Genomic DNA, 72,089 nt, shown 5'->3' with positions numbered 1-72,089 from the left:
AGATGGGGGAGGAAGAAGTTCAAGTAACCCACAGGAAGGAAGAGAGAGAGAGATAGGAGAAAGACAACCAAAGGAAACAATAAAAAATTTGAAAATGGGTAGACTTAAGCACTAGCATATTAATAATAATTACCTTAAATGCAAATGGTCTAAATGTACTAATCAAAAGACAGAGATTGGGAAAGTGGATAAACCCACCTGAGTTCTAACTTAACCTTGACAAAGTTTAGGATTCAACCTTTTGTGGAAATCTGCTACTTCAATCTTTAGATATTTCAATCTTCCTTCTAGAGGAAGATAACTGTCTCTTTACATGGTACCAAAGAAGTCTCCTGGTTTTCACACTTCACCCTCAGATGGCAATTAATCACTTTCAGGTTTTCTTTGCCAGTCTTTGATGCATTAATTCTACCCAGCTAACTTTCACTATATTTTGAATTACTACTTTAATTTTGCCCTTATAAAGCCCATTATTGCATTCTTTGCAGTGGAATCCTTTCAGTCTACTATTGTTAAATTTTTTTGAAAATACCTTGTTACAGTATGCCAGAAGTTTTTAGGGCTTCACCTTTCACTCATAATGTGCTCCTCATTATTATCCAGCCAATAAGTGATCTAACTCCCAAATTCCATTTTAGAGTTGGCTTCCCTAAACCATGTCTGACCCTACTTGTTGTAGATCTCAGTGGCCTGGTAGGAAAAGAGGTAAACTGGGGAGTGCCTCAGGGTTCAAGACTTGTGAGGAAGTGAAGGAAGAAATCATTGTAGGGCAAAGGTAGGCACTGAACTCTGGATGCAGTTTTATAAAGATCTCACCTGATCCTGTTCATAATCTGCCTTTGAGGTAAGGTGTTTATCACATTATGGCTACTCATTTGATATAGACTGCTCTGGGAGGGGTGCGGGGGTGTCCTTGGAGAGGAGACTTCCACATGGAAAGTTTCAAAATAATTAGAAGCAACATTTGTAACATATTGGCATTTCAATACTGAAGAGGAAATTCTAGCGATGCACTGCATCCCCCATTATATGCCATTTGAGCCTTTGTGTGTGTGTGTGTGTGTGTGTGTGTGTGTGTAAGGGTGAGGAAATTGTGCAAAAGTAAACAGTAAAAGATGGATAGGAAAACTATAAATCTCCAGAGGGAAATTATCATTATCTCTGAGCAGAAATAGGAACATTGTAGAAATAATAGTATCATTTTTGTCTGATCCATTCTATAGGTAGCTGGCAGGACCTGTACATGGTAGTGTCCTTTAAGCAGTAATGATGAATTAGGATCTGTAAAAACTACTCATATTTAGCACAACCAACTAAGAGGGCTAGGCTTTCCATATTGCACACCCTTTAGAGACAAAATTTCTGATCTCAATCTATGTCTGAAAAATTGTGGAAGACATTGACTTTCTGTAGTGCAAGATCACTGTGGGAGGTCAAGAGAAATAAGAGTATCATATTTCCATTATTATGCATTCTTGTTGTATTGTGAATTATTACTCAATACTAAGTAGTTCTCTTCTAAAATTAAGAAAGTCCCCATTATGGTCTTGTTGTTGTTATTTTTGTTTTGGGTTTTTTGTTTGTTTGTTTTATAATAATGACAGGATCTGGGAAAGTGGAATGAGTCTTTGTAGAGCCTTTCTCTTAAGATACCATGAGGCAATACCTTTTCCTTTCTTTGATATTTTAAGATTTCATTTATTTATCTTAAGATAAATTATATCTTATAATGTTATAAATCTTAGAGAGAGAGAGAAAGAGAGAGAGGGAGAATGTGAGCAAGGGGTAGGTGGAGAGGGAGAGAGAGAAGCAGACTCTCAGCAAGCCCTGCATGGTGGTGGTGGTGGGGAGGTGTTGGAGGGAGGCCTCCATCCCAGAACCCTGGAATCATGACCTGAGCCCAAGGCAGATGCTTAACCGACTGAGCCACCCAGGTGATCTCATGAGGCAATATCAAGATACTGAAATTTGATATTACATTTGTTTCTTTTCTACTTAGATCATTCAAATTATTTCACAGAGTTCACAATTTTAAATTTTCAGTTTGAAAAAGTGTTCTCAAATAGCGTATACTTATTTGGAATTCTGTATCCAGGAGTAAAATGGATGAGTATTTTATTACAATATTATTAATACAATTCAATTTAATTGAAAGTCTAAAATGGTACATATTTATATTTAAGTGTTTATTAAATTCTTTATTCAGTCTTGTGAAATTACAAAAACACTGTTAGTAACAGAAAATGTTCTGTTGCATTAGAGAAGTTGTGCATAGCTTTTCATTAACTTTCAATTGTTTTATTACCTTACCATCACTTTTATCACTGAATGGAATAACATATTGAAAGCTCTTCTTGGAGAAAGGAAGCAAAACTACTCAAATTGGATTCTAAAATAAGATAGTTTCAATTTACTCCAGATTTCTATTGGAAAGTGCATTGAGTTTCATAAATGTGAACTTTTAAGGAAATTTTTCAAAGTGGACAATTATTGCTTTTCCTGCCAGAGGCGATATGAATTAGCAAGCTATAGCCTTATTTCACACCACATCCAGCCAAGGACTCACTGCATCTTTAACAGCACCCCTAACAAATCCAGATATCGATTCTACAGAAAAGATTTTGTTGTAATTCTAATTCTTAGCTTTGAACATGAGGTACATTCTTATCTCCACAGCACACAAGGTTACTAATGGTTCAACGGCCAATAAAAATGAGGTAAAATTACAGCATCTGGATATAATATTTCAGTTTATCTTGTGAGGCCAGTTCATCTCAAGTGCTTTCAACCTAGATTTATTTTGTATGTAGATTATTTAAGTAAAAAAAAATGAGTCATTTTCTTGAATGAGGGTGAATTCTTTTATTGTTCTTTTATTTAGAAACAGAAATAAAAAAACCCAGAAAAATATTAATATTGAGCAGTAAGATCTATATTCCTATGTTTTTATGTAAGTAATCCCAAGGATACTTTATCACCCCAGTTTCTTGCCAAGTGAGGCATGTGACAATATCACATTTCCTTAAATGTTTGAAGGAAAGGTGACAATAGTAAGCTTCTAGTTAAGATTTCTTGAGATCAGCGTGAACCTTACTTTTCTACTGCAAATTTTAACTTAAGAAAATTTGTCTATTTGTCAACCATGGAAAACAGAAATAAACATTTTTGGCACCGAGTTTAGTCATTCCCTCTGTTAACATTTTTCATTGTGACTGAATATCATTGCTAAAACATTTAAGTTTATAGCTCACTGAAAGGCTATTTAATAATAGATATTATTTGAAAAAATAATTGTTTCATCTTATTTCAAGAAGTCAACAGAAGATTCATTTCTAAAGCAGCATTTTTTTGAACCCATATATTGAAAAAAGTAGTATATGGGGAGAATAACATTTTTTGTTAATGTAAGAAAGGACTGAATGGGGTACCTGGGTGGCTCTGTCAGTTAAGCTTCTGCCCTGGGCTCAGGTCATGATCCCAGGGTCCTGGGATTAAGCCCTGCATATCTGGCTGCCTGCTCAGCGGGCAGTCTGCTTCTCCCTCTGCAACTCCCCACCCCCCATGCTCTCATTCTCTCTCTCTCTCTCTCTCAAATAAGTAAATAAAAATCTTAAAAAAAAAAAAAGACAAAAGCAAAGAAAGGACTTGGTAAGATTCAAGAAGCAGTGATCTATCCATGGAGATTTTGGAGTCCTTGCCACATGAAGTCCTTAACTATTTAAGCAAGTTGAGGATTCATGTGTACTACAAGGGAACTTGGACACCTGTGAAACAAATTCCTTCAAGTACTTAAATCACCATTCTTAATATTAATATTCTATCTAATCTGAAGGAACTTGTAAATCAGAGCTGGAGTAAGACAAAGATAAAACAAGTTTATTATATGCTTTGCTGGTTTTAAATGCACAATGAAATTGCTTACATTAACAGGCCTGTTGATTTGATTTCTCTAACAGAAATTCTTGTGCTCTTTATTGATTAAGTTTTATATATTGATCTGAATGTTGGGTAATAGTGTTCTTGTTCATTAAAGAAGGTTTAATTTAATTACTCCAGGAAGGTCTGAATTCTGTGTTCCAAGTTTATTACTATTCTCAATTACACGCTCTGCACAGCTGCCAGAGTGACCTTTATAAAACACAAAACTAATCATGTCTCTTCCCAGCTAAAAATCCTTCAAGAGCTCCCCATAGTCTTCCAAATAAAGTTCAAACTCCCTAGCTTGGCCACAAGATCATTCATGATCTGACTCTCCATGGCTTCCCAGCAAGTAGGGGCAAGTTAGGAAATCTGCTGTGCTCTTTTTACCCTTTGTACTAATAAGCATCCCTTGGTTTTTCCTAGAATGTTTTAATACCTACACCAGTTTTGTTTCTACTCTGAAGTCTTGTCCTGACTTCAACCCATTTCTGATTCTGCCTTTAAATCTTTAGAATTTCCACATTCTCTCCTGCACTTTGCACTATTCTCTATTTTCCTTCTATTCCCCCCCTCCCGTTTCTGTTTTCCTCCTGACTTTTTCCATTCCTGACTCTACAAGATAGCGCCTCACTCTGGTTCTTCCCTGCAGACCCCACACCCCATATTCACTTAAAAAGGGGTATTTAGATGTTCCCTTCAGCATCATATTTCTGACTCCGCTTCAAATTCCAAATTTACAATAGAGTTTGATATTTATGAATTTCAAAAACATCTTTTCACCTTTATTTTTTAGTATTTGTTCATCTCAGTGTTCTGAAGACATTTTCTCCCTCCTTTGTATAGGGCAACCTATTTAATATCAACAATCATAACTTTTTTAAACAGTTACTTTGATCATTCTTTCAAGAAATATTTATTACGTGTATGCTATATGTTCTTCATTGGAGATACTGCAAAGAACAAATTAATGAAATGTCCATCTAACAAAGCTTATATTCTGACACTGCCACACTTGACATGCCTCTAAATTAATTGTATATGTTCACTGATGGCTTTAGGAAAATATATCCCGGTAACAGATTGCAGAATCTGATTGCCTTTATATTATCCCGTTAATATTCCTATAAGTAAAATAAATCTCTAATGTAGTACGGTGATATATGTTATATTTCTCTATATCAACATATATTATACATTTGTGAGTGACATTTGGAATGAAGTTAAATATGGTTAGAACTCATGTGAAGCTTTTACTAATGATGTAACTATAGGCATTAAAGAAACCCTGAAATTCTAGGTCATAATTTACAAGTAAAAATGACAAAATAAGTGCTATTTATTCTTGTAAAAACCTGTAAATTGGGATCATAAAAAGAAGGCTTAGAGACAGGGTTTAAAAATCAGAGGTTTCACACAAAATATTGGTACCCTGAGTTCAATCCTTTAGGGTTGTCATCTTTTCTCATATTAGACATGCTAAGGGAAGGGACATTATACAAATGAAACAAAATAAGGTATGTACTTTTTCAGGATAATTGACTATTATTACTTTCACAAACCAGGTAACCCATGTGTGTCTGATATTTTCCTTCAAAATCAATTTATTTGGATTAAAAGTATTTTTTATAATAAATTTATTTTTTATTGGTGTTCAATTTGCCAACATACAGAATAACACCCAGTGCTCATCCCATCAAGTGCCCCCCTCAGTGCCCGTCACCCATTCACCCCCATCCCCCATCCTCCTCCCCTTCCACCACCCCTAGTTCGTTTCCCAGAGTTAGGAGTCTTTTTGTTCTGTCTCCCTTTCTGATATTTCCCACACATTTCTTCTCCCTTCCCTTATATTCCCTTTCACTATTATTTATATTCCCCAAGTGAATGAGAACATATAATGTTTGTCCTTCTCCGATTGATAAAAGTTTTTTTCTATCAAGAAGTGTATCATTATTCATGGTCATTATGCCACCTTAAGTTACTGACTCATGAAATGAATATATTTATAAAATTTTTCCAGCATGAAACCTAGAAAAGAGCATATTCGTTTAAAAGAATGGAAGTGTGAGAAGATGCTGAGAGAGCTTGTTCTGAGTCATCCAATATGTAGTCTCTCTGAGATTCCGGCTGTGATGGGCATTACACAGCAAAAATATGAAACCATGTTTCTTATGTCAATATATAATCCTCAAGAGAAGATGGCCTCAAAAGCAGAACAACATGCAAAGATGATTGATTCAGAGAGACCTAGTTTCAGACCTGTTGCATACCATGTAAAAACCTCAATGTATATGGTTAATTAATTGCATTCACAATCCACTGATGCATGAAACAAATAGTAATTGAACACTTAGCATTGTCAAGATCTGTCTAATTGAAGTTCATATGCTGGCAGGAAAAATAACCCATAAGATGTAAATGACTTAGTATAATTGTGATGGATATTATGACAGAGGAATATAAAATATTATGATTGAGGATAAAAGGTATGCTAGCAGGCAGTGTCCTCATGTCTAACATATGTTTAATAGATGCAGTATACCTACTTCATAGGATTGTGTGAGGATTCAATAAAGTAATATGTGTGTGTGTGTGTGTGTGTGTGTATTTACAGTATTTTACTACTTTTCACTTGGTAGATTTCCAAATATAGAAAAGATAAATTATCAGGGATGTGAGAATCAGGTTTGGGTAGCAAATATAAAAATTATCAGTTAGTGACTAACACTTAGAATATGAGGGGGTGAGAAATTACTTGGTAGAGATTTCTACTGTTCATTGGAGACTTATGGCACCATCATCATTAGCAGAGTTCCAACAGTCTTAACAATGTAAGTTTCCAGTTATGCCCTCTAATACTAGGCAGATCTCAAAGTTATTATTCATGGATAAATGACCTAAGTGGGGAATATGAGAATGCTAGACCTATGAAGGATAATTTGAGACGATGAAATATATAAACATGACTATGATTCTAAGAAGCATAGGTTTTGCATAATAATTTCAAAAAATTTTCAAAATCTCAGTGACTTACAACAAAAGTTTAATCAAACTATATATCTATTAAGATATGGACATGACTGTGCTTCATATCTTCAATCTGGGACTGAAAGTGAAGGGAAAAAAATAAGAGCTCTTGAAAGTTATGCCCAGGGATGACACATAATTTCCCTTTATCTTTCATATGTAAAGCAATTCATATGGCCAAATGTTTTGTCCTTCTCGATGGAATAGAAAATTGTCTCTGAGAGAGAAGAGAATAGGTATAAACCATAATACTGTCTACTATGAAATTATAAAATAGAATTTTCAGGATACAAACAAACCAAATTCAACTCTTCATAAACTATAGAATGCACTATATTTTTCTTCATAATTTTGGTAGTTAAATATTTCTTTATGATTTTAAAGAACTTCAGAGAAAAAAATAAGTAAAATATATCTTCTCAGGCTGTTCTGCACCCATAGAGTGCAAACATTCCATATGGCACCAGGATTATTTCTTAATGTTTGGTGCATTGACATTAGGCATAATGTATGCACATGACCTTGGGAAAATATTGTGAGTTTATTTGCAGAAGTCATAAGAAGATTATTTTTTTTTTAATTTTTATTTATTTATGATAGTCACAGAGAGAGAGAGAGAGGCAGAGACAAAAGCAGAGGGAGAAGCAACTCCATGCACCGGGAGCCCGACGTGGGATTCGATCCCCGGTCTCCAGGATCGCACCCTGGGCCAAAGGCAGGCGCTAAACCGCTGCGCCACCTAGGGATCCCCCCCTTTTTTTTTTTTTAATTTTTATTTATTTATGATAGTCACAGAGAGAGAGAGAGAGGCAGAGACACAGGCAGAGGGAGAAAGAAGATTATTTTTCCCACTGAATTCCTATTAATTTTCAAAATAAAAAAAGATGATTATAATCATTTTTTATAAATGAACAGAAGTTTCAGCACTGAATTTAAGAACACTTCCATAATGAATTCATTTGTGACTATCCACTGTCAGGATATGGGATTAACATACCTAACTGAAATTAGAATTATTTGAGAAAAATAATAATAAAAATAAGCGTAATAAAGATAAAATAGAATAAATATTAACTAGAAAAGATGTCTTTTAAGGGATCTTGATAAAAATATCACTTCTTATTAAAATTAAAGATGTGATTTTCAATAAATTTAGTAATACTGTTTTTTTTTTAAAGATTCAGGAAGCTAAAGATAATCAGTAAAAGCTAAGTATAAACTATTCATAATTCTATAATTAATATAATTACCTAAGATATGAACTTGTGCATATTACTTGGTTTCTCTATTTTTTTTTCAGGTGTTCAGAGTCAAGAGCTGAACACTATTCACTACTCTAGGACATAAATTTTGCCTGAACTTAATTTTGTCTAAGATGTATTTAAATGTTTGAAAATTTACTCAATTATGTGCACCTGAGTTCAGTGTTTCAATTCTCATTCTGTCCTTGAATGAATCTCTAAAAATCCCTAAACCTCAATTTACTAATTTAAAAATGATTAAGATAATTAAAGCAATGGCAATTTTATAGGGGTGTTTTGAGAATTAATCTAAAATATGATCCAGTAAATAACTAAAATAAAATATGATCCAGTAAGTGTCTGATATGTAATAGATATTTGTAAAGGAAAAAAATTGGCAGCTGACCTTCAAGCCATTCTTTTCTTTTATTGGGAGAGTCTCTAGGAATAAAGGAAAAAGACATGGTCAAATGTCTTAAAAATTTGCAATAACAGGTCCCTGGCAAACTATCCTCATCTATAGAATGCTTTAGCAGGATGCATCTAATTTGTCTGGATTACTGAAGGTAAATAATCTGAATCTATAGATTTGTGATACATGACATTCTGTAAAATGTCAAGCAAGGTGTATCAGTCTGAAGATAAAATGGAGATTTTCTTTTAAAAAATATTTTACTTATTTATTCATGAGAGACATGCAGAAAGAGAGAGGCAGAGACACAGGCAGAGGGAGAAGCAGGCTCCGTGCAGGGAGCCCCATGCGGGACTCAATCCCGGGACTCCGAGATCACGCTCTGGGCCGAAGGCAGGCGCTAAACCGCTGAACCACCCAGGGACCCCCTAAAATGGAAATCAAAATAATAATCTTTTGATAAGCAATGATGACATATGTCACTTAGAAATCTCATGAGCCAGAGCACATCCAAAGATGCAAGGCTGTATGGAGGAGATGGCATAGTGGTCCTAGGCTACTCTCTGTTTTGTCTGTGCCTGTAAGATATTTGTCCTTAAATTTATTAGTAAGGCTTGATCTTAACTTTATATCTGATTCTCATGAGGCTAATTTCACATCCTAATCCTTTATGCTATGTCAATATTTATAAAATATTGATTATTTTACTCCAAATTACTGTAAACACGTGATGGATTTTGTGTTGTAACATATAGAAATTATGTCGTCTCCATTTATTTTTCAATTCAATTTTATACATAATTTTATAACAAAAACTGTTTAAAAAAACTATAAATGGGAAAATCATCAGGGGACCATAGATCAGCCTCTGTATAGCAGGAGGGTTTTTATTATCTTCAACCAACACAGACATTAGTAAAGAAAATCATTGATCAGAAATGTCCAGATTGTCAGACAAAAGATATACAAGATTTTTGTCATTTTAACTGTTTCCATTTGTTAAGTATATTTATAAATTAAAGAAGGAATGAAATAGGCTAAATTAAAATTAACTGCTTTATAAATGTTGGATGCTTTTGCACAACCACAGTTATATAATAATAAGCATCTTTATTCATATTTATTAACGGGGTTTTATAAATTGATAATAAAGTATGCTGTTGATATATAAAACATTACCTGAGAAGAACAATATTTATATATCTACATTGCCAATAGGAAAAATTACTAATCACATAGTTTCAGGGGACTTGTTGCCATTATTTAAAATCACATTCCTATTAATGTTATTATTTTCAATTTACCTAAAATAATATTAGCTGAACTGTGAATGGGACAATATTTACCCAATTACATGAAGTTACTTTTTTCTTATATCAAACCAAGATCTAATTAACCAAAAAAAAGGGCAGCCCTGATGGCTCAGCGGTTTAGCGCCGCCTTCAGTCCAGGTGGTGATCCTGGAGACCTGGGATCGAGTCCCACGTCGGGCTCCCTGCATGGAGCCTGCTTCTCCCTCTGCCTGTGTCTCTGCCTCTCTCTCTCTCTCTCTCTCTCTCTGTGTGTCTCTCATGAATAAATAAAGTAAAATCTTTAAAAGGAAGGAAGGAAGGAAGGAAGGAAGGAAGGAAGGAAGGAAGGAAGGAAGGAAGGAAGGAAGGAAGGAGAAAGAAAGAAAGAAAAAGAAAGATTAAAACTATCTACTTTGAATATATGCTAGCACAAAGAGTTAAGAATACATACACTAATACATAACAGTTATGAAGTAAGAAAGGTCTTCATGTGGGTGTTTTAGAGTTCCCAGGTTTTGTTATCTGGCACGACATTAGCAACTTCTGGTGTGTTCTGCTGCCCATTCATTACTCATTTTATTAAAAATTTCTCAAGTGCATTTGTTTCACATCCAGAATAATCTCCTCTCTCCCTCCATGTTATCCTCCTAAAGGCTCTGGTTTGCTGTGCTTACCAGGATACAGGATATGTTTTCACAATGTAGATATGTGTGTGAAACTATTTAGAGTCGGGTTAGGGAAACACATAATTGCACATAATTTTGTAAAAGTCCACAAGTATGTAGCCATAGTTTCAATTTTGGCTCATAGATTAGCAAATAAGATCCTCAGAAGTGAAAAGAATATATGAGCAAATATCCAATATTATGATAACAAGGAATAATAATGTTGAAAAACGTCTTTTTCAAGAATACAGTTTTCTGCACTTAACACTGTGCATTATCTATGTGCATAGTGAGATTAGAAGAGTGACAAGAATCAGCTTAATTAATTAATTAATTAATTAAATCATAGGCAAGCCTACCGCCACCACCATGGGCATTGCGAATTTACCAGACACAATGTTTAAGGTCATTTTTATTTTACTATTTCAGAAATTCCAGGTATTTTACTACTCCTCTTAAATAGGCTCTAAATGACACTTTTTATTAAATGTCTAATATTAAGAAAAGCAAATATTGATCTATAGCATATAGTATCAATATAACCTATGTGTTATGTTATTTGAAATTTTCTCTGTTCTCCGAGGAACAAAGCATTAATCCTAAGTGTATTCTCTATTTGACAAAACAAGTAGGAACTATTTAGTTTACCAATTTTTGAATAAGGAGATTAAATTGATTTTTAACTCTGTCCCTCTTATTATTCTTTAAATTACATGAGAAGGCAAATTTTTCTATGTACTCATTTAATTAATAAATAGAAAATAAAGCATGATATTACACCCAGGCCTACCACTTTATATTCAGTTTCTTTAATATATTCTACTATAGCTAGAAAATAAAAATGCATAAACATGAGCAAAATTTTTTTCAAAGATCTTTTCTTCAAAGATCTTTTCTTCTATTTATTTTATTGCTAAAACCCAATGATATAATATGGGTTTCATTTACCTTTGAGAATACACTTAACAAATACAGAGGCAATTTAGCATTTTCCCAATTCACATCTAGTACAATATTTAAGAAGATTTCATCTAATTGAACACATGTTGGAACAAATTTAATAGAAGTGTTCTTATAAATGCTTCAATGGCTAGATGGAGACAAGCTAGGCAAGCAGTGAAGTGAACATCATTCTGGTTGGGCTCTCCAGGCTAAGAAGTCATTTGCAAGATGTTTTGACTGCTGAGAATGTCAGCCATAATCAATCTTAAAGATAGAAGGAGGCTGAAAATGTGTGAGGTAATGCTCAAATTCATGGAAAGATGACTAGTCATAATAAAAAGAAATGGATATGGCTGTACTGCCTTGAAAGAATTTGAGAACATTTAGGTTCACAAATGGTAAATTTCTATCTTATTTGAGAAATGTAGGTAATAGTTATGTAATACGGTTATCACCTTCCAGATCTGTGTGTCTCTACCCGACATCCCTTAGCTTTGGGGAAGAACATATATTGTATAAAAGCACACTTTAATACAAACTGTCTTGATTCCTAATATAAATCCAAAAATGATAGACGTATGTAGGCAGACTCCCTGTATATCTTTTTTAAAACAATAAAGTTGTGTTTTTCCTTTAGTGTTTAATTCAAGTTTCTTATTTAGCCTGATCTTTTCCTGGAAGGTACAGAATTAGTAAGTCCACCTTTTGAAGGAATATCAGAGAAAATAGAGTAGAATCTGGCTGCTTCATTTATATGGGTAGGGCAAAAGCAGTTCAGAATATACATAAGTATGTGAAACGTTTAATTTTATTAAATGCAAAGATTTTAAATCCCTACATCTGGACTTGAGTAAAGATGTGTCATAGAACAGACAGCAATGATTTCAGAATATTGCAAAGTTTTGTTTTGTGGAGAAATATTTTGTTTTACTTTGAAGATGCATTTTCTCATCCATTTTGAAGACTATCTGCAAACATTTTAACCTACCCTGCAGAGAAAAAAAATTTACCTAACATTCAACCTTAATTTAATCCACACACATTGCATAAGTACTCAGTAAAGATGCTGTGTTGGGAATTGGGGGTACAAAGCAACACCTAATCCTGGTCAGTAATAGATCTGAACAGGACCATGGAGGAACATTTCAGCTCTTATTTGCAGAATGAAAAGTGGTGAATTATAAATTAATGACGTACTGCTACAAAAAGGTGTTCACAGTTAGTTCACTGGAATCCTCCGGAGTTTCCTTAAGGCTAGATGGGGTGGTATATGGTGGTATAGAGGAGAAATAAGGTAAGTAGTGCATTATATTTTTTTATTTCCTTTCCCTTTTAATAATCAAAGACTTAAGTCACCTATTATACCCCTGTCTAAAGTGGACAGAGAGTACTATTGTAAGGAAAAGATAACATTACACCACACATTAATAAAAGCTATTTTGATAATTAATGTAGGTCTTCATTATTCTATCTTGTCCTAAGATACATGTTAATCAATAGTAATCATTTAAGTTTGAAAAATTAAATGTTAATGCTTACATTTTAGAAAGGCAAAACCAACTCAATATGGTCTTTATGTTTTACAAATGAAACTTGCTTAAAATTCTACTCTCTACAAATTAGAAGGTAATTAGTACATTCTCTCTACTCCTTAACAGCCATGACAAGTCCTTAGACTTCTTTCTTAGAAGCAAATTTAAGAATTGGCTTACAGTGATTTTCTTTAATTTGATCCCATTGATTGTAGACATAAAATTTGTGGCACAGCTTGTTAAATGAATGCAATTTTTTGTCTATACACATTTTTCTTTGGTCATTTCAGTGTTTTTATTTATTAGTATTGTTAATTTTATTAATTTTATGTTTTTGTGAGAGAAAGGTGGCAGAAGAAAAGAAGGTTTCTTTTGTCTTACTTAGATTTTTTGGTTATTGTTAGGGAGACAGTGTGTCTCTAAGTCCCCGTTATTTAGAATTCATTAGTTGTGAAACTTGAAGCAATTCAGCTAAAATCCCAATGAAAGCAGACTCTGCAAAATGGGCTAGAAAATGAAAACTCACAAAGTTAATTGATAATAAGCATATGAGAGATCTTCACAAACTATGCTTGGTGACTTCATTGATTTGAAAGACGAAGTACTATGAGTTTGAAATCTAATCAAGTATATTCCTTTGTACAACAAATACAGAAAATGGTTTCTGGTACAGCAAGGTACACCATAAGAACCTGAATTCTGGTATCACAAAGACTTGGTTTCAAGTTGTGCTTTCACTATTAAATGGTTGTGTAATTTTGACAATTTAATAAACTTTAAATCCCAGTTCATTGATTTGTAAACCTATAATAAAAATAAACTCCATTAAGTTTTTAGGATTAAGTAGGTAATGTATAAATACACAGACTGTGGTATATTTTATCTCATGAGCATAATTTACTCAGCTGTTTGGGTTAATAGGATGAGCATATTTTTAACAATGTGTATAAGAACATCAGTGTGGTTATGTGGATAATTTTAATGTATCAATGGTGTAACAACCACTTTTGTTTTTAATCCTGCCTTCAAAATTAAACACAAAATAGCATCAGCCATATTAAATTGTAGACACATCAAAGAAAACACTCAATAATTGAATTCATATTTCCTAGAAAAAATTTTATGTATTTAATAAGAAATTATATTCCTTTAAGTTTATGCTTTAACTTTATTTTTTCCATTTTAAGGTTTAGCAACATATCAATTCAGGTTGAATATGAATGTTGACAACTGCATTTTTACAAATAGAATATTTCTACCCAAGGAGAAAAGAGAGAAAAATTAGTTTTAGAATTTCATTATTGCTGTGGGACACAGAAATACATTTTTATGGCTTTGGGATTTCATGATGAATCATTGCAAGAGTTGATTGAAAAATAATATGTGAATATACTAAGCAGGATGAGTGGTTTTAGGAAAGAAAATATTAAAGTGATACCCTATATGACCTGAATATTTCACTTTAGGGTTATTTTTTCATCACTTCTAAGATATTAGCATACAAAAAGTAATGAAATACACTATGAGGAAAATCAAGGCAAAGAGTTCTTTTTTAACTTTAACATTTTTATGCTGTGCTTACTATGAAAAATGAACATTAATGTAAAACTTCAATCCTTAAGATCAGTTTTTTTGGTCTGAGCTTTCTGCTATTCCAATTAAACAAAAGCTTTATTTCTTTCCTCTTTCCTCAAACTATAAATAAGTGTACGTTTTCAACAATATTAGCATTGTTTATGGAAAAAATATGCATGAATAACTAATAAAATGGATTTTTAAATGCATCTTGTGGAAACTAATAATTTGCATTTTCCTTGAGGAATGTTTACTAATTCATTTTTTAAATTTCTTGAAACCTTATTTTGTTACTTCTCACTCACTCTACACTACTTGCCAACATGGAACATCTAGTTTTCTTGAAATTTCATTCTCCTTTCTACATATTGTGGCTCCTTTCTCATTCTTCCCCTACATCTGTGATTATGTATCACAATTTTCCTCACTAGCAGATCTTCCACTATCATGTTTCTGAAGTGTACATACATCCAGCAACTATATATCATCATTCTCTTCTCATCTGTTTTATAGTTTTGGGTTTTTTAAACGATATTTTATTTATTTATTTGAGAGAGAGAGAGAGCATGAGCAGGAAGAGGGTAAAGGGAGAGGGAGAGGGGGAAGAAGACTCCATGCTGAGCCAGGAGTTTGATGAGGGACTCCATTCTAGGACCCTGGGATCATGACATGAGCCAAAGGCTTAACCAACTGAGCCACCCAGGCACCCCATAGTTTGGTTTGCTTTTTTAAATAAATATCAATTATATATCCATTACTTTGCCTTATATTCAGTAAACCCATTAGTCCATAAAATCAATGCTTTGGTAATCTTGGTATTTTGGTTAATTTTCATAGTCGTGTAATTTCTAGAAAATCAAGAAAAAGAATTACACTTAAAAAGATTTAAGTTCTGTTGCTCCTTAGTCATCTGGTTTATTTATTATTTATTTATTTATCTATTTATTTATTTATTTTTATCACAAGCTCTTTCCTACTATCTTTTTAAACTGTGGTCTGTCCTCTAATATTATAATTAGATTACTAATTGTAAGATTTCTTTTTTCATTTGAACATAATTCTATAAATGTCCTAAATTCCTCGTCTCTCAAATTTTGGTATGAAATCAGTATAACATGACTCAGACATTCTATTCAGTCTCATTGACCTGCAGGCAAATCTGCATAGAAAATCTGTGTACATGGGATATCTGGTGTGCTTAAACACTCACAGGCTATTCTGACAGATGGTGAAGGTTAAGACATTATGCTAAAAACAGCAGAAACTAGATAAAAGTGTAATATTGATCAATAATTAACATTTTGACCATTCCTTAAGTTATTTAACTTTGTTGAAATTCAGTACTTTTATCTGCAGAATGAAGTCTTTGGGTTAGTTAATCTCAATGTCATGAACTTAAATCATGGATTTAAGTCACTGTCCCAACGTCAAAAAGAATTTTAGAAGTATCAGTTTAAGAAGTGTCAATATAATTTATAATATAAAAATTTTAGAAGTGTTAATATAACATAAGGAATGTTTATTATTTTAAGCCATTTGTGAAGATGCAAGTTTTGGGAAATGATAAGTTGGTAGCAGTTGATCTGTTACCTCATCTGGGCTTAAAGTGGAACAAATAATCAGTCACTCTGCACTGAGCAATGGCATATGGTCACACTAGGTGCTTTGCAGCAAGGAAGGTAAAATAATAAGAAAACCAGAGGTCATTTTCTTTGATATAACCCAAATATGAAAACTTTGGGGGAAAAAAGCTGAAGAACTAAGAATGCATCTTAGGAATTCTGTGGATCTCCTGTGGATCTGATCTATATACTAATATTTTTTCATGTTAATATTGAACTCTGTGTCTTTAGTTATGCCTTCTAGTTTATCTTTAACTTGACATTAAGCCCAAAATGTATTAAAAAGATTTCTTAAAGTCTGTCATGTGGATGGCTCATTTTCAGAAGTAACATTGATTTTTGTGGCTATTGTATTTGTTGTTCCTATATAATTTCTCTCCTTTTCTGAAACACCATCTTTATGAAAATAGTAATCAATAAAAGAGTTGGTATTAATAGACAATAACATTTACATCCAAGTAAAAGACAATTGAAATTGCGAACCTAGTTTTCTAGTGGAAACAATTCTGTATTCTAGAAACAAAATTAAAATTATTTTAGGTCAAAGTTTGTCATTATATTCACCATCATTTTTAAACCACTAAAGGTTCCAGAAGACTAAATATGCATTATGTATGCTCATCTTAGTGGTGTCAAGGTACTGAAAAGAAAATTGTTATTAGTACTTAAAATTGTCTAAAGTTATATTTTTGTGTCTAAAATTAGGGAAAGGAAATCCAAGAAAAAAAGATTTAAAGAGTATAATCAGTAGAGTCAAAAAGAAAAAAAAAACTCTCAAGAATTAAGTTATCATTTCTTGGTTTAAACATAAAATGTTAAGTATTTTATATTTGAAATATAGATTACTAATAAAAATGCACTTTATTTTTTAAAAACACATCTAGAATACTCTGAATCCAATAAAGAAAACATAGGGAGCTAAATGTAAGAACATAATGGGCTTTTTCCAGAGAGCCATAAGTTATCAAAAGCCTGGGTCCTTTTAATAGAAAAAAAGAAAGAAAAGGAAAGAGAAAGAAAGAAAAAGAGAAAAGGCTAGAGAGAGGCAGAGAGAGATGAAGAGAAAGACAGCATAAGATCTTTTTTGTGGGTGAAGTATTACTTTATATAAAAATTATAAGATGTGGAACTTTTCCTCTGAATTGTTTTCTCTTCTAAAACACATTTTTCCTAAGAAAGTCACAATTTTTTTTCTTAATCTTCATAAATGAGATTTGTAGTATAACTGAAAAGCAGTTGCCTTTATATTTTTGTGTAAATCAGGCAAAGCTTATTTGGTATGCAGTATTTCGAAAAATGATATTAGGTAATTTTTGATATATGTATATTTTGCTTATACAGTCCAATGATGTTATTACAATGAAAAAATCATAATTCGGGCAGCCCCCGTGGCTCAGCGGTTTAGCACCGCCTACAGCCCGGGGTGTGATCCTGGAGGCCCCAGATCCTGTCCCACGTCGGGCTCCCTGCATGGAGCCTGCTTCTCCTTCTGCCTGTGTCTCTGCCTCTCTCTCTCTCTCTGTGTCTCTATGAATAAATAAATAAAATATTTTTAAAATTTTTTTTAAATTTTTATTTATTTATGATAGTCACACAGAGAGAGAGAGAGAGAGAGAGAGAGAGGCAGAGACACAGGCAGAGGGAGGAGCAGGCTCCATGCACCGGGAGCCCGATGTGGGATTCGATCCTAGGTCTCCAGGATAGCGCCCTGGGCCAAAGGCAGGCGCTAAACCGCTGCGCCACCCAGGGATCCCGTAAATAAATAAAATCTTTAAAAAATCATAATTCTGTGTTCCTAGGACCTATTCTTATTTGGCAAAAAAAAAGAGAAAGTGAGTGGTAATCAGAAACTAACAGGACAGTAAGCAATATTCAGCTGTTTACTCACCATAATAAAACATATCATGGGAAATCTGAGAAAATTGAAAATTAAAACTTTTCTATAATAGAATTTGAATTTGGAACTTTTAATTTACTTATTTTTTTAATGACCCCAAATGGTAGACAATGGTAAATATGCAGTTTAGGAAAAAGCTATGTGTCAAGTAATTTGATAATATATGATGATATTGGTAGACATTTTTAGAAAATCATACAAAGACAAATAATTGAATCATATTTACAACAGAAATAAGCAATAGTGTGTTTCTTCCTCTGTACACATGTCAAATTTGCTTATAGTTTTAGAGTAGTATTTACTGTATTACACTGCAGATCATTAGATAACATGTCTTCTCTGCTAGGTTGTCTATAACTCTATCATCTATGCCAGGGATTTATATTTTATTTTAATTGTATATTTTTGTTGAAAACATTTATATATTAAATGTTAATATGTGATACAAACATAATTTCGGTAAACTTACTTTTATATTTTTTATATTTTTACTCTTTTCTTCTTCTTCTTCTTCTTTTTTTTTTTTTTTTTCTTTTTTTTTTTTTTTAGGTATCCTAACCTAAGAGGACTTTCTAATATCCAATTCTGGTTACATGTTTAGACATTTAACATTTTTAATTATTACTGCAATTTTTCAATAATGCATTCTCAATTCTTTACATTTATGCATGCAAATAAAGCAGCTTATGAGTAAAAAATGTCAGTATTCTCTAATATTGGCTATTAAGATGCATTAGCTGAACTGAATTATTGTATAAAATGCACATCATTTATTGTCATCTAAGTTTAATTATTTAACTCTTTTAATAAGTCTTTCACAAAGTTGCTTTGTCTGTTTCACACAGATTCGACAGTTGTATTTTGTTTGCACACTGTCGAAAAGAGTGCAATACTCCTTGTACCAACTTCTATCAGGAACTACGTGTGTGTGTGTGTGTGTGTGTGCGCATGCACCTGCTGTATTTACCTCCTGCTGTTATATTGATTTGAAAGATATTGGAATTTTTATTAGAAATAAAAATGCTTCTATTAATCTTATAGTGATCCTATCTCTGCATATTTTTGTAGAATTCTTCCTTAATCCTTAAGAAAAAAGAAGAGTAAAGACTAAGTCCCTGATTCAAGGTGAGATGGTTAAGATGGTTAGGGTCAAGGCAGAGCAGTAGGTGTCTTCTGCCTCTCTCCTTTATCTCTGGCTTTTTAATACCTCCCCCACTAGGAATGAGTAGAGACCTAACTTGTATTCAGATACTGGGATATGCACATAGAAGAGCATTTTCCATTCATCCTCTGTTTGCTAGATCATAAGGACCAGGGTTCTTTGGAACCTTGGGTTAAAAACTGTGTGTCCTTGGGACCAATAAGTGAGCAAAGAATTGGCAGACTAATGTTCCAAATGAGTTTTCTTCATCACTGCCCTGCCACACAGAAAAATAGCTTACATATGAAGATCAGGGGTGTTAAGGATGTTTTAATTTGAATGGTCACATAAATGAAAGGTTAGGAGATATTAAAAAAATGTTTACTTCTAGAACAATTATGGACATAGCTGGAATCTGAAATGAGATACCCCAAAGAGATTAGAGTCTCAGTCTGTATAAAAGTCAGTGATCCAAAGTGGGGCAGAAGGGAGGAGTGTTCTAGGGTCCCTAGAAGTACTTAAATTTGTATATAGAAAAAGGAAGATTTTTTTTAAGCACATGTTATTTCCTATCTGTGATTTTTCTTCAGATGTTCCTATGGCCTTCTGCTATTCTGCTTTATGTCACTAGTGGAAGGGAGACCACTTCACCCTCAGCCTGTTTTTTGACCAAACACTAAAAACCAAACCTCATTTATTTTTATTTTTTTCAAATTTTTTTTATTTTATTTTATTTTTTATTTATGATAGTCATACAGAGAAAGAGAGAGAGAGGCAGAGACAGAGGCAGAGGGAGAAGCAGGCTCCATGCACAGGGAGCCCGACGTGGGATTCGATCCCGGGTCTCCAGGATCGCGCCCTGGGCCAAAGGCAGGCGCCAAACCGCTGCGCCACCCAGGGATCCCCCCAAACCTCATTTATTTAATGAATATGTCAAACAATCAATCTTGGGATAATTTAAGTAGATTTTATTTTTAGAAGAAAACTTTTTATGTATTTTTAAATTATATGTTCTATTATTCTCTTTTCCAAAATAATAGTCAAACATGATAGCGTTAACCCAGATAATCCTGTTAAAATGCATGTTTCTCTTTCAGCTGATACAGAGGCCAGTTTACTGTATTTCACGCTTGCCAGGCACCCCCTCTGACCTCAGCCTTTGCACTTCTGCTCACTCTGTCTGGAATGTTTTTTCCCAAGATATCTGCTTAGTTTATTCCCTCATATCCTTTAGATTTTTTTACCCCAGTGTGTCTTCAGTGAAATCTTTTCTAACCATCCTATTTAAATTTGCTAACCTCTTTATTCCCTGTACCCGTCACTATCTTCTTCTTCTCCAATAACAATCTACATATGTCATTTTGTTTGTTTCTATTTCCTGCTAATAGAACATATGCTTCAGGAATTCAGGGATGTTTGTCTTTTATGTTCAAGAGTTTGTTTAGAACAAGGCTTAGCACAAAGTAGCAAATGAAAAATAATTGTCAATGAACATAATTTGTGAAAGGATACTATATATGAAAACTTGATATCACAATCTTTTTTAAAAAAAAAGATTTGTTTATTAATTTCAGAGAGAGAGAGAGAGAGAGAGAGAAGAGGGGGAGGGGCAGAGGGAAAGAATCTTCAAGCAAACTCTCTGCTGAGCATGGAGCCAGACACAGTGTTCCCTCCCACTACCCAAAAGCCAGACACACAACGTACTGAGCCACCCAAACCCCCATCAATCTCCCAGTCTTTGATCACTTTGTTATTCCTTTATTCTTTTCACTCTCACTGCTCTCTGATTTCTTAGTGACATCAGAAACCTAAGAACATCAAATTTTTACTCAGATTGTGACATGTCTTGCTCTCCTTAAAACTATCTGCTTGATCATTTGGTCCATTTGTGCATTACCATCCTCAATTCTTTCCTACCAGTGCCCATTTGCTTTGTCTGTCCTACAGATTACAAGCCCTAGATCCAACCCCCAATGTGCCATGAATAATTTTACAATTAGATTGTAAGCTGATGGACAAAAAAATAAAATAAAAAAATCATACAAGTAGGAAAATTATGACTGAAGAACAAACAAAAGGTTAAGCAGAGTTATTTGACAGAGACACATACATAGCCATGTGCTGTTCAGCTAAAGGGTGAGACTTGGAAGTGGAAATGGTGTCTGTTACAAAGATGATAGAATGTCTAAGTACATCAAATTACCTGTATTCCCTACCTCATCCATTTTCATGTGCTCTCAGGAGTGGATAGTGGTGATCCAGTGAGCCCCTCACTTTCCACTGCCCAGGGTTCCATTCCTGGTCTGTTGTTGAATAATTGACCACAACAAATACTGCGATTTGAGGTTTAATAATAAGAGCATGGCAGTGGTTAAATTTTCCTGATGCAGAAGAGATTTCTGAACACAGTCTGAGGGAGGGTTGATAGAAAAATGAGGCATCTTCTCTGCTGTGAACAGCTTACGCCCTTATAGTTAAAATTAATTTTAGGAAAAACATGACAGAATTTTAGCATCCCTCCACCAAAAAAAAATCATAAATTGTGCATTTCTATTTAAAAAGACATGGATTGTATAAATGTTAACGTGTTTCTTACTATTTTCCCTCACCACATTTCTTCCCATTCTGTAGTACTCAGTCACAAATTATTGAATTATTTATGATTCTTTATGAGTGCCATTTTCATGTCATGTATTTGACTTAAATAACATAATGATGTATTTTTATTTTGCATACATTCCTAAAATGCTTACAATACATAAGGCACAAATCCAAATGTTCTACAGATATCATATCCTTAAATATATACAAAAGGAAGGTATTACTATTATTCACATTTTTAGAAAGGAACCTAATATGGAGAGATTTATGAATTTCCTGAGAATGTATGACTACTCAGCATAAACACTAGAATTTGAACCCAGGAAGTAAGTTTCTGGAGTATTTTAAAGCTACTGTTTTTCTGAAGGATGATATCTTAAATGGTTGTTAACTAAGCCATTACTAAGTTATCTTATGCACGTTTTTTTTTTCTTAAAAACTCCATTCCCTTATTTCTTCCCAGGAATAACCACTATGCAGAATTTGATGTTTATTACTGAACTTCTTTTTTAAACAGATGTATATTCACATTTTAATCTCAGACCTCTAGCCTCCAGAACTATTAGGCAATATCTTTCCTTTGGTAAGCCACTTAGGTTAAGGAAATCTAGCAAACTAATATAGAGATATAGTAATAATATCTGCTGCTTTTGTCTTTGTATCATTATCTATTTATTCCATCTATCCATCATGTATCTATTTTATTTATATATCAAATAATGTCCTGCTTACTCTGTTTCTAATTTTATATATATGGTATGTTTTACTATCAACTTGACAGCCTTGTACCTTATGGCCTATTAATCTCTTTTTCTAAAACAAATGATTTCTTTTGGGACTTTAACTAATCTAAAGTTTGGGAAGTTATAATCTTCTGTTACTTTTAATATTCATTCTCTACTCTTAGACATGCTCATTTTTTTTCTATTTTCAGAAATTAAAGCTGCTTTTACTGTTTGGAAGCATTTTCCTTCATATGACCAATAATTTAAAAATCAGTTACTATAATTTGAACTGGCTGATATGTAATAACCTGCCATCTGATGATTATAGCATTTACAAATGAAGATCTTATCATTTGGGAACACTTAAATTGATCATTTATGTAAAGGATTTAAGTTTAATCATTAGTAATACTTGAGAGAAGGAATTACAGTAATCCAGAATTACTGATGCTAACTCCTCCACCAACCCATAGTTCTTTCTTCCTAATTCCTACCTACCATATTTTCATTCTCTTAGTTAGCCAATAAATATAGTTGGTTATACAGAAGGGGGAAAAGGAGGTTATGAACATATAGAAGCATAATTTCTGGATCAAAGGGCTAGGGTCATGTCTAAAGGAAATCCTTTGAGGCCTAAGGTAAGTAAAATAAGAGATGATGGTAAAAACTACTACCTACTACCTACCTCATATAGTAGTTATCACAAATTTACATTATAGTAAGTGTTTAGCATTTGGAAGAGTGCCTGGAATATGGTAATCACTATGTAAGTATCCTAGAGTATCAGAAATAATCTAGAATTGGGAATGTAAAATTGGTTTCCAGTTTTTTTAATGATTCCACTGTTTCCCTTCCAAAACACCTTCAGGATGATGATACATTTCTGGAAGCTCAGCTTCAAGCTGCACCCTTCCTTTCTGGAACTACAGAGCTGGACTAAATCTTTGTCAAGGTGGTTTTTCTGGCATGCTTATTAAAATAATTATCTCTGTTTGATGCACTAAAACTTATTTTCCATATTCATTATTCTTCTAATATTAATCTCCCCAAACTAACAAAGTTCTCTCTTAAGTGCTTGCTATTGTTGGTCATTAACCTTTGAAACACATTCCTCTACTGGCTTCTAGAACTGTTTTATTGTGGGTTGTGTTCTACTAGCTGGAGATTAGTGTGTTGTTTTAAATATTGGTTTTTCCCAGGATTATATCTTAGTTCAATTTTAGGATTAATCCATATATTCTCTTTGGGTTATTTAATGGACTCACCTGTTATGACTTTGTATTTACTTTCTAATTCATATTTCTCCCGTGAGTACTACCCTAGAATCCAGTTGTTTAATGAATATATTTATGATCCACTTACTCCTTAAATTAAACCTGTTCAAAACTGATCTCAGAATTTTCTCATAGGCTTGAATTTTTTAATGCAATCATATTTCAGCAAATGGAGATACAATAATATTAATCTAGCTGTATGTGGCCGAATCTGAGAAACGAACCTTGATTCTTCACATTATATTCATCTTTGCTGCACACCTAATTGTTCATGTTGGAAGACAATAATTTTCAGTTCTGTTTACTAAATTAATCTATAAATGTTCTTTTTTTTCCCCCATGCACAAATAACAGTGAAGTGGAAATCTTATGTATTTCTCTAACTGCTGAGATTTATAGCTAAATTTAAAGTTTGACAAACACCAACAAAAAACAAAGAAAACCCACCTGTGTCTAACTTTTGTGATAGTTTAATGTAATTAATCAGCTTACTTCTGGATTCTAGTATATAATAATTCAGATTTTTTTTCATCATGTCTGTAATGAAATTTTTCAATTAACCAATATTTGAGGACAAAAGAAAGGAAGTGGGTACCTCAAAACACGGATTTATTGCTAAAAATATTTAATTTCTTTTTAATTTGAAAAATGATTTCAATGAAACTGTTAAATATTTTCAGAACCACATTCTATAGCACATGATCATACATATTGTGGTTGCTATTATTTAAAATGTAATGTCTCCACAGTATTAAAGATTATATTGAATCTTCCTTTAATACTTAAACTTATATCATTGTGCCGTAAGGAGTTTTCAGTGACCATATCTCACTAGTTCACTCTTAAAATATCCAAACAATACACATTTCTATTATTCATAAAAATATTAGATGTATCATAAATATTTCAATAAACAAGTTAAAGCATGTTTAATCTATTAGGAATAAAAAACTCCATTGTTATTCTCTTTGTACGTTACAACTATAGTGCTATGCTGTGGCATTCTTTTTGAAGGAGAAATACTTAGAAATTTTCACATAAAGAATAATTAACAATTTGGTTTAAAATTGTATGTATTATCTTTTTCTGGGGTTAGTTATGTTTATTGCTGGTCACAGAAAAAAAAGTCATAAAAAATCAGGAAACTTAAATAACAGAATAATTATTTAGAACACAAGACTTGTTCTTTAATTCCATCTAATCAGAAGTTTGTATGATGACTGTTTGTTTTTCCCACTTTGTGAATTTTGACGTGCTCTAAGTTGTTATTCAGACTTGCATACCTGATTTATAGGATATGCATTTACCATTATCTTGGGGTTATGCTTTTGCCTCTTTCCTGTGTTGGATTTGGGTTTGTATGTTTCATGTATCTGTTGATCTTTATTTGCTTTCTCATTTTGATGGAGGCTAATTTGTAGTCAGTTTTCCAGAGAGGCTATATGTGGGCAGTCACTCTTTCAGATCTTGAATATTTGACATCTTTAATTTACCCTGACACTTGATTAAATGTTTGGCTATAGAATTCTAGGCTAGAAAAAAATAAGATTTTGCAGAACTTTGAAGGCATTATTCTAATGACTCCAACATCCAATGCTGTTAATGAAAATTCCAGTTAAAATCATTCACACCTCCTTATACATGCTTTTTCCCTGGATGTTCTGAAATAATAATCATGAGATTCTATGTAATTAGTTTTCCGGGCATCAGGTGGGTCCTTTCTGTCTGATAACTTTTTACTTTTAATTTTGGAGAGCTGTCTTGAATTATTTTGTTGACAACTTTTTTCTGTTCTTTTATCCTCTGTTTTTACTTCTGGAACTACTAAAGTTTTAGGGAATGATTTTATGTAAGTAGAATTGAATATATTTCCTCTGTGCTGCTTAGGTTTCTGCTTAATTGTTTTTGCTAAATCAGTTAAGAGTTCCATTCACTCTGCAGTTTCCAAAGAACTATTGTTGTATTATCCTCTTCTTTTGTCTTAGCGCTCTCGGTTCAATAGGCTTATGTCTTTTTTTTTTTTTTTGAGAGATTTTGTCATTCTCTTTTTTTTTTTAAAGATTTATTTATTTGAGAGAAAAGTACACACTAACAGGGGGATGGGCAGAGGGAGAGGGAGAGAATCTCAAGCAGGGTCGTCACTGAATATGGAGTACAATGTCGGAGAGGGGAACTCCATCTCACAACCCTGAGATCATGACCTGAGATGAAATCAAGAGTTGGACACTTAACTGATGAGCCACCCAGGTGCCCCTCATCAATCTACTTTCAGTCCTTTTAGTTTTGTCAATTGTTTGCTTTGCTGTGCAAAACCTTTTTATCCTGATGAAGTCCCGGTAGTTCATTTTTTGTTTTTGTTTTCCTTGTGCCTAGAGATGTGTCTCGCAAGAAGTTGCTGTGACCGAGATCAAAAAGGTTGCTGCTTGTGCTCTCCTCTGGGATTTTGATGGATTCTTGTCTCAAATTTAGATCTTTCCATCCACTTTGAGTTCCTTTTCATGTCTGGTGTAAGAAAGTGGTCCAGTTTCATTTTTTTACATGAGGCTGTCCAACATTCCCAACACCATTTGTTGAAGAGACTGTCTTTTTTCCATTGGATATTCTTTCTTGCTTTGTCAAGGATTAGTTGAGTTCCGATTTCTGGGTTCTCTTCCTCTAGTATTTCTTAATGTTGCATTACATCTCATTAGCTTTTTTCCTAAAACTCATATCATCGTATTTACAGCAACCATATGATATTGTTAGTTATGAAAACAAAATCTTTTATCTTTCTGGAAAAGCTATCAAACATGAGAATAAAATGTACACAAATATCTTGACAGAAAAATATCTTTCAAGAGAGAAAGGTACAGATTTAACCACATAGGAAAAAAAGATCCAGGGAGATGTGATTGTCAAAATTCACTCTGTTAAGTGTTTGCAAAGCTCCTATAATAAAAACCTGTATAGCCCCAGAACCACATCCCCACAGTTATATTTATTTTCTTCTAGCTCTATACCCATTCCATTTAAGAAGAATTAGGCATATAGTAAATTTATGGTCATATTATGGACACTTTTACTTTGGCTTGATAATTCTTAGTCCATATGGCTGACTAATCAAAACTGGAAAAGTTATATAGGATTAATTAAATAAGTGCATTGATGTTTAATAATTCTGCATTATGGCTTAACTTAAAAGCAATGATCATAACACATCTTGAGGGAGGGGCAAGAAAAATATAATGGGTATTTTTTATTGAGACCAAGGAGTTAGTGGTAGATGGAATACATATCCAAATGCTTAAAGGTTTTCTTACTTCAGTGAAGAGACTCAATATTTCTATAGTATAATGTGGATTATGGATCAAAGGATCATACTTCATTAAACAATTCAGACTGTTCATATTAAATATGAAAAGGATATCTTATTTTTACTGTGCTAACCATTTTTGACAACACATTTTAAAATATTTTTCTCATACTAATATAAAATAATTCTATATGTAAAGTCTATTAGTATATCTATTCCTATATGTGAGGAGTATAAGACTTTAAGAGAGCTAGGTAATTTGACCATTTGTGTAAGTACGAATCATTAGGGCCTAGACTAAAAGTACAGTGTGATTTAAGTTCCCTACTCTTTATAAAAGTCACTTTGTGAGTTGCGTTTTTAGGAATTATAGAAAAAATTAAAATGTCATTTGTCTTTGATGATATAAAGACATTATCTTAACTATAAATTGAGGATACACTTCCTTCTTCATATACTAATTTTATACGTAATTAACATGAGTAGACACTGTTCACACTTTAAAAAGCAATACCTTGTTAAAGAGGTTGCAGTTTATTTCCCTCAGTAGGCATTCCAAACATGAATATTGAATTAGTCCATTCTAATGATCCTTCTATTTTCTGCTTTACACATATTTATGAACATTTCTCCTAAAGCTGAAGTTTCAAAATAAACCTTACTTATGAGGTCTTGCTATCATTTATCTCTTTTGGGCCTCAAAGGACAATTTTCTAGGGTTGCAATATATTTTTAAAAAGGAAATTAGAGTATATTTTTTCATTTAAAACAATACAAAGATGCAAGTATATAAAAAGTCCTTGCTGAAAAATCTGTTTCATTGAATCAAATAGGTAAATAGGCAAACCTTTTACATTTCTGAAGTATGTTTTAGGAAGTTACCATTTAATGGTGACTTAGAAAACTGTTATTATAAACTATGTTTCCCTGTGGACCTGGATAGTTGTTTACTGGTGACAGTCTAACCTTGCCATCCACAGTGATTTCCAATTTTATCTCGAACTGACGGAGAAGTGAATGAAAGACTTCATTTCAAAGTTGATCATCGGCTGCCTGGATGATATCTCATACGTATTGATTTTGCCTCACAGAGTACTGTTCCTTCTTCCAAGTGTTCCTCCCTATTTGTAGATCTAAGAAAACTTAGAAAATTAAAGATCTTGGTTTAAAACTGCCTTTTCCCATAACCTATCTGATCCATGAGTTGCTCTGCCTATAAATGAAATTAAAAGTATTTACTTACTATATTTTAAAATCATTGTGAGATTCAAATGTTTTATACAAATAGGCTTTATAAGCCTTAAAGTACTCTAAAACACAAATCAGTAATTGCAATAATGATGCAGTTTTAAAAATGTGCTGATGATTTTTTTAGGACTTTAATATCCTACAGGCCTAAAGAACACTAGACTTTAAAATAAGTATAGTGATAGTCTTTCATATGTAACAGAGACAGAAGCCCCAGAGTTTGGCCTAAAGTAAATTGCTGCTGATTATAGAGTAAGAGGAGAAGCATCCTCACCAAATCCTATGCAATTTGCAACTTTCACTAAATCTAGTTACCTAAAGTGCCTTCAGGGGCTTTTCATAAATATTCTCTTAAGATTATGTTGTTTGAAGTTTGGAGGTACATTTAATATTATGCCTTGTATACTGAAGGTGAAGAAAAAAATAAGAGACAACAGCAATAGAAAAGTCACAAAAATATACCAAATAGGCCATCTGACCAAGGTTGCATACTGTGTATCTCATTGTAGTTTATGAGAACTTTGCTAAGGCTCTTCCACAGTAATCAACTTTTTGTCTGATAAGAGGTATTGCCTCCATCCTGATTTCAAAACTTTGTGTTCAAGACTCTAGAGTCAGTGTTTTTCCCTTTTTTTAATGAAGCAGTTGAGTAATAGTACTGCTGGATTAAAATAATAGTACTGCTGGATTAAAATACTAGCTTTAATTGTCTTCAAAGAACAGTCGATTTCTGGATATTGCACTAAATCTATTGTAATTAAAGATTTAAAATATGTGATATTTTAATGAGGGAGATAATTTTTTGTAACCATATATAATGTAATCACTTAAACTGCAGATAAAGAAGTTATAGCATCTTAGATATAATTCAATACTTGATGAATCTTACATTATTTTGGTAATCTTTTTGTATTGCATGTATTGTTCTAGGTTGCAGCCCAAATAATTTATGAAATCATATTTAAACATCATATGAGCCTTGATGTCTCCCCTCCGCCACCACCACTAGAGCAGAGACAAGATATGTGCTTGTATTCGGTAGTTTGTCAAGGAAGGATCCTTAGAAACAGGCATGGGGATCTAAGAATAGAGAAATAGAAGAAAAAAAGCCACTGTTCTAGAATTCACCATTGTGGTAGAATGCAGCTTGATCATTTCAGAAACCTGAGAGGAGCAATGTTGAATGCACCTTAGAATTTTCTCCCTAAATGATGGAACAGGAGATCTATTCAAGGGCAATAATTGGCCTATAGCAGAGCTAACTGCCTTGTACCTTCAGGATCTGCTTAAGTGCCTAATGGATTGTTTCATGTATTGTTAAGCTTTTAAACCAGAAAAGCTCTAAGACTGTTCAGCTGTGATGATATGTGAGGTGCTATTATGCTGTACCGGGGAATTATTGCAAGAGTGGCAAAAACAAAAAGCGGAAGGGGATATGGGGCAGAGCACACGGCATTATGACACAAAGGATACATGGTGAAAAAAATCAGATACCCATGGGGATCCCTGGGTGGCGCAGCGGTTTGGCGCCTGCTTTCGGCTCAGGGCGCGATCCTGGAGACCCGGAATCGAATCCCACGTCGGGCTCCCGGTGCATGGAGCCTGCTTCTCCCTCTGCCCCCCGCCCCCCTCTCTCTCTGTGTGACTATCATTAACAAAAAAAAAAAAAATCAGATACCCTCACGTGATAGGTTTCAAAAGGATACGAGGTCAGTCTTAATCAGCTTTGTAACCTAGTGAAGAGTGTGCCACTTACATGCAGATTGTTATTTCCTAGGTTCTTCTCTCTATGCTTTTTTTAGATTAAGATTTTTTTTTTTAAAGATTCTATTTATTTATTCATGAGAGACACTGAGATAGAGGCAGAGACACAAGCAGAGGGAGAAACAGTTTCCATGCGGGGATCCTGATGTAGGACTCCATCCTGGGACTGTAGGATCACGCCCTGGGCTGAAGGCGGCGCTAAACCGCTGAGCCACCCCGGGATCCATTCCCTGGCCAGTGTTTAGAAAGTTATAATTCCATTAGACTAATTTGATAGCAGTTGACTGCTGATGGAACTTCCTATGATAGAGGAGGAAGAGAAAGATGAATAATAGGCCCAGGGAACATAATTTTTAAAAATTTTTTTATTTATTTTATTCATGAGAGACACACAGAGAGAGGCAGAGACACAGGCAGAGGGAGAAGCAGGCCCCATGCAGGGAGCCCGACGTGGGACTCAATCCCAGGACTCCACGATCTGGGCTGCAGGCGGCGCTAAACCGCTGAGCCAGCTGGGCTGCCCTAGATTAAGATTTCTTTTTTTTTTTTCTTTTAATTTTTATTTATTTATGATAGTCACACACAGAGAGAGAGGCAGAGACACAGGCAGAGGGAGAAGCAGGCTCCATGCACCGGGAGCCCGACGTGGGATTCGATCCTGGGTCTCCAGGATCGCGCCCTGGGCCAAAAGCAGGCCCCAAACCGCTGCGCCACCCAGGGATCTCTAGATTAAGATTTCTATAACAGCATTTTGATCATCTGCTAAGAGACCTTACATGCTTTAAATTAAAAAAAAAAAAAAAATCCACTACACTCCTTAGCCTCCAACTTCCCTAAAAAAGTGATTCTCATATACATCCCCAGCCTATTTCCAACTCCTTCGTCACTGACCTCCCTTTTCCTTTACTTTTCCTGTGCAGTCCAAAAAACTTAATTCAAATATCGCATTCTCCACCAAACTGACATAATACCTTGTATGTGTTGGGAAAGTAGAAAGCATTATCATGAGTGCATCTCGAGGAAAAAAAATCAATTTCAGTATTTTACTCGTGGTAAGTAAATGATATTTTCTGAAATTTTAATAAATTCAATAAAGCAATAGGGAAAGTGCTATTTCTCTTCTCTTCTTCTGATTCATTACTTTGTCTTTCTAATAGACGTATTATTATCACTGTCTTTGTCCAGGTACTTATAATTTAGGTAATGGTTGGGGTCTTCATTGATATTTCTCTTTCAAAAAAATTCCAAAAAATCTCTTGCCAAGCTATTTAAAAATTTAAAAATGCACTAATATTATGTAAACTGTGCAGAACAGGGTTCAATAGTGTTCCTAATACCTTTGGCTTAAAAACATAGATTTTCAACGAAATAATGAGATTTGCTTATGCAATTTGGAGAGCTAACCATTTTCATTGACTGTTTAGATGTCACTCATGATATGTTTCAATCTTCTAAATAAATGATAAGGAAACATACTGCACTGGTATATGAGGACTTCAGAGTGCTTGGTCCACTGACTTCATATTTCACATAACATTGCCTTGGATCAAGAGATCAGCATTCAGCCAAGTAAATGAAGAATGGATGAAGGATTAAAGGATACACTGGTCCTAGCTTATAGCATACCACCCAGAAGCCAACATCCTGATGGAAGAGTCATTTTAAGATGCAGTTGAGGTGTCAGTTTGTGAGATTATATCTTGTGAGAATTGGGCATCTTCCTCTAGGAGACTGTATACAATCTAAAGCCATAGATTTATATTGTTCTTTGCCCCAGTGAGTAGAATGCATGGATCCAAGAACCAAGAAAAGAAAGTAACAGTAACCTTGCTTACTCTCATTCGCATTCATGCTTGGAAATTTGTCCTCCTCCCCACAAACCAAACATAAATCTAGAAACTGCTGACTATAGGTCTTGGTTCCAGAGAAGGAACACTTTCACAAAGGGGCTCTCAAGACTTCCACTTAATTTTAATCACAGTGATTTTAGATTCCTTGCAGCAAAAGAAAAGTGGTCACAGAAAGGAGTCACCATCTCCTGGCTACATTAAATGGTAAATAAGCAGTGTAGTAACTGATCATTAGGAAGAGGTAGGGATACTGTTAGACAATAGTATCTTTAGTGACAAGGTGATTCATGGGGAGTAGATGGGTCTTCTCATTTACCTATCCACTTTGAACATTAAGTGGACAAGTGCAGCAGTTACAATCTTGCAAGGGCAAGGTAACAGTTCTGAGGATCTGTGTTTGAGTCATAACATTGATATAGGCATCTGGTCTTATGTAATCTAGCACAGATACTGACTAAGGGTGAGAGGAACTTCTAGTGAAGAAGATCTAGAATAATAGAGGAAGATGACTGGTATCAACTAAGGCACTGAGACCAGATGCAGGGGCAGAGACACTGATTTATCCCCCCATCCTTCCTTTTTTGAGTTTACTCAGAGAAATAGAGCAACATGAACCCTGGAAGAGTTGTTTCCGGGTGGATGACTGTATTATATGCAGTAAGTGGGTCCTAAATGAGCGATAGGTAGACTCTTGTACATGCTGTATTTTTCTGTAAAGATCTCACCTAAGGACTGAGGCTCTTCCCCCAACTGTCAAAAAGGGTATGTGTTTATAGTACATACCTGAGTCCTTTCCCTGGAATTACCCTTCACAACCTTACCCACAGCTATATCCTCTCCCCAAGGATAGCCCACATGCACTAACAGGTCCACTGGCTCATTCCCTCCTAGATGTTGTTGCCCAGAGCACTTTAAGTAAACATCCTTTAGGCAAATCATTGTCTCAGTGACTGATTCCCAGGAACATAGACTAAGACAAGCTGCTTTCTAAAAAAATTATTGCAGTACGTATTCATACTTGGCATATATTCATCTTAAAGTTAGAAATAATTCTTTGCTCTGCACACACACTTAAAATAATCTGTATCATCTTCATGATAGCCCAGTGATCTCTAAACAATCCAGGTCTCTCTTAATAGTAATAGCCTCATTCTATAATTAAAGGCTTGAGTATTGAATACTATTCCCTTTATCTACATCCTTACATATACTTTTTAAAATATTTTATTTATTTATTTGACAGAGAGCACAAGTAGGGGGAGCAGCAGGCAGAGGGAGAGGGAGAAGCGGACTCCCCCCTGAGCAGGGGGCCTGACACAGGGAGCCCAATGGGGGTTCGATCCCAGCACCCTGGGATCATGACCTGAGACGAAGGCAGGCACTTAACTGACTGAACCACCCAGGCGCCCCTCTAAATCCTTACATATACTTTTATCTGTCTTCTACCTACCCTTTACTTGTTTAACTAACTTATACTTGTCTGTTAGGTATCAGCTGCAGTGTCACCGCCTTTAAATGTCTTTCCCTGACTTATTCTGGTTTAAATATATCATATGTATTGAAAAATATTGTGAATACTTCTTACAGTATTTTAAACATTCCTAACATACAGTTGTTACCCTGGTGTGATACGCACTCCTTAAGGCCAGTGACCAAATCAGAAAGAGAAGTAATTATCTGCTTGTGGGCTCTGGAATTGAACTGCCTTTAATTTGTTGCAAGGAATAAGTGACTTAACAGTGTAATTTCAAATTCACATAAACCAAATCCGTACTTCCGGGACCTTGCTTAATGCCTCTCAAGCAAATGACTATTTGTTGAATAGATAAATAAATGAGTAAATACATAATTGGCTGAAGAAATAGTAGACTAAAGACAAAACAGTGAAGGAATGTTTCCAATTATGGTTATATTTCCTTAAGACTAGTATGTTTATAAAAATGTTTTATTTAATCTTTATATTAGCTTTTGGGGTTAGATATTATTATTGCTATTTGCTAGCTAAACAAAATTAATTTCAAGGGTTTAAATAGTTTTCTAAAAGTTACAGCATACATAAGGCTCTAATGGGATTATCTTTAATTCTAATTATTTTATAAATTAATAGAGAAATAGATGTGTGTGCATGTGTCTGTGTGTGTGTGTTGAAGGACAGTGAGTTTAAGGAGCTATGCAGAGTGAGAGGTAAAAGTGGCATGAACATTGGTTGTGGCAAAGGGAATAGAGAGAAAGAGATGACCCCAAGTGGTATGTTGAAGGCAGACTCAGTCAGCAAGCTCCATTGGCTAGTTAGCTCTTAGGAGAAAAGGCTGTGGACTAATCAATGACAATATCACATTTTTAGCCTGAGAGAATTGGAGAATGGTGGTTCAATTAACAGAACTACAAGAATCAAGGTTTGAGGTTGGTAAAAAAGAAAATAAAACATTACTTATACGATGGTGATTTTAAGGTCATTTCAGGACCTCTCAATGGAGATTCAGGGCAAAAATTATGGGGAAATGAGAAATAACATTGATATTTAACATTAATACACCACATACTCATGTCAAAAATTTTTAAATGTGTATTTTGGAAATTTTGACCATACAATTTATAAGGCATTGTGTTGGCTTCAAGTCCAAGATGGTCAGTGCACTGAAAGGAAAGCAGGGAGCCAGGGCTGTCACTGTGGACTTTTTTGTTTGAAATAATAATGGATAATACACATGCAGTGTATCTATACTGACTGCAAACATTCATAATGTACAAGTGAGTTTGAGTGTAAATATTTTTTAACCTAACAAAAAAAATAAGTTGTTTTTTAAAAGATCTATTGCCTTTTGGCATTTTCTAGAATCATGCTTCATCTGACTAGGATCAAATCATTACTATGTTGGGATTGCAACATACAAAGCATAACCAACCTCTCAAAGAAGAAAAATATACAGGCCACAAAATAAATTAGGAAAACTTGAATTTTTCTTTTTCCCTCTTGGCTTCCTCATAAATCTATATTTTAATACTAATAAAATATAGAATCAAGATATTCTGTGCTCCTTTTTGAAAAAAAAATGACCTTGTTAAAAGTTCACTTCAGCCTTGTGATTCACTTTAATATCATATGGAACAATGTTATTTATATAGTTAATTTCATTCACATGACACATGCATCCTCTACACACAAACTATACATAGGAATAAAATAAGATATGCCAGTTACTCAATGTGTACAGCCACACATTAGAGAGAAAAACAAAAATCTTTCTCCCAAAAATAACCTAACTGTCCAAAAGAAAAGACTTAAAACTCAGCGTGGGAGCCATTTTTTAGTAACAGCAGTTCCCTTCTCCCACACAGTGATCTGAAATTATGTTTCTCAATAAAGTCAGTTCTACCTAGTCCTGCAAAATTCCAAAGATGATCAATAGCGGAATCCAGTGATGACAAGGTACTGGGCATGGGCACTTACTACCTGCACAGGGCAACCTTCTCCACTCCAACCAAACTTGGCCAATAGTGCTAGGGTGCATAGTAAGAATTAAAACTAACTCTTCTGATTACATAGTTAGTTACATTTTTAGGCAGTGCAGCACTGTCCTGTGTCCATTTTTACAGATAGATAGATTTTATTTTAAGATAGTATTGTGAATAGATGACAAACAGTTGGTGGTTTCAAACAGACCTGAGTCTTCTACTTACCAGCTCCAAAACCTTGGACTTCTACTAATTACAAGCCACAATTTCCTAAGTAATATAATAGCGATTATAAATAAAATTGTCTGCCCAATAGAAATAGTTATGATGATTATAAGTAATTGCTTTTATAAAGCATCTAGTTCATGACTTGCTCATAGCAGAAGACTAGCAAATTTTCTTTTTCATGAATGCCATTATAATTATATTAGAATCAATATTTATTCAAGGAAGAAAATATCTTTCTTAAAACTTAAAATTTATGATAGAGTACAAATAAAAATTAAACCCTCTTATTATTTCTTGATTTTTAAATTTTATCTTTTTTTTTTTTTTTAGTATTTCTTGATCTTTGAAAATTAAGCCATCCACAGATTTTAGATAATATTGACATAATTGCCAGAAGTTGAAAGAAATTCTGTGGCTAGCAGATTACATTAAAATAATGCAAACATAGGGGCCTCTGGGTGGTGGTGCAGTCAGTTAAGCATTTGACTTTTGGTTTTGGCTTAGGTCATGATCTCAGGGTCCTGGTCCTGCTGATCTGTGCTCAGCACAGTCTGCTTGAGATTCTCTTTCCCTCTCCCTGTGCCCCTCCTGCTTATGTGTGCTCTCTCTCTCTAAAATAAATAAATAAATCTTTAAAAAAATAATAATGAAAGCATAATTTCCCAGGAATATAAATCATATTTAAACACTCAAAAATAATTTATTTCTCAAAGCTTTTAAAAACTATTTAACTTCAGTTACACTGCTTCATTGCTTTGTCTTATTCATTATAATAATATTACTGCACAAATGAGCATTAATTGAAAATTACTATTGAAAATATTCAACATGTCCCTAGAATAATGACTTATTCGGGTAAATTTTATGTCTATAGCTTCATATTACTGTTACATTTACTACATTGTCAGAAAATATAATTATCTTGCCTAATGCCATTTCAGCCAAAACTTTTCTTTTTTAAAAATCTGAATAAGTGGCTCTTTTTTTATGCTGTTTCTGCTAAGTAAAATAGTTTTGCCTCTTTGGGCACCTGGGTGGCTCACTGGTTGAGCATCTGCATTCAGCTCAGGCTGTGATCCCAGGTTCCTGGGATTGTGCCCTGTATCAGGCTCCCCACAGAGAGCCTGCTTCTCCCTCTGCCTATGTCTCTGCCTCTCTCTTTGTGTCTCTCATGAATAAATAAATAAAATCTTTAAAAATAATAATAATAATTTTGCATCTAAAAAATGGGTGTATTTGACATAGGATTCTAAAGGGCAAAAATAATTTTGAGGGCTATTCATGGCATATTGACATACAAGTATGTTCTCATTTTTAACTAACCACATTAGGAAGAATAGAGAATAATTGTAATGATGTTAAAGACATTGACAATACACAAATATCAGGTTGTACATTTAAGAAAGAAGAGGACATTAAGATTCTGATAATGAGCATTCCAGCATATTTTCCAGTTATTACTCAGCTCTGGACTTTGTGTGGCAGAGAATGGGTAAGAAAGCCCAGAGAAAATAGACAAAGGCCTGAGATTAGGATCAGCTATAAACCTAAGGGACGAGTCAACTGTGGTAGCAGAATGACTCAACAAAGATGTCCATATTAATGGCTCACCAAAGATGTTCCTGGAAGCTGTGAATATGTTATGTTACATCTCAAAAGAGGTTCTGCAGATTTACTTAAGGTTACACGCCTTAAGCTAGAGTAATCATCTCTAGTAAATTTGAAATAAAACAAATTCAGCATCTCTTTGAATTATATAATAAATGCACTTATGAAAGTTCCACTCATAACTAGAAAAATATAAAAGAGTTTTTTATGTTTCACTTCCAAAAATTACAGTGTTTTTTCACCAAAATGATTTTCTGGAGGGATTCTGGAAGTTGGAGAGGACAATTCTTGATTACATATAAGTGATCCATGTATCGAACTATATCTAGCAAAATTATCTTCACCTAGTTAAAGCCACTACGTATCTCCAATGCTTGTGATAATTAAAAAGATTCCTCCCTGTTTTTCCAAAACATTTCTTGGGAATCGCAACTAGGGAAAAATAAAACCACATGAATAAGTAATGAAAGAAATATAGAGACAAGAGTGTGACCTTGGTTCTTGAGTATCTTACAGTTTAGATCATGAAATAAAGTCAACAAATAAATATCCATAATAAGGTGAAATAAATATATTTAAAATTTTTGAGAAACATTCTCAGATCAAATTAGCCTTCCCTCTTATATAATAGCCCTCACTATGATTTATAGGAATAAATTGATCAATTTAAGATGAATTGTTTTAATGTTGATGACAACTACCTTAGAACGTTATAAAGTGGTCCATACTGTCACCAATTTGAGGAGGAATTGAAAATTATCTGTCTAAAGGAATAAAACTGACTGAAGCTTAGATATATATTTTATTTTTCCAGAAGTGTTACAACACATGAATTTGAATGTGTCAAGTTCAATTAGCTATTCACCTCAATCCCTTTATCTTCACAAACTCAGTACTTAATGTGTGCATTTTGTGGCCTCTGAAGGCATTTGAGTAGCAATCTTTGAAATCCCAGATCATGTAACACATTTATATCGTTACTTTGTTCCTTATTTTTTTTCTTTTGAAGTTATTGTAAAGATTCAAAGAGATAATTCATGTAAAGAACTTTCACAAGGCCTGAAGACAAAGTAAGTGAGCATTAACTCTTTGTGTAGTATTAGATATTATAATTAATGTCTCAGCATATATGCCTACTGATAGTCTTAAAGTGAACTTTTTATCGATCATCTTTGGTTACGTGACTAATAGAAATTTGGTGTTATTTTTAAGCTAGTTATAAATTGCTGGGATAACCCCATTTTATTGGATAATTTTAATTTAATGACTGAGAATTTTTTTAATGACATGATTTTGGATGTTTTTGAGGTAACTTTAAGACATAATTCTATTGTCATCAAATTTCTATGGTGTTCCTTTATGTGCATTAGCTTTCCTATGTCCTTTTAAATATACTGTCATGATGGTGACTTGGTTTAGTGTATTTTGCTTGTGCTGTCATTATGTCCTTTTGATGGTATACATTATTTAGCAAGTCTAGTGAGCACTGTTTACAGAGTTTTCACTAGACAAGAAAGTCAGTTTTGGTATATTACATACAGCCATGTTATATTATAAGTAGGAATTACCAGAATCCTTTTTGGTGACCCCATAATTGATAATATAAAATTTACCAATTTTCAGGCATTACTGTCATCTTTGGCCTTCTTGCCTTTGTTGTCTTTATTATACACTTACATACTCTCAGGAGGTGGACAATATATACATCTTTTGGAATTCAGCCATCTTATTGACCCAACCAATCTTGACTCAGAAAAATATTTTTTGTTGTTTTTTTGTTTTGTTTTTAAAGATTTTATTTATATATTCATGAGAGATACAGAGAGAGAGAGAGAGAGAGGCAGAGACACAGGCAGAGGGAGAAGCAGGCTCCATGCAGGGAGCCCAACGTGGTACTGGATCCTGGGTCTCCAGGATCACGTCCTGGGCTGAAGACAGCGCTAAACCGCTGAGCTACCCAGGCTCCCCAACTCAGAAAAATCTTGTTGCTTTTTCTGATAATGACTTTCATCCAAATTTTCTGTTTGTTCTTCAAAACTTTATGATAATCTTTGCAGATACCCAATTCTCATAGATGTTCTTTTGTCTTCTATAAGAATACTATGTAAAGAGAAGGATTTATTTACCAGGGGTATGTGGTGATTTTCATTTTGTATTTCCCGGTAAGTCATGATGCTTTGATAGACATAAGAAGCCATGCCGTGATTTCATCTGTGGTCTGATGACATCTCTCCTGGTTCTGTTCCCCCGCCCCCGGCCAAAAGTTTTCAGTTGTTCTACTAGTTCTAGAGATTATCCACATTGGTTTTTAAGCATCAGTTGTTTCAGTTACATTTAGATTTAATTATAATGCCTTGTCATCAGCAAACCTTTGGATGTTTCTCTCCATTTCCTTTGCTATGATATCTAATTGTTCATAACTCTTTGCATGTTATTACTGGTTCCTCAGAAGCTCCACTAGCTTTGTCAGATATTCAAATTCCAGTAACTGTTCCTGACCAATTGTGTACATCTGCTGAGAACACCCTTCTTACACTCAATAGCAAGCTAGAAGTCTTGTTGGAGCCCTGGAGGTCATACAATGGGTTTGTCCTCCATCTCAAATTTCACTGAGTTCTTGGTCACCTCATAATAAATAATTACTAGAACTGACAGCTCAGCTGTTGCCTCAAATGAACTCAACCCCTCACTCTCCACAGTAACTGTACCTGGGCTGGAGTTGCATGATGGGCTGCCGGGCTTGCTCTGTGCCGCCCACAGTTCCTTAGTTCCTCCCGCCTGTCCCTCACAATACAGGTGAGCCCAGAGGCCCTAGCTGGTTGTTTTGTGATTAAATGAGACCACAGATAAGCCAATGAAAGGAGCCAATGAAAGCAGTGTTTTGGGTTTTTTGTCACTTTGGGGAGGAAACATAATTAGCTTGAGTTGGAATAGTGGATAGGGGACTTGAACTGGGAGTCCTGAGATCTGGATTCCGGCTCACTAGCTCAGGTAAGGTGCCCTTTAAAGATTTTTATTTTTTTAATGTTTGTATTCATTCATGAGAGACAGAGAGAGACAGAGACATAGGCAGAGGGAGAAGCAGGCTCCTTGCAGGGTGCTGATGTGGCACTCAATCCCAGGACCCTGGGATCACCACCTGAGCCAAAGGCCAGGTTTTATTGCTCAACCACTAAGCCACTGAGGTGCCCTGGTAAGGTGCCCTTTAAAAGAGAAATGAATTATTGATTCATTATTATTGGATATTTTCAACATGTTTGTAAGCGTATATAACAAGAACTTCATGTTTTAAAAATTCCCTATATAACTTGGCCAAAATCACAGGTTTCTGAAAACAGTGATGTATTAGAGAGTACAGCAGACAGCAATTCTTGTGTTAAATTAAAAATTGGTTGTTTTTCATGGCTTGTGAGGGTGAGCCAGATTCCAAGTAAAAAATTCCAAAGACATCACATACCCAGAATGAAGATAATGCCAAATGACAGTTTGATTAGTCTTTCTCACACAGGAATAGAGGAAAAGGTGTATTATTTTGGGCACAGGTAATTAAATCTCACTTAGTGTTCCTGTTCAAGGTCTGTGAAAGGGTATTAGTGGTATTAGGAGGACAAATGGAAAAGGATACCAGGTAGAGACTAATGCCACCTCTAATTTTGTGATTGTTGGAGATAGAAAAGCATACAGCTTGAGCATACAGGTAGAGACTAATGCCACCTCCAATTTTGTGATTGTTGGGGATGGAAAAGCATACAGCTTGAGCAGCCAGATCCGGAGACTATTCATGTATGTATTGAACTTACTATAATGAAGTACAGCTCTGTAACCCAAATCTGGGAAGTTCATAGCATACACTTTGATGCTGGGACAGGCTTAAGGCTGGTCCACTTCAAAATGCCAGTGTCCTCATTCTGTACATTTTCAAAATCAACTCACTTTCTCTACTTACATTTCTCTAAAACGCCTATAGTGCTTTAGTAACAAATGTGTTTTCTTGTTGCATAATAGGTGATACATGCTACCTGTCAGATAATAAATTTCTCTGTGGGAAGATCTGTATGATTTGTCCTTTCTGTAATCAGTATATACAGACTTTAAGATGCTTCATGTTTTTAAAAAAGAAAGAAATGATATTCAAGTTTATCTGAAGTATTAAGTAATAAGATATGTATTATTATTCTAGGTGGCAACTTAATGCATACATTTTATCCATATCACAAAATCAGTATTTGTAACTTCTGTACATCCTACATGATTATGTAGCTTTGTCTTTTTTTGCATGGTGTTAGTTCTCCATTACAGACAACAGAGTGAACCCACAATTTATTGCTCAAACAAGGAACCAAATTTTAAGACTAAACAAGGGAGAAATTACTCTTTCAGAAACCCAGGGAAAGCATGATCTCATATATAAAAAAATATGGCACATATCTGTGATTAAGTACAGTATGACATCATTATCCTAAGGATTTTTCCATAGCCAGCCTATTTAAAATAGTATTTCTCCAAGCTTCACACCATTCACTTCTATGCTTTTTATTTCCTTTATCTATAATTATAGCTAACACATATTGCAATATAAGTAGCCCATATAGCACTGTTCTGAGTGTTTTATAAATATTAATTTATTGAATACCCACAACAACCTTGGAATATTATCTGTGACTCACAAACTAGGAAATAGGCATGCAATGCAGAGACTTATTAATGTGTCCATTTTCATCAACTAAGTTAGTAAGTGAAGGGAGGGGTGCCAAGATTTAAAACCTGGCAATCTGTTTCCAGAATTTGTTTACTAAGTAACCACACAAAATTGTCTGTACTTTCATACAACTTATTGCCATTTTGCATATTTGTGTGCGCATGTTTATCTATTTATGTTTTCTCTCTGCCCAATAGGTTGCAAGCTCCATAGGATTACAGATTTTGCTTTTTTTTTTTTTTTTCTTCTTCTTTTCTTTTTACTGTTGACCCTCATTGATTACAATATTGTCTGGCTCAAAACAGGCCCTCAAATACTTATAGAATCAGAGAATGAATAAAACATCATCAACTTTACATCTACATTATTGTCATACACATATGTTTTGATAATGTCATGTTTATGATTTCAGAGCCTGGAGTCCTTTCTAGTATGTCCATATAAAGCAAAACATAAATCTAAAATAATTATTTAAATAACATGAAACTGAAGGTAAAGCCAAGTGGACAATCCCAAGTGACTCTAAAAAGACTACATTTAGGATAAAGCAGGAGGAAATAAGCAATATCAGAAAGGAAATGAATCAAGAGAGATTAAAATGAGCTTATGAGAAAAAGTCAGACCCTTCGAGACTTCTGGAGTGGTAGTCTTCAAAGAGTATTTTGTGTGCAAAGGAGTGCATAGGGATTCTGAAATAAAATATAATTTTTTATCTCATCCTTTTAAAATTCCATTTGATTGTAAGATTTGACTGAACTTAAGAGGCAACTTTAGATGAAAAATTTATAAATAAATTGATAGAGATTATCAAGGGGCAGTGTGCCTAAAATCTAGTATTAGGTGACCAGATAAAATAGTTTTCAAACCATCTGGAAATGTCACCTGAAAAAGAGTCCGCTTTAAGTCTTGGCTCTGTCCTGGCATTTCATTGCCTCAGTGACCTTTCGTACAGTTCCTCCCACAGATCTACATCAGTGAGGTGATAGCTTTGGGCAACAATTGTTTTATATCCTGGATCTTAGAAGGCTTCAGGCAGCAGAAATTCTAGGATCTGTTGATATGAACCCTTCTTATAACACAGCAGCCTGATCATCATCTGCCATTATCTCTAAGTTTGAAGTTTGAGGAGACAGACAGAGGCTGCAGAGCAGAAGCAGAGATAAAGGCAGCTGTGCTCTCAGAAGTGCCATCACGTGCAGCTAAGAAACAGCCTAACTCTTATATCCTCTCTCCTAATAAATTACCCATATATTGCTGGTGGTCACACATAACTTGAAAAATAAGCCACTGTCATAAGATAATTATAGGAAAAGCACTAACACTACCCATTCTCTGAGAAATACTGGAATGAGTGAGTTTTAATGAAAGGAAGAATGTCTCTCAAATCCCTTTATTTGATAGTGTTGGTTGGCACCTGGTATCACATGGAGACTGACAGAAAGAACATGGGATAGATGCTAATGAGGGAGCAGGAAGGGAAGGAAGGATCAGAGAATAAATGGTTCTTCGATTCCTTGTTTAGCAGCACTTTGCATAATCTCAGCTGAACTTTGTGAGAACTGATAGAGCAGGTGAAGCCTTTTACACCTGGTTATGAATCATAGGTAAATTAATCTTAATATCTCTGGGCCTCAGTTGCCCTAATTGAAAAATAGGCATAATAACAGTACCTAACTTGTAAGGTTGTTTTGTACACTAAAAAAGAAAACATATTTGGGGCAGCCTGGGTGGTTCAGCGTTTTAGCATCGCCTTCAGCCCAGGGCCTGATCCTGGAGACCTGGGATTGAGTCCCACGTTGGGCTCCTCTCATGGAGCCTGCTTCTCCCTCTGCCTGTCTCTGTGCCCCTCTCTCTGTGTCTTTCATGAATAAATAAATAAAATCTTTAAAAAAAAAAGCATATTTAAAATGCCTGTAATATTACCTGACAAACATTATAATATTATAATTATATATAACATGATAATATTATAAATAAAAACATTATAATATTATAATTATATATATAACATTATAATATTATAAATATTATATTCATTGTCATTTTATTGTCTCAACATGAGAGCCAGTTTAGATACTAAAGTATGGAAGTATTACTATTTTTACATTTGAATTAACACTTGATATCATAAAAAATTAGAAAATTCTTAAAATAGTTTTTAAAACCTATTTCTTTTAAGCTGTCAGTGACAGAAGCTACATCTATTAATTTGCCTGAATTTTTTTTTTAATTTTTTTTTTTTTAATTTTTATTTATTTATGATAGTCACAGAGAGAGAAAAAGAGAGGCAGAGACATAGGCAGAGACATAGGCAGAGGGAGAAGCAGGCTCCATGCACCGGAAGCCCGATGTGGGATTCGATCCCAGGTCTCCAGGATCGCGCCCTGGGCCAAAGGCAGGCGCCAAACCGCTGCGCCACCCAGGGATCCCAATTTGCCTGAATTTATCTAATTTCTTATTCCTGATGACTTGGTAAAGAAGACATTGTTATGAGCAGCTGTCCTTTTAAGATTTGCTTTATGGGGGATCCCTGGGTGGCACAGCGGTTTAGCGCCTGCCTTTGGCCCAGGGCGCGATCCTGGAGACCCGGGATCGAATCCCATGTCGGGCTCCCGGTGCATGGAGCCTGCTTCTCCCTCTGCCTGTGTCTCTGCCTCTCTCTCTCTCTCTCTCTGTGACTATTATAAATAAATAAAAATTAAAAAAAAAAGATTTGCTTTATGATATTTCTAAAAAAAATAAGTTTTATATTATTTATATTAAAAATTCAAAATATAGTGAATTAATTAATTACAACATGTTAGCTTTTCTTTTTTCTTTTCTCTGAGGTCAAGTTCCCAGATGTTTGAAGTTCATGAACATATATATGTTACTAAAAAAATGCAAGTGTATATTTCCTTTTAAAAATCTTATTGTGGATATGTTTAAAAACTATGTCTGTAGTTATACAGGTTCCTAACCCTTTATATGTCAACTTTACTTTTTGTGTCTTGAGGCACAAATAACAATAGTCCATCTACAAACTTAGTCCACAGCACAATGGATATAGTGTTAGGTATTTGTTGTCTTAACAAAGTAAAACATCCTCAACTCTCCTTAAGTCTCTTATAGCAAATGTGGAAGAACATGCTGAAACATTCATATTCTCAGTCCTCTCCTTCTTGGGATACAATTGAAAAACCTCATCATTATTACAATAATTCCATCTTATTATGCTCCTCTGGGGTACATTCTGTTAACATGAAGAACTTGGGTATGTCCTAGTAGTTGACTGGCTTTTCCCTTAACAATTCCTGCAAGGGACCAACGTAATCCAGGATTCTGTATCAGTCCAGCAAGTCCAACAGGATATCCACAAAATGGATCTCTGGTTCAAATATTACACAGCATTGTAGAATCATAGACATATTTTTTTTTCTAAAATTACAATTTAAAATGTATCTTCAGGTACAAACTGGATAAGATGTAGGAACCACTGTAAAACTGGTAAAAATATGCACCTGCTTATTGCCAAGTCAAGACTAAATCTCTAAATTCAGCTTTATTGTCTCACAAAAATATTTGCTAAATGTCAGAACCATCTTTGTACTATATCCCCACACTATCCTCTCTACCAAGTGATCTCCCAGTCTGCCTGCTAAGGCTCTACTGATGAAAATGAATTGGAGACCACGTCTGCTAATATTTACTTTAATTGGATATTACTGTTCAACCATTAGAACAGTTTTTTCATTTGTAGATGTAATGCACTGCAGAAAGTACTTCTGTATCCAAATAATGTGTGCATTGTCAATCTTAAGTAAATATTATAATAGTTTCTCATATGTGTAAATGGGAAATGTCTTATTCATGAAATATCATCACTCTCAAGGCATCTCCCAGAAGAGTTTTAAATGTTATAACTAATTTTTAAAGTTTTTTAATGTAAATTTGATTTGAATCAATATGGATCACTATATTAACTACAGTAAATTAGAATAAAGAATTTTTCTAGGTAACATAAAGTAAAACAGAAGAACATAATTACATGGAATATATTAAATGCTTAAGGTGGTTTTTCTGTTTTAAAAATGGGCTTAAATTGTATTCTATACTGAGACTCAAGTTTATATTGTACATTTCTACATTTAGTGATTTTCTATTGTTATGTAACAGATTACTACAAGCTTAGTAGCTCAAAACAACACACACTTATTATCTTATATTTCCTGTGTCAGCAGTCCAATCACAGACTAGCTAAGTTGTCTGATCAATGTTGTAAAGGTTGTAGTCAACATCTGAGGTGCAGGACCTCTTCCAAGCTTACTGGTGTGATTTAAAAATAAATCCTAACCTGGGTAAAGAGAAGCTTTGTTCAAAAACAGGATTGCCATAGGACTATGCTTCCATGTCAGGATCTACAAAGTGTCTCAAAATCAAACAGGAAAAGACTTTTCTTTTATAGAGAAGGGAAAAGTAGGCCTTGCAGAAACTTTGTGGGGGGAAAGGATAGATGGTGGAGTGAGCAGGTGAAAAAAGCAGGATACTTCCACAGGAAATGTTTTTCTTGGAAGTTGGTTGATTCTTGGAATGAGCTGTTAGGGGGAGATGTTTTATACCTTAATGCTTACTTAGTCTTGGTGGTGAGCCAAAGTTCAGGGGAGTGAAAAAGCCTGAATAAAGTTTGACCAAGTCGGGTCAATGGATAAGTTTTAGGTAATTGTGAACAGCCTTCTAACTCTTGCTGTTTAAAACAAAACCTGTCCCTAAACACTGTAATGGTTAGAATCCAAGTAATTTTGAAATTAAGATTTGCAAAACAGTTCTTAGCAGTGGGCTGACCTCCATGTTCTTATTGGCCTTGAAGGACTAGTTAATTATTAAAGGTTAAATAAAGGAATAAAAACAAGTTTTGAGATTTGAAGGGAGCTAGTTGAAAATATTTTGGGAGTTTGGACCTGAAATGTCTTTAGATTATAGAATGAAGACAACAGTGGAGATCCAGTAAATTTCCTGGTTTACAGCCTGGATATTTTTGGTGATGGCATAGATATCAGAGAAGTTTCAGGGAATATATGTATAGCAGTCACTTTTAACCACTACCTGTATCACCATGAGAAGCCACAACCATATCCAATGCCACACCATTTTAGAGAACTACTCACTGGAGTTCCTACAGCTCTCTAGCAATGATGTTGGTTTCAGTAAGATTGTCCATAGCCCTGGTTATTTTCCAGAGCTGCGGACACAAAAGTTGCTCATACATGAATTGTTTCAGTAGTTAACTCTTATAGGTTTACTTTCAATCTTCTAGACTCTTCTAAAATTTCTTGAGAACCTAGTAAAAACAGGAGAGCCACATCCTCCTTATGGAACTAGTATATTACACATAAGCTTGTGGGTATAACACATTTTTTGACCTATGGGATCATCTAGTACGTGAAAAACTTAAATGAGAGGCAACGAAGTAGTTGCCATAAGAAAAGAAGTCAGTTTTTATAAAGATTAGATAAGAACTGATTAAATTAACTTGCTAGCAGGTTCTAGGCCAGTTAGTAGACAGATACCTATAGGTATAGTTGCCACAAATAAAATATGTTTTATCAGGGGCTATGCAATGCTCATGAGTATAATTGCCCATGGATTTGTATTTTACACTTAATATGAATTCTTTTGATAGAGACATTGTCCCATACATTTGTGAAGAGAAGAATTCTTAGGTTTTTGTTTGCAGGATGGATGATTCTAGATGTACTGGGTAAAATTATGCTCAGGAACATCAGTATTTATTATTAGCTGCATTAGAACAAGGTAAGGAATGTATACCCTTGCCTCCTATAATAACAGAGTAGGTACTGGTAGAAAATTAGTTCTAAGTACAAAAACTTAATATCATTAAAGGGACCATTGAAAGTTATGTTAGGTAGAATTATATATTATTCTTTTGAAAAGTATTGAAGTTGAAGAATATTCCTTTTGAAATCTACAGAGAAGAGCTAAGTCCCCTAGTGTTAACACAAAGAATGCCTTTAAATTGGAGACAGGTTTGGCAATTTCAGGAAAGCTGAGATTTCCAAAGGAAAAGCAATGCATAAGCAGCAATCAGAAATAGTATTTTAAGATTGTGAGGTAAGTGAAGTGAAAGAATGCCATAGACTTTAGGGTCCTTGGTGGGATGAGGGATGGCTATTATTAAAAGAATACTTGGGTGAGGAGGAGGAGATAAAGAAAGAGGAGGAGGAAGAGATAATAAATGTAAGGTTCATGATAAAAGATTGCAGTTACAATGAGAATAGAGAAAAAGAACGTACAAAGGACAGTAAAAATGATGACAATAGAAAATAGGAAAGGGAATCCTATGATGTCTTATTCTGACATCTTGCATGGAAAATTATGACCTCATGATTTTTTCTGCTTGGTCTAAGCTTCTGGAAAAGATTTCTACCTCATAGCACTACATGCTTCAGGGGTGGGGGGCTCTTGAGAGAGACCCTTAGTTTAATGTTACCAATTGGAGTGACCTTCTATTCTTAGTAGCTTTTCTATCTTTTTTAGTTGAGAGACATGAATTGAACTTTGGAACAAAGAAAGAATTCCTTGAATCTCTTATGTGACTTTACTGGTGAAATGAGTCCCTCTATTTTTGTCTGATTAATTTACACGCTGAAAGCGTAATTAAAATTGAGGTGGGACATCCAGTGGTTTGGCTTTCCAGGATTGCAATAAATAAATAAAAAATAGAAAGATAAGAACTGAGGAAGGTAGATAAAGGATAAAACAATTTGTAATCAAAGTAGTTTGTGGAGGCTAGTAATATTTATGAGCTTTTAAAATTTCCTGTGAAATAGTGTTTCTAAGCTAAGGTAATTATTTGGGAATCTGGGGCCAAATCTAAACATGTAGGTATGAAACACATAAGCACAAGAATAAAGTGCTGTGACTGATATATTTTGCCTAAAGAATGGAAACTATAGGGATGCCTGGGTGGCTCAGTGGTTGAGCGTCTGCCTTTGACTCAGGGCATGATCCCGGGTCTGGGATCGAATCCCACATCTGGCTCCTGCAGAGAACCTGCTTCTCCCTCTGCCTGTGTCTCTGCCTCTTTTCTCTCTCTGTTTCTCATTAATAAATAAATAAATAAAATCTTAAAAAAAAAAAAGAATGGAAACTATAGATATTAAGAAAATAAATGAAAAGCTTTGAGAGGCCAGACATTAACTAACTTTGAATTGTTGACAGCAGCATTTGAGCTTTACAACTCACTAATAATTATAATGATTCAGACTCTAATCTTCTGTAAGAGTAAAATGATCTATTTAAAAATTGTTCACTTTAAAAATTGTACAGTAATAAAAGTCACTGATAATGTAAGTCCTCCATGTTACAATCCAAGTTGCTTCATCTCTTTCCCACATACATTTGGGTATGGACTGAGCTTAGAAAAAAATTATAAAGTGGTAGATTATTTCTGGACCTTTCACTATTTGGTTATCTTTCTTCCTTTTTCAGCAAAACTTGGTAAAGGTAATTGATTTTTTAAAAGTCAAGATGGTATGTTATCTATATTCTCAATGCATATATAAAACTGGTAACTTTTTCTTGTATTATTTTACAATATGACATTGAATGAACGTGTACTGTCTATTTTTTCATGCATTTAAATTGACAACACACTCTTTTAGATAACTTCAGTGTACTGGTTTTCAAGACAGGGAAACGAAAACAATTCTCATCTTGATATCTTAAACCAATACAGAAAATTATGTTTCCAGAATTTTAGAGGCTTTTCTCAGAGCAAGAGAAAATTAGGATTTCTTTAGTATTGTTGATGAAAAGATTTCAAAAGGCAGAACTCATTGAAATTGTAGGCAACCGTCTGAATCATGTATTTTCATATGTATTTGAATTGTAAAGTTTAATGCACCTCCTAACACCAGAAGTATTGTGTTGATAAGTGGTACAATCTGATAGAATGTACTTCTGAACCAAATAGTGGTAGTTTGGGAAGGAGATAATCTTATTCCAATTGGCTTCATATAGTTATTTTCCTTAGGCTACCATGTTGAATTCTGGAAAGATAAGAAACATTTCTCAGCATGCATAAACAACAAAGATATTGTACAAGTAAGTTCATTTGGAATATTATTTGAAATTGCAGGCTTTTAGAATGAAGAAAAAGAATATAACTTTCTGTTGGAAAAACTAGAGACATGAGACTTGAGACACCTCACAAACAAGAAGAGTACATACTTTGTCATTACCTGATCATATTGGACTCTGATTCTGTCTAAAACTAATGTAGCCAGGTGCCTGGGTGGTGCAGTCTGTAAAAGCAGCCGACTCTTGATTTTGGCTCAAATGGTGACCTCAGGGTCTTGACATCAAGCCCCACATCAGACTCTCACGCTCAGCGTGGAATTTGTTTATGACTTTCTCTGTCCCTCCCAAACGTATTCTCTCTCTCTCAAATAAAATAAATAAATGAATAAAAAACCAAAACTAAACAAACAAAACTAATGTAGCAATCCTCATGAAAATAGTCTTTCTCTTGACATTCCTGTGATTTAGGGGTCATTATTTGACCTACTTCTGGCCAGTGAAACATAAGGAGAAGCCTAATAGGAAAGTTCAAGAAGATAGCCTTTGCCAAATTTTAACACAGAGATGCTAGAAAATTCTTCATTAGCACCATTCTTATTCCTTTAATTCTTCCTTTTACCTGAGAAGTGTCTGAAGCTACATCAGCTACCTTGTGATCATGAGTAGAAAAATCTAATGATTAAAAAAATCAATGGCTGTGAATGGTCCACTTGGAATCTGAAAAGAGCCTTGTTTCTTGGAAATAGTATTAAGTGATAAACTCACCTTGACACAATCAACCTTCAGATCCCTTATTACATAAATACAAAAAAAACACCCAAATCTATATTAGTTATGCTGCTGTTCATTAGGCCTCTATTGCTTACAGCTGAATGTATCTTAGTGATGCAAAAGTACAAGGAAAAGTGGGACAAAATTTAAAAACCGGTTGACAAAGAGACAAAGGGCTTCACCTATGGAAATATTAATACTGCTAGCAATGAAATGTTGGGAAAGAATGTGGGACCCTGGATCCAGAAATGAGTTAAAATGAGATTTGCATTTTGGAGACTGTGTCAGACAGATACAAGAGATCAAACTTGGAGTCAAACTTAAGTTTGTAAGAAATTATTCAATCATTTAAATAAACATGACTGTTGTTTCATAGTAGCTAAAAGAATTATAAAAACATAAATCTTATGTGTAAACATATGTAATCCTGATTTCTTATAATTGAAACTAACCTGGCTCCTGGAATAATATTCCTAATTTTGTCATTGCTAGTCTATACTCACTCTCTTTATTATTAGTCGAGTCAGTATTTTTCTTTCTACAGTTCATGTTCATCCCTTAAGGTGATATGTGGGTTTCCAGGAGGCTTACAGTGTGGCATTGGGTCAGGGATGGTTGTACTCTTTCCTCACTAGACTCCACTCAGCTCTAAGTCATCTTGAGGTGTGTGGGCAGGTCTTCCTTTGTCCCTGTGGCATTAGCGATTTATAATCTCTGCTCCTAGATAATATCTAGTTGTGGAGAAAACTGAATTGTTCTTTCATAAATTTTGAAGGCCTCTTTTTCCCCCTTCCAATCCTTTCAGCTACGTACCTATTCCTTTGGGAATTTCATCATTTCCCCTAGACTTCTTAAGGAATTTCTTCTGGCAAATGACATATTATGTGGCTTTCAAGATTTTTTTCTACTAACAATTTTCAGAAAGTTCAAGAAGGTTCAAAAGCAAAGAGTTCTACTTTTTTTTGTCATCCTTTTCTTAAAGCTACTGTTTATATACTTACTACTGCTTTAATTTTGTTGACAAGAAAAAAAATTTGTTGACAAGAAAGGGAGGTAACATAAACTAAAGGAACATGTAGCATGATAACAGATAATTAGCTTGTTCCATGTACCATGTACGAGGCACTTCATTAAACTTATAAGTAAATAAGATACAGTACTGGACCCTAAAGTCTTTATAATCTAGGGAGACACTCAGACATATAATGAGTATAAACCAATGAGTGGGAAGACAGAGATTTGTGATTTTGCTCTAAATACTCTTTTTTTTTTTGCTCTAAATACTCTTAAAGTATTTTTAATAAAATGTATTATTAATTTGAGAAACTATTGTCTTGGCATATAGCATCCACGCTGATGGTTATCAGTGATGGACATCATCATAGAAATTGAGAAAACACAGTCCACTGCCTCTGTCTCCAGACTGGGAATCAAAGTTAGAAAGAAGACATTTCTATTAAGGAGAGAAAGCAGAATCAGATTAAAGTTAAACAAATCTGAATGGAAAGTAAAGTAAAACTAAGGAAAAAAAAATCCACTACAGAAATAAGAATGACTAAAAAAGAAAAACTTTTGAACATTCAATTATTCAAATATTTCAAAACCATAGTCTAATAGAGAAGGTAGGTTATGGCTGAAAAATTAATTGCCAACAAGACTGAAATATGGGTCCTAACCAGTTTCAGGTTTATAGAATAGAGATGTCTTCCCCAAAATTTACTCATGTTTCAAAACCAAGCCCACACACCTGCCTCTCTGCAGTGTTCTTTCCACACCTTTTTATACAGTTAAGTGTGTCTCCTTTAGAGTCCCATAGTATCAACATTGACTGTGGACAAGTAGGGAGGGTCCTAGTGTAGCTCCCTGACTGTGGACAAGTAGGAAGGGTCCTAGTGTAGCTCCCAGAGGGCCTCCCTCTGGCTTTCCTCCATAGCAAAGAAGTTTGAGGTCAGAGGAATTTGCCCTGCCTTTTATACCAGTCTCTGGGTAAGCCATTTGAAAATCTCTGCCCCAAAACCCCCCAGCCTGGTTTTATGCCCTGTGTAGCCCACTTTCCCTCATGCCATCCTATGAGAGAAATAGCTGGGGTAGAGTTAGTTAGTAAGTGTAATATCTATGCCTAAAGGATAGGTAAGGGATTTCAAGGGAAGCCCTTGAAATCAGTGGAATGAACCCCATATAGGAAAAGAAGGGACACTGGGGTCTGCTCTACATATAACTACTGTGTTCCTCTGCAGAATTGCAGTAACTCTAAATTTGAGCTTGATCTTCAAGGTCAAATTCCTTTAAAGGCGATTCACAGGATAATGCAAGCAGGAACTGAGAGGGGTCTAGAATACCTTGTAGGCAGAAGTCATTTATCTTGGACTGGGTGGAGCCAGTAAAAAAGCATAGAGACCCCAGAGTGTGGTTGTGGGAGAGACACAAAGGTCACACAGAAGCCACACTTTATACTGAACATAAAGAAGTCTCTGTAGCCCCTCATCCCAGAGGCAAAGAGAGAGTGGGTATTTGTTTTGTGAGTTCTTCTGGTGATTAAGGGAGTAGTGTGGAGCAATAAGGACAGACTAGTTAGCAAGCAAGAAGAAATACTTTCCCGTCTTCTCTTCCAACTGCAACCCAACAAGTGTAACTTCTCTGAAAAGTGGATCCATTTTTGGAAGGGAAAAAAAGAAAGATTCATTTGAAGTTGTGCTACCACTATTTTGGTAGGAACTGTTGCTTTAAACAAATTTCAAAAATAATTTACTTCCTGTCCTGCATTTTTCTTTTCTTCTATTGGAGTGGGAATTGCAAAAACTGGAGCAGTGTCTTGGATGCAAGGACAGAAGCACATGTTGAGAATGGCAAAATTAAGTTGCAAACCGTGGAATCCCCTCCTAACTTTAGACTATTATGTAAGAAATAAAAGATTCTCTTTTTTTCCATGGCTTTCTATGATTTTTTTTTTGTTTTTTGTTTTTTTTTTTTTTTGTTTTGTTTTGTTTTTTTGTTTTTTTTGTTTTTTTGTTTTTTTGTTTTTTGGTTGCAGTAGCTTATTCTATACACCGACTAATTACCTTCCAGCTGTCACAACATACCTCTCCCTAGGGCATAACTAAACCTATTGAGGTCTGAGGAAAGGCCAGGCTACATGCATATTATGCAAAATGGAGTTTTGTGATACACAGTGAATTTAGCACAAGTTTAAGGAACTACATAATCCTTATCTGGCCTACAGCAATCACATGTCCCTTCTCAGTTCAGGAATCCTTGCATTGTGACCCAGCAATTCTGTGGAAAAATTATTATAATCTAATAGATACAGGCATCATAGTTTATTTTTTATTATATATATATATATATAATTTTTTATTGGAGTTCAATTTTCCAACGTATAGTATAAACACCCAGTGCTCATTCTGTCAAGTGACATGCAAATAAAAAGATATATTTTATATGATTAGCTAGTAGGAAAATAGCCCCTACACCACATACTGTATTGTTGTTTGGGAGTTTTGCTCTTTTTTGATCATGAGTATCTTCAGTAGGGAGAGATTATTGATTAAATAAAAGAAAAAAAGATTCTTTTTTTGTCACCCCTCAGAAATCCTTATCTTTTTCCTCTTCTCATTTAATGATAACTCTTATTTCCTAAAATGAAAGTTTACAAAATAAGATAGATGTTAGAGTGGAAAGAATTACCTGGAGAACTCAAAATATTATATAACATTCATCAACATATTAAAACAACAACAACAATAAAAGGACATAACAGCTAAGCCACTTTAGATGAATCTTCTTTTCCCTTTGGGAAATTGCTGTGATTGTTTATTTGAGTGGGAGTGATGCAATTATTCTTATAGTTGTTTTATACAAAAATTACACTATTTGGAAACTTAAATAAGGAGCTTCTTTTTGGTAGAACTTTTATGTGTTTCCTTCTACTCTACTGAGTAAAAAGAAATAACTTTTCATGCAGTCAATATTTTATCCACAGTAAATGAACATATTGTTGATAGAATCAAAATAACTGAAATTCGAATGTAATTATACTTTAAATTAGTTACATTTATTTATCTTATTTATGAACAGATTAAAGAAAATTCCGTCCATAATTTAGATTGCTTTCAATGATTACTGTCACCAAATTGCTTTCTTTGCAAAGAGAATATTTTATTACATTAACACCTACATATTTTATACATTTGAGTTAGAAAAAAAATGATTCATTTTGTCATTTAAGAAAATTTTCAAACTGAATGCCTTATCTTTTTCCTAGAAAAATGGAACTCAGTTGAACTATTTCTCATTCATTTAGGAATTACCTGTAACTAACAAGAAAATACTTACAATAAAATAATTTTTGAAAGACCAAAAACACTTAAAAATACATTAATCTTCACTTGAACTGATTTATATAATTTTAATATTTGTTAATATTTGTCGACATTCAGAATATTTTTCTATTTGTGGGCTCCTTATTTCATCTTCTGTAATGAGGTTTTCCTCTATCAATAGCAAATATGCAGCAGTGATAACAAGAGTAACTGGTTCTCAAGGAAGAAATATATCAGAGGCAGCTATGACATAATCTCTTGTTTATCTGCTCATTGGCTGCTCCTTGGATTATCCCTTAATGATTATTAGTTGTAGATAGTTGATTATTAAATTAAAGCACTTGTGCTGGTAGCTCATTCTGAACATCTCTTTTTTGGAGTCTTGGTCTTAAGACTACTGTCATATGGTTTGCTTATCATTCTGTTTAAATGTTTACTAAATTGAGTGGTAAGATTTCTAATGTTTTATGGAATGAATCTCTTTTGTTCTTTGCCCTCTTGGGCAATTTACCATTTCTACCTTCTTAAAGTCTTGTATTCTGATTCTCTTTACATATATCTAAACATTTCTTCTTCTTCTCCTTATGCTGCTTCTCCTCCTTCAGCTACTCCCTTTCTCTCTATCCACTTACTTCTCTTCTTCCTTCTTATGCATTGGGCTCTCTTTATGCACTATTACATGCCCTTATATATAATTACTCTTCAGTATTTTATATTTGGCTCTGTTCTGGTCTTCTGACTTCATTTTAGAGTATCAGTTACCATGTTTTTGCATTTACTTCCTTAGAATTTTATTTCCAGAACAGTATTCATAGATTTATTAAGATCTTTAAAACTATATGTTTAACTCTCAACCATACATTTGTACTTTGGGAGGCATTTTAAGCTAAACATATCTCAAATGGAAGGTGTCATCTTGATTCATCCTTTTCCAAACCAATATTTTCTTCTTTAGTGAGTCAACCTTGACCTTGTCACCCAAGCTTGAAACATCAGTGTTTCTTCTTTATCTCATCCATCCAAGCCAATTAATCATAAAGCTCAGTTGATATTACATTCTACATGTCTGAAGAAATATTTCCTCTTCTCCATCTCTCTTTTTAAAGTCTTGATTGAAGTCCCCACCATTCATTGTCTGAAGTTCTGTGTCACCTAGGTATATTATTTTTGTGTTGTCAGTAATGCCTTTCTCAAATTTATCCTCCAAAAATCACTCAAGTGATTTTTTTTTTCTGCAGATGCTACCATACATCCCTGTTTTAGAAAACTGTAGTAATTTCTATCAACCACAGTACAAAGGGAAATATCCATTCTTTATTTGGCTTCTGTTGATATTTCTAATCATTCTTTCCTTATATTGTTTTGACAACATTGAGGAGCTTGAGATTTCTCACACATACCATGTTCTCAGTTTTTTCTCTCTCTCTTTTTAGATGATTTCTCTTCCAAAAACCTCTTAAACTAAAAGTATTACTCATGGTTTAATATTAAGCTCAGGTGCCATTTCCTCTAGTGAAATATTTATGGTTGGAAGCCCTGCCCTTACCATCATAGAATGGATTAGAGTGGATTAAATAGCTATTTTTGGTACTCTTCTACAAAATAATATAATCTGGGGATAAAATCTGTGTTTATTTCTTTCCAATTCCAGTTACACTTATTTATTTTCCTTACTTGTCTTATTTTCTTTATTTTCCTAGGTCCCTCAGTACTATACTGAATAAAAAATATGGGAGTAGATATTCTTGCCTTTATCCTGACTTTAGGAATAAGATAATTCAATCTCTCACCACTAAATATGATGTTAGCTCTAGTTTTTTTTTTTTTTTTTCAATTTCCACATATCACATTTTAATACTTCCATTCCCAGTTTATTGGGAACTTTTATTACAAATAAGTATTGGATTGTGTCAAATATTTTTTCATACAGTAATACGATTTTGGAGTTTTTGTTCTGTATTCTTTTGATGTAGAATGTAGTATTAATTCATTTTTGATGTTAACCCAACCTTACATTCCATTTGGAATTTATCCCACTTGGTCATGATTTAGGAAGTTAACAATTCTGATCCACTTTTAGTCAAGAACCAGTAGCTTATACATTTCTGCTGTCATCATTCCTGATAGTGTGTGGCTTTGCACAGGTGCACACATTCTGCACCACTGGGGGTGTATGGTCAAAAAATGGTAGTTTTTGTTTTTGCACAATGCATCTTTAGCAAGGGTGATTTAAATGGTTATTCTTGACAATTTTATAAAACTACACTGTTGTTTTTAGGAGAATATTTGTCAAGTTTTTTACACAGTCTTTGAAATATCTAGTTCTCATAAGATAGTTTGTGTTTTCTTATAAAAATATTATCTTGAGGAGATTGAGATGTTTGTAACAAATTTGCCATATAGTATAATAGTTCCAGATACTATATTTTCTAGATTGTTTTCCTAATTAAGGTGTTGTGAATAATGTTGCAATGAATATGGGAACACAGATAGCTCTTTGAGGTATGATTTCATTTCTTTTGGTTTGAAATCCAAATCATATAGTAGTTCTGATTTTAGTTTTTTTGAGGAATCTCCATACTGTTTTCATAAGAGCTGTACCAATTTACATTCCAGTGTGATTTGTTCATTTATATTTTTATTAATTATGGAACTGGAATCATCTTTTTTAAATATTTATTTATTTATTTATTTGAGAGAGAAAGAGGGTGCACAAATGAGTTGGGGGAGGAGCAGAGGGAGAGAATCTTTCAAGCAACATTGCGGGGCTCAGTTGCAGGGCCCTGAAATAATGACATGAACCAAAACCAAATATTGGAGGCCCAACAGACTGAGCCACTCTGGCACCCCCAAACTGGAATCATCTTAATGACTAAAAGTTATATACTTATGTGGCACAACAAATGATTATTGCTTCGGAATTTTCAAAATTTTAGGATGTGATAAACTATTATTCTGGCTATCTTTATGTAATGGTATTATTTTATATAATCTTTTTCCTGTGTCCTTTTTATTCCTCTAAGCATTCTACATACATACAGGCCATTACTTCATATTTCCTCAATTTCTATTATTTACTATAGCAACCGTACATAAAATAGAAGATCGCTCATTATGTACAGATGGTATTTAAAATATCTTAACATTTTTTATATGTTTCAGTTTAGAAAATCTTTTTAAATCAATGAAGTGAAATACACACAACTAAGGTCCACCTTTTGTACTCTTTGACGGCCTATTATCCTCCCTTCTCTTTGTAAATTATCCTCTAGTTTGCATTTTTTGATATACATCTATGACTTTTCACACTCACATATACACACACACACATATATGTATGTATATACACACTCATATACACCTTTATTTTGTTTCCTCAAGCTCATTGTGTGCTACATTCCCTTCATGGTTATATCGTTTCTGATCAGCTCCAAATCCTTCCATATTACTACAGCATGTGATTTAATTGGGACCAATAAGATAGGAGAGTTTCCTGGGTGACCTTTCAGAAAATATTTTTTTCTCCTAAAACAAGCATGAAGACATTCTATCTTGTCACCTAATTCTGTCAAATCTGTCATAATGTCTAGAATTTTCATATTCAATCTGTTACTAGCCTAACAGTGAAGCCATCTTTCAAAACTAACAAAGGAGAGAGTTGGAAGGAATTGGGACCCACCAATATCATTGAATTACTGGCTTATTCAAAAATTTTGAACAAGTTCTAAAGTTCTTTAAAAATTAAATGACAAATTTTATTATTATTCAGATGATTTAGTAAGTTTTTTTGCTTGGAAACAAACTGAAACAAACTGAAACTGATATGAGATTATTATGAGATTTTATTCATTCAGTATTTCCATGGTATTTATATGATAATATACATAACTTATAACTTATGTTGTTCACTCTGACTATTGTATAATACTTTAATTTATATGCCATAATGCCTTCTGGTTTTCATTAGTGTAAACTTAATGAAATAAGTTACCTGTTCCTTTTGTGTAGCACTACTTCTTGTTATTTTTACTATATATAATCTATCACATCTTAATTTAGAAGATAAGAATTTAGCTCTTTTTTAGCCTACCACAACCGTTTGTATTTCTCTTCTCTTCATTCTCTCAATATATTTATATCTTTAGATTAATATCACATAATGACTACCACATTATGTTGACCATTTTGGTCTTTTATAATTTTTTCCATTTAAATGGTAGAACCACTCTTCTTTGTATATTGACCTTCCTGGACTGATTATACCTTTAAGAAATATTTTTCCTTACTTTTTTATAGATTTTTTTCTTTTCCATTTTTTTCTGTGAGTTTCTGGCAACACTATTTATAACATGTCTGTAAAAATTGTTGTGTCATTATATTTTTACTATGTTCTTTGTCATTATATTTGGAATTATATATAATTTCCAAGGCCTCTTTTCATTCTGTTCCCTTATTATTTCATTATATTCTTTCTTAATATATGAAAACAGTTTCTCTGAATTCTTAATTATTGTTTTAAAATGTATTCTGTTAACTTTCCTTTTATCTAAAGTTTCTTCTATCCTTTTGTTTCTGATACATAGTCTGTGCTTTTCATGTCAGACTTAAGTATTTGGCATTTTTAAACTATTGCTTAGCTTTAAGACTGAAGATAAACGCAAAGTTTGTTATGTGGGTGTGCTTTCTTTAGGGGTAGGCTGAATGGTACATGGTAAGCCTCACTGTGAGTGAATTAGGTTTTTTATTTAGTCAATCCCCAATGGCAGATGTTTTCATTTAGGCAGATCAGTATGCATAGAGAGGAATCTTTTAATACTATATGTTGAATGATAGTATATCTTCAGTAGGTTTGCATTGAGATTTAGGTGATAATAAGTTTCCAAACAGTATTTTCAGAGTCAAGAGTGGGGGTATGACCATTGCTCTAACGTTAAATGCAGAACCTCACGCCTAATTTCACGCTAGACCTATAAATTGCCCATAACTGCAATTTATCCAGTTAATACTCTCAGGAGACTAAAGTTTTGTCTGCTGTTTTGAGGACTGGAAGCAGATAGGGGAAAATAAACTTTTCTCATGAAAATGTACAACCACTATTATTTTCATCTACAATGGGCCCTCATTTTTTAGTATGTACAGTGCTTCCAAATCCTAAATATTTCTGGGGTATAGGGCATGCAAAGCCCTCGCTAATTGATGCCACTATTTGCTACTAGGCTTTTTTCTTTTTCAGATTAGCACTAGAAATTTACATTTTTAAAATCTGCTTTCCAGAGTCAAAAATACCGGTGTCATCTTTTCTTTCTCTTTTTTTTTCATTTACTTTATTCCTATGAATTCATGTCCTTTTATTTCTTTACTGACATTTTTTGGGTGATTTTGTGAAAACAGCAGTAATAACTATATATATCCAAGGTGCCATGTTTAATTTGAAAACTGCTGCCTTAAAATGTTAAACATATCTAAGTCAAGACTTTTATAACTCTGACAGGGTATTAAATCTCAGTCTTTTTCAGGAACAATATAAATAAAATGCTTTAATTGTGATGTGAATGTTTTACAGGAGTCCATTTTCCACTTTTTAACACAAATCATCAGTTTGGGTTTTATAAATTTTACAGTCACTTGTTGATGCAGTTTGTCTATGTATTTATCAGCTTCTTTCCTTGACATTCTAACATTCCTCTAAATTTGTTCTTTTTAACTAAGAATATTCTTTATTAACTTGATTTTTCAGTGAAGATATGTGAATGGTGACTTCTTGTAACAATTTTATATCTGAAATGTTTTCTTGACATAGAATTGTAGTTTAACAGATTTCTACTTTGTTTTGATGTACATTTTGAGTATCTTTTCTGGCATCTGAGTCCTCTTATGAGAATTCTGCTGTTAAAATTAGTGTTGTTCCCTTTTAGATAATTTGTCACTTTTTACTTAGCTTTTAAGAATTTTTTCTTTATACTGAATGATCTTCAGATTCAGCTCTACATGTCAAAGTGTGAGGTTATTTAATCAGTAATAGTAGTGAAGTTTTAACATAAAGTTTCAACACTTTATGGAATAACCATCTCTATACTCTTGATATTTTAAGCCAGATAATTTTTGCTGTGAGGAATTGTTTTTGCCTCTTAGATGTTTAGGGGCATCCCTGGCCTCTGCCCACTAGATGCTAGTAGCAATTCTGAAGTCAGGACAAAATATCTCTAAGACATGGCCAAATGTCTCCTTGGTGAGAAGGGTGGGGGACAAAATTGAGAACCCTCATTGAGAACCACTGATTGTAAAGCATTAATAATAACTAAAAGAAAAAGAATTCTAAGTTTTAACATACCTATTTAGAGTGTGAAATTTCTCAGAAAATAATTGTTGATTACCCACAGTATTTCTTTAAACATGACCCTTTCCTAGAAGCTGATGGCTTTAGTAAAAATTAAACCTGAATATTTCTGTTTTCTGACATAACTTTTGGAGTTATTTGGTAATTAGTGTATTCAATAATTTGCATTTAATTTGAGGAGCATCATTGAATGCCTTCTTTGACATGCTCTGAATCCATAGAGATTCTTTCTTTGTTTACTAAATTACTGCTAATGGACTTTACCTAAAGTCACATTAGAAAATAGGTTGTAGATCTTCTGTAGTTAAACCCAAAACTCATCAAGAGAAATTGATTAGTAAATTCACTATTTAGCAGCCTGGAAACCTATAAAATTTATATAAAATCTCTTTTCCTATAAGATATTGGAAATGAAGGCCTTTGATTTAATAAGATGTTCCTATTTCAAGAAATATTTTTATATTTTATATTTTTGAGTTGTCTGCAGATCTCCTACCTTAATATTTTTATAATATATATATGAAGTATAAACACAATTTATGTGTAATGTAAATACATATAAGAGGTATAAATATCATTAATATATATGATACCAATAAGGCCACAATAGTATGGAATATCATACTATTGTTTTTTTTTAAAGATTTATTTATTTGAGGGAGGAAGTGTCGAGAGAGAGAGTCCCAAGCAGACTCCTCACAGGGTACAGAGCCTTATGTGGGGCTCAGCCTCAACCCTGAGATCACTACCTGAGCCCAAATCAAGAGTTGGACACTTAATTGACTGTGTCATACAGACATCTCTATTATGTCCATCTTTAAAGGAGTATCATGTCTATAAAAACTGAAACATTACTATTGGTCTAGGAATTCAGAGATGATAAATTGTATTTTTTATACTGTATTTATACTGTATTCTAGGTAAACAGAGATTCTCAGTCACTAGGTTCCAGCACATGCAGCAATTTACCTAATGAAACTAAGAATTGGGTAAAATTTTAAATGATGTCATCACATTATTGTGTTATAGCCCTTCCAGAGCTTGGTATTCTTTGTTTAAAGTCCTGTTTTACCAATGTGTGTGTGTGTGTGTGTGTGTGTGTGTGTGTGTAGGAGAGAAGATTTATTTGAGAGGAGAAACAAATACATAGAAAATTTCATTCCTTCAATCACTCAGTCACTCACTCAAAATATTTATTGCACATCTACTATAGTGCTGGACACCCTATAGTTAAGAGAGAGGAGCCTGAGTCTTTGCAGCAACTTGCATGACCTTGTCATATTTCTAGACTGCCTTACCAGCTGTTTAGCCTCTGGTGAAGTAAGCAAACCAATATCCTAATTAATACAGGCATATGAGTAGGATCCTACATTTTATACAAGCCATTTCCTTGTATAGGATTCCAAGAGGAAGAAGAGTACTGACTAGGGAGTGTGTGGAACACATAGCTCAATCTATAATTTATAATTTGTTTATTCATGTACTGTCTTATAATAATAAGTTCAATCTAATCATAAAAAGATGAAGTGGCAGTATAGTCCATGAAAAAGATTACAAATTATTCACTACTGTTCATCACAATGTTTCTTGCCTAGCAAAGGTTATTTAGTCATTTATATTCATTATACATGTTAATAAACACCTTAGTGTGCAGGGTGGTTGAAAAAGTATAATGTGGAGAGAGGAGGGGCGAGATGGCGGAAGAGTAGGGTCCCCAAATCACCTGTCCCCACCAAATTACCTAGATAACCTTCAAATCATCCTGAAAATCTACGAATTCGGCCTGAGATTTAAAGAGAGAACAGCTGAAACGCTACAGTGAGAAGAGTTCGCGCTTCTATCAAGGTAGGAAGACGGGGAAAAAGAAATAAAGAAACAAAGGCCTCCAAGAGGGAGGGGCCCCACGAGGAGCCGGGCTGAGGCCGGGGCGAGGGTCCCCAGGACAGGAGAGCCCCGTCCCGGAGAAGCAGGAGCTGCACCGACCTTCCCGGGAGGAAAGGGGCTCGCAGGGAGGTGGAGCAGGACCCAGGAGGGCGGGGATGCCCTCGGGCTCCCTGGGACAGTAACAGACACCTGCGCCCCGGGAGAGTGTGCCGAGCTCCCTAAGGGCTGCAGCGCACGGCGGGACCCGGAGCAGCTGGAGGGGCTCGGGGGCGGCTCCGCGGAGGGGGCTGCGGGGCGGGAGCAGCTCGGAGGGGCTCGCGCGGAGGAAGAGGCTCCACGGAGGGGGCTGCGGGGCGGGAGCGCGAATCCACCAGCGCAGGCCCCGGAGCACTGGGCGCCGGGACACAACCCAGGATCCGGCCTCCCCCTGGGACAGGCAGAGGCCGGGAGGGCCCAGGACAGCGAGGAGGCTCCTGCCCAGCTGAGCAGATCAGTGGACCCGCCCCGGAGCCTCCAGGCCCTGCAGACAGAGAGCTCCGGAGTTACTGTGGGAGCTGACTCCAGGGCTCCAGAGCTGGCCCCGCCACTGGGGTTGTTCCTCCAGGGGCCTCACGGGGTAAACAACCCCCACTGAGCCCTGCACCAGGCAGGGGCACAGCAGCTCCCCCAACTGCTAACACCTGAAAATCAGCACAACAGGCCCCTCCCCCAGAAGACCGGCTAGACGGACAAGTTCCAGGGGAAGTCAAGGGACTTAAAGTACACAGAATCAGAAGATACTCCCTGGTGGTTTTTTGTTGTTGTTGTTGTTGTTTTTGTTTGTTTTTTATTTTTTTTATTTATTTATTTTTTTGATTTCTGTTTGCTTCCCCCACCTTTTTTTCTCCTTTCTTTCTTTTTCTTCCTCTTTTTCTTCTCTTTTTTCTTTTTTTCTTCCTTTTTTCTTTCTCTCTTTTCTTTCCTTCTCTCTCTCTATTTTTCTCCTTTTCCCAATACAACTTGCTTTTGGCCACTCTGCACTGAGCAAAGTGACTAGAAGGAAAACTTCACCTCAAAAGAAAGAATCAGAAACAGTCCTCTCTCCCACAGAGTTACAAAATCTGGATTACAATTCAATGTCAGAAAGCCAATTCAGAAGCACAATTATACAGCTACTGGTGGCTCTAGAAAAAAGCATAAAGGACTCAACAGACTTCATGACTGCGGAATTTAGATCCAATCAGGCAGAAATTAAAAATCGATTGAATGAGATGCAATCCAAACTAGAAGTCCTAACGACGAGGGTTAACGAGGTGGAAGGACGAGTGAGTGACATAGAAGACAAGTTGATGGCAAAGAGGGAAACTGAGGAAAAAAGAGACAAACAAAAGACCATGAGGATAGATTAAGGGAAATAACAGCCTGAGGAAGAAGCACCTACGTTTAATTGGGATTCACGAAGGCGCCGAAAGGGCCAGAGGGCCAGAATATGTATTTGAACAAATCATAGCTGAAAATTTTCCTAATCTGGGAAGGGAAACAGGCATTCAGATCCAGGAAATAGAGAGATCCCCCCCTAAAATCAATAAAAACCGTTCAACACCTCGACATCTAATAGTTAAGCTTGCAAATTCCAAAGATAAAGAGAAGATCCTTGAATCCCTGACTTTTATGGGGAGGAGTATTAGGGTAACAGCAGACCTCTCCACAGAGACCTGGCAGGCCAGAAAGGGCTGGCAGGATATATTCAGGGTCCTAAATGAGAAGAACATGCAACCAAGAATACTTTATCCAGCAAGGCTCTCATTCAAAATGGAAGGAGAGATAAAGAGCTTTCAAGACAGGCAGGAACTGAAAGAATATGTGACCTCCAAACCAGCTCTGCAAGAAATTTTAAGGGGGACTCTGAAAATTCCCCTTTAAGAAGAAGTTCAGTGGAACAATCCACAAAAACAAGGACTGAATAGATATCATGATGACACTAAACTCATATCTCTCAATAGTAACTCTGAACGTGAACGGGCTTAATGACCCCATCAAAAGGCGCAGGGTTTCAGACTGGATAAAAAAGCAGGACCCATCTATTTGCTGTCTCCAAGAGACTCATTTTAGACAGAAGGACACCTACAGCCTGAAAATAAAAGGTTGGAGAACCATTTACCATTCAAATGGGCCTCAAAAGAAAGCAGGGGTAGCCATCCTCATATCAGATAAACTAAAATTTACCCCGAAGACTGCAGTGAGAGATGAAGAGGGACACTATATCATACTTAAAGGATCTATCCAACAAGAGGACTTAACAATCCTCAATATATATGCCCCGATGTGGTAGCTCCCAAATATTTAAATCAATTAATAACCAAAGTGAAGAAATACTTAGATAATAATACACTTATACTTGGTGACTTCAGTGTAGCTCTTTCTATACTCGATAGGTCTTCTAAGCACAACATCTCCAAAGAAACGAGAGCTTTAAAAAATACACTGGACCAGATGGATTTCACAGATATCTACAGAACTTTACATCCAAACTCAACTGAATTCCACATTCTTCTCAAGTGCACATGGAACTTTCTCCAGAATAGACCACAACTGGGTCACAAATCGGGTCTGAACCGATACCAAAAGATTGGGATCGTCCCCTGCATATTCTCAGACCATAATGCCTTGAAATTCGAATTAAATCACAACAAGAAGTTTGGAAGGACCTCAAACACGTGGAGGTTAAGGACCCTCCTACTAAAAGATGAAAGGGTCAACCAGGAAATTAAGGAAGAATTAAAAAGATTCATGGACACTAATGAGAATGAAGATACAACCATTCAAAATCTTTGGGATGCAGCAAAAGCAGTCCTGAGGGGGAAATACATCGCAATACAAACATCCATTCAAAAACTGGAAAGAACTCAAATACAAAAGCTAACCTTACACATAAAGGAGCTAGAGAAAAAACAGCAAATAGATCCTACACGCAGCAGAAGAGAGTTAATAAAGATTCGAGCAGAACTCAATGAAATCGAGACCAGAAGAACTGTGGAACAGATCAACAAAACCAGGAGTTGGTTCTTTGAAAGAATTAATAAGATAGATAAACCATTAGCCAGCCTTATTAAAAAGAAGAGAGAGAAGACTCAAATTAATAAAATCATGAATGAGAAAGGAGAGATCACTACTAACACCAAGGAAATACAAACGATTAAAAAACATATTATGAACAGCTATACGCCAATAAATTAGGCATTCTAGAAGAAATGGACGCATTCCTGGAAAGCCACAAACTACCAAAACTGGAACAGGAAGAAATAGAAAACCTGAACAGGCTAATAACCAGGGAGGAAATTGAAGCAGTCATCAAAAACCTCCCAAGACACAAGAGTCCAGGGCCAGATGGCTTCCCAGGGGAATTCTATCAAACGTTTAAAGAAGAAACCATACCTATTCTCCTAAAGCTATTTGGAAAGATAGAAAGAGATGGAGTACTTCCAAATTTGTTCTGTGAGGCCAGCATCACCTTAATTCCAAAACCAGACAAAGACCCCACCAAAAAGGAGAATTACAGACCAATATCCCTGATGAACATGGATGCAAAAATTCTCAACAAGATACTAGCCAATCGGATCCAACAATACATTAAGAAATTATTCACCATGACCAAGTAGGGTTTATCCCCGGGACACAAGGCTGGTTCAACACCCGTAAAACAATCAATGTGATTCATCACATCAGCAAGAGAAAAACCAAGAACCATATGATCCTCTCATTGGATGCAGAGAAAGCATTTGACAAAATACAGCATCCATTCCTGATCAAAACTCTTCAGAGTGTAGTGATAGAGGGAACATTCCTCGACATCTTAAAAGCCATCTACGAGAAGCCCACAGCAAATATCATTCTCAATGGGGAAGCACTGGGAGCCTTTCCCCTAAGATCAGGAACAAGACAGGGATGTCCACTCTCACCACTGCTATTCAACATAGTACTGGAAGTCCTAGCCTCAGCAATCAGGCAACACAAAGAAATAAAAGGCATTCAAATTGGCAAGGAAGAAGTCAAACTCTTCCTCTTCGCAGATGACATGGTACTCTATATAGAAAACCCAAAAGCCTCCACCCCAAGATTGCTAGAACTCATACAGCAATTCGGTAGCGTGGCAGGATACAAATTCAATGCCCAGAAATCAATGGCATTTCTATACACTAGCAATGAGACTGAAGAAAGAGAAATTAAGGAGTCAATCCCATTTACAATTGCACCCAAAAGCATAAGATACCTAGGAATAAACCTAACCAAAGAGGTAAAGAATCTATACCCTCAAAACTTAGAACACTTCTGAAAGAAATTGAGGAAGACACAAAGAGATGGAAAAATATTCCATGCTCATGGATTGGCAGAATTAATGTTGTAAAAATGTCAATGTTACCCAGGGCAATTTACATGTTTAATGCAATCCCTATCAAAATACCATGGACTTTCTTCAGAGAGTTAGAACAAATTATTTTAAGATTTGTGTGGAATCAGAAAAGACCCCGAATAGCCAGGGGAATTTTAAAAAAGAAAACCATATCTGGGGGCATCACAATGCCAGATTTCAGGTTGTACTACAAAGCTGTGGTCATCAAGACAGTGTGGTACTGGCACAAAAACAGACACATAGATCAGTGGAACAGAATAGAGAATCCAGAAGTGGACCCTGAACTTTATGGTCAACTAATATTCGATAAAGGAGGAAAGACTATCCATTGGAAGAAAGACAGTCTCTTCAATAAATGGTGCTGGGAAAATTGGACATCCACATGCAGAAGAATGAAACTAGACCAGTCTCTTTCACCATACACAAAGATAAACTCAAAATGGATGAAAGATCTAAATGTGAGACAAGATTCCATCAAAATCCTAGAGGAGAACACAGGCAACACCCTTTTTGAACTCGGCCACAGTAACTTCTTGCAAGATACATCCACAAAGGCAAAAGAAACAAAAGCAAAAATGAACTATTGGGACTTCATCAAGATAAGAAGCTTTTGCACAGCAAAGGATACAGTCAACAAAACTAAAAGACAACCTACAGAATGGGAGTAGATGTTTGCAAATGACGTATCAGATAAAGGGCTAGTTTCCAAGATCTTAAAGAACTTATTAAACTCAACACCAAAGAAACAAACAATCCAATCATGAAATGGGCAAAAGACATGAAGAGAAATCTCACATGTTAGACATGGCCAACATGCACATGAGAAAATGCTCTGCATCACTTGCCATCAGGGAAATACAAATCAAAACCACAATGAGATACCACCTCACACCAGTGAGAATGGGGAAAATTAACAAGGCAGGAAACCACAAATGTTGGAGAGGATGCGGAGAAAAGGGAACCCTCCTGCACTGTTGGTGGGAATGTGAACTGGTGCAGCCACTCTGGAAAACTGTGTGGAAGTTCCTCAAAGAGTTAAAACCTGCCCTACGACCCTGCAATTGCACTGTTGGGGATTTACCCCAAAGATACAGATGCAATGAAACGCTGGGACACCTGCACCCCAATGTTTCTAGCAGCAATGTCCACAATAGCTAAACTGTGGAAGGAGCCTCAGTGTCCATCGAAAGATGAATGGATTAAGAAGATGTGGTTTATGTATACAATGGAATATTACTCAGCCATTAGAAATGACAAATACCCACCATTTGCTTCAATATGAATGGAACTGGAGAGTATTATGCTGAGTGAAATAAGTCAATCGGAGAAGGACAAACATTGTATTTTCTCATTCATTTGGGGAATATAAATAATAGTGAAAGGGAATATAAGGGAAGGGAGAAGAAATGTGTGGGAAATATCAGAAAGGTAGAGAGAACGTAAAGACTGCTAACTCTGGGAAATGAACTAGGGGTGGTAGAAGGGGAGGAGGGCGGGGGGTTGGAATGAATGGTTGACGGGCACTGGGGGTTATTCTGTATGTTGGTAAATTGAACACCAATAAAAAATAAATTAAAAAAAGAAAAAGTATAATGTGACCATAGATATTGATTTATTATGCCAAGGTTGGAAATTCACGTGGCACAAGTTTCTACCCGAACATTGTATTTTAAAATTTTTCAATAAAGTTCATAATCTCTAACTGATCCATGTTTGTCCATTTGTAAAATAAAGTGGATGGTTCAGAAAATCATGAATATTGCATTTCACTTCCACATACTTTGACAGAAGTTTAAAAATTGAGAAAAACAATTTATCCAGCAGATACAGAGAGATTTCAGTTCTTAGGGATTATTCATTTTATGAACAAAACTACAAAATTTCTTCAAAACTGGCTCTATATTATTTCACATTGACTATTTTGTTTCCTCAATTATAAGTTCCTCAGAAATAATGAAACTGACATTATACCATTTTATTGTGTTTTAAAACAATCCATTTTTGGAGGGTCTTTTTCATACATCATTTGATCCTACTAGCATTTATTAATAACTAGTGATAAAAGTGATATAGTTATTTAAGTCTATATTCAATAGATACTAACCTTGAAGATAAATATTTTGGTTTATTATTTAAATAATACATAGTTACCAACTTTAAAGAAATAGGAAACTTTTCTTGAAACTATCATTATCTATATAATTTTAACCTCATAGTATATATTCCATTAGGCTTAAAATCTCTAAAGTTTCTGTGCATTCAGAATTAATTGAAAGCATACTTTTATTACTCAGTTTGATGTAGGCTTTAGGCATGCTAGGGCCCCAACGAGAAGAGATGGGGAGGAAAAGAAAGAGAATACTGGGTAGGATTGGTTGGGTTAAGGTGTCATTTTCTCAGACCCTGGAGGAATGTAGTTAGCTACCCAATGATTCTAAAAAATTAGTCCATTCAAAGCACGGAGAAGGTCATTTAATCTGGAGAACAGGGAGAAAAATATAGCTTCTTAGAGAAAGAGTTTAGCTTGGTAGGTAACATCTTACTCACCAAGAGCACTGTTCTACAGGTCTGAGATTCTGACAGGACATTTTACATATCGACAGACTGAAACTGTATATGGGAAAAGTTAGCAGAAGCCTAGATTTTTGGTTTGGGACAATATGGTAAAGAATGGGAGCTGGCTAATGCCTGAGCAGCATGGGGACTCATAGGGGTCAACACAAATATTCCCCATTCCAAATCCGAAGTAAACCTACCATTAGGCTAAGAATTCTGACACATTTCATACCTTGGCCAGGATTTGTGCTAGAATCTTTAAGGCTTAGCATTTGTGTGGAAGTCATCAGTTATATGCAGATAATTGTGTAACAGGACAGGGTCTGTCAGAAACAATCCTAGAAATACAGTACAATTTTGTGAATGCAATGTGAATTAAAAAATAGAAGTATATAATCGCTGTCAAAAGTGAGTGGGGAAAATGTAAATTTTTCTAAAAATACATGATGTAATCCCCAAGAACACTTAGATGTTGAAAATAGTCTATTAATCAAAGAAAAATATATTTCTCTTCTCCTCCTCTACCCACTCTTCCTTTTCTCCTTCCCATCCTGCACCTCTTCCTCCCTCCTTCCCTCTTCCCCTTCCCTTGCTCCTCCTCCATCCCTCCCTTTCTGTCTCTTTTTGAGAAAAGAAACCAAGAGGATTCTGGATAATAGTATGCTGTAAGAAACAGTTAAAAAAATGCTATGTTTCTAATATACATGATTTTAGAGCATAGTAATGTTTTTGCTGTATTTCATTTGGAAGGTTTACTTCATGACATCTAAGTGTAAGCATAGTACAGTGTGTTAAATTATTATTACCAGATACTACATCTAGCAGCCTAAATACTACAAGATTTAAAATTGAGAAAAATTATGTTTACTTTATGTTGTTTGTTTTTGTGCTTAATGTGAATATAAGGTTGTCATTTGTTATCTGATTTCACATTTACATTTTTTTATGTAAACATCACATGGAATCAATCAAAGCATTATATATTAAAAGTCTATATCCTGGTATTTAGTGCTATTATCAGAACATTAATTTTACATTTTTTTTCACTTTGTACTGAAGCTGACAACATTAACTTTATTATTATAAAGTTTTTATTTTATTATACTACCTATTTTATTGTTTGTTTATTTTATTCTTTGTAACTTATTCTGTGTGTATCAGGGTTCTCCAGAAAGGGGGAAAAATACACACCCACACACACACATACAGCTGACACTTGAATAATGTAAGAGAGGGGTTAGGGGTCCTGACCTGTTTCCTCACACAGTCAAAACTCACATAACTTTTGACTGCCCAAAAACTTAACTACTAATAACCTACTCTTTTTTTTTTAAAATAACCTACTCTTGATCAGAAGCCTTACCAATAGCATAAAGCTTATTAACACATATTTTGTATGTATTATATCCTATATTCTTAAAATAAAATAAGCCAGAAGAAGTAAATGTTATTAAGAAAAGCAGGAAGAAAAAATGTTTCCATTACAGTGCTATATTTATTGAAAATCTTTGTGTAAGAGGACCCACCCAGTTTAAACACCTGTTGTTCAAGAGTCAACTCTGTGTGAGTGTGTGTGTGTGTGTGTGTGTGTATTTTTTCAGTAGATTGGCTCATATGATTGTGGGGGCAAGTGAGTTTAAAATCTGTGGAGGGAAGGCATGCAGACTAGAACCTCATGATTTGAAAGCAAGACAGGATTTGAGCCTGTAGTGTTGAGGCAGAATTTCTTCTTTGAAAAACCTTA

The sequence above is a fragment of the Canis lupus genome, chromosome 11 (assembly GCF_003254725.2).
Source record: "Canis lupus dingo isolate Sandy chromosome 11, ASM325472v2, whole genome shotgun sequence".
NCBI lineage: Eukaryota > Metazoa > Chordata > Mammalia > Carnivora > Canidae > Canis > Canis lupus.
Note: the sequence above shows the minus strand (reverse complement) of the source record.